General features: G+C 45.9%; 2 protein-coding genes across 2 annotated transcripts; both read right to left on the bottom strand.

The window, feature by feature from the left end:
* Positions 1–36,068: 36,068 nt before the first annotated feature.
* On the bottom strand, positions 36,069–42,711 carry TXNIP (thioredoxin interacting protein). The gene is made up of 8 exons (XM_033136418.1): positions 42,266–42,711; positions 40,765–40,837; positions 40,510–40,657; positions 39,946–40,048; positions 39,384–39,640; positions 38,668–38,827; positions 38,220–38,371; positions 36,069–37,821 (listed from the first exon to the last, which is right to left on the bottom strand). The coding sequence occupies exons 1-8, from the start codon at positions 42,513–42,515 to the stop codon at positions 37,786–37,788; spliced, it is 1,179 nt and encodes a 392-aa protein (XP_032992309.1). The 5' UTR covers positions 42,516–42,711; the 3' UTR covers positions 36,069–37,785.
* Positions 42,712–51,859: 9,148 nt separating this feature from the next.
* LOC117061884 (intelectin-like protein) lies at positions 51,860–69,723 on the bottom strand. Its single transcript, XM_033174872.1, has 8 exons — positions 69,587–69,723; positions 65,979–66,043; positions 63,694–63,858; positions 62,008–62,255; positions 55,418–55,576; positions 54,829–54,949; positions 53,664–53,767; positions 51,860–52,055 (listed from the first exon to the last, which is right to left on the bottom strand). The coding sequence occupies exons 2-8, from the start codon at positions 66,037–66,039 to the stop codon at positions 51,903–51,905; spliced, it is 1,011 nt and encodes a 336-aa protein (XP_033030763.1). The 5' UTR covers positions 66,040–66,043; positions 69,587–69,723; the 3' UTR covers positions 51,860–51,902.
* Positions 69,724–71,445: the final 1,722 nt, after the last annotated feature.

Here is a 71,445-nt window from a genome sequence, read left to right as displayed (position 1 = left end):
GGGAAGGAAGTCAAGTTTTGAAATGTAAAAATGATTGTGAAATTAGTGAAATGTATAAATCTGAAAAGCATAAATATTTACTTTTATTTTTTAAAGGAGAGGAAATAGTTCAGGCTGAAAACAGTAAAAAAAAGTCATCTGTTTACTGTTGCTCACGCGCTGCTCCATCTTTGACCTCTTGCCTGCGTTTTTTATGGGGCATGTAGGTTAATCGCTGTACTAATAATGTGTGTGTTTCAAACATTATTGACTCACTTCACAGCACACATGACAGGCTGCCAACTTTGCAATCCACCCTTTGCAGCTGGATGCTGAACAGCTCCTTGATGTGCAGACGCGTAAACAGGTGATCGTGTTTCTCTCCCCGTGCTGAGCAAAGCGCTTCAAGATGCTCATTTCTGCAATCGGTTAAGGCAGACTCTGGGTTTTTCTTTTTTGGCAGCAGCGGGTGGGCAGAGTGTCAGTTTTGTCAAACCCGCTGGTTTCCATCCGCTCAGCCTACCCAATGGAATTTGCAAGGATGTTTCATGGGAACGAGATGCATTCCATCGCTACATAACATCCCTGTGGCAATGATTTTGCTTTAACCACAGGACGCAAGTCACGGGACTTATAGGAGAACTGACAAGTTAATTTCACGGCTGAGGCAGTAGAATAAAAATAAAAATAATGAGGCAGTGAGTTCCAAGGGTGAAGGATAAGCCTGCAGCTTATGCATGCAGAAGAAGCCAGATCTATTCCTTACTTTCCTCATTTCATAAGAAGAGTCCAGCTGCTGGATCAGGCCAGTGGCCCATCTATCCTGCATCCTGTTCTCACAGTGGCCCACCTGATGCCCCAAATGAGCATCCCACAAGCAAGACCTGGGTGCAACAGCACTCTCCACAATTCCCCAGCAACTGCTGTTCAGATTTGTGCTGTTTTTTTCCTAGTCTTGAAATCAAAGCCCCCGGTGATGTCAGGTTAGTTGGGAGAGGAGAGGAGAGAACTGCTCCCTCCAAGAGAGTTTAGGCAATGATTTGCTGAGATGGGGGTTAATTGAGAGAGGGGTGGAGGGAGGGGAGGAGGGCAGGCTCCCCATAGAGAATCTAGGTTCCCAAAGTGGGCGGTTCTGCCCCCTGGGGGCAGTGGGATTACCTGGAGTGGGGGTGCTAAGAGGCAAAGGAGCAGCCGGGGTGTGTGTACTGGAGTTGTCAATGACTATCAGACCTTGGCAAGCTAGTATCAATGGATCAAGTGCATCAATTTCATTAATTAAATAGCTTTAATTGCAATTTGAATAAATATGCAATTAATTGTTACTGCTTTAAATTTTATTGTGTTGCCAATCTTCTTTAGTGGGTCATGCAAACCGCTATTCTGAATAATGCAGTTTATAGGGTAACGGGTGCTGGGGATGTTTATGGGACCAAGAGGACAATGGTCCAAAAAAGTTTGGTCCAGGCAATAATTTGTAGCCAGCACTTGCTGGGTTGAAGCTTGCAAGCCGCATGCAAAGTCTTCTTAATATTTTATTGTTATTATTAAAGACACTCTTGCCCACCTGGAGATTCCGTCATTTTGATCCCCACTCCAAGGAGCTCAAGGCCTTCTTCATCCCCATTTTTTCCCCTTCACAACAACCCTGTGCGGTGGATCAAACTGAGAAAGTGTGGTGTAAATTAGCATAATTGCTGAGTGGGGATTTGAACCCCGGTATCATTCACTCCAATCACCATACCTCTGCCACCTGAAATGACACAGGTAACTAAATACCAGGGACAGGTGGCTTCTGGGTGGGGGCACTCCTGTTCACAGAATCGCCTCCCCTGGGGAGGCATTTGCTGAGTACTAACATTACTATCTTTTTGGCACCAGTCCAAACTGTTACATATAGGGAGGGTTAGAATCTATAAGAGGGAACCAGCCAAGCCAGTTCGTTTGTTAAGGCTTTGGCCAACCTGTTAAGTACTTCCATTTACATGTCCAAACAGGTTGCCATAGAGACAAGTGAGTGGGCCTTTTCCCATCTTACCTGGCTGGATGTCATGGCAAGGAGGGCTGTGCGTGTGGGAATTGTGTGTGATAATTTGGGGGGGGGGGTATGCTGGAAGCTGGAGACACAGAGACGTGTCTGCTCTGTGCTGGATTTTGGGCTCCTCTGGAAACAGAGAAGCAAGTATCTGTTAGGGTGCTAATGCTGCGATCCCTCCCATGCTATGCTCAGGTTGCAGATATGTGTAAATAAGCAACATCCTAAAGACACCACAGACTCCATTGTCCTTCATTCCAAGGAAACAGAACCCCAGATAAGTGCAGGCATCCCTGGAGTCTCTCATTACATGGAAATTGGGGTTGAGAGTAACAATATATATCCTGTTGTTTTTAAAAATGTATTATTGTACTGTAACTGATTGCATGTAGTTGACTAAACACTTTCTAACTGATCATATTCCATTTTGATCTGGGTATCGTATAATGTTTTTCTCAAGCACTATGGCTGCCCTGCTGAATAAAACGTACCTTTTATTCACCCAAACCTGTTTGCCTTTATTGAAATTTAGTTCTCCTTTATTTGCAAACAAAATAAAACGGCCGACCTTGATGATCTCACCGGATGTTTATCTAAAGAGAGGCTGCAAGGCTAACAGGCACATTATTTTAAAATTGCAGCTTAGCTTTGGGTGGTGGTGCAAGGTGAGTCATGGCAGGATTCAGCCCAAAGAGGCATTCCAGTCGCATCTGGAAGTGACAACTCAGCTGTAGTTCAGCAGCAGGTTTTGAGCTGAAGGAGCATCCCCAACCTGGAGCCTTCCAGATGTTTTGGACTTCTACTCTCATGAGCTCCTATTAGCTAGCACAACCCTGCTGGCCCAGTCAGTAGTAGCTGGGGCTGATGGGAGTTGGAATCCAAAAAGACTGCTTTGACTAAGGCTGATGGGAGTTGTGGTCCAAAACACCTGTGCTGGCTGAGGCTGATGGGAGCTGAGGCTGATGGCCATCCAAAATGGCCGTGTTGGCCAGGGCTGATGGGAGTTGGAGTCCAAAACATCTGAAGACACCAAGTTGGAGAAAAAGCTGCAAGTTTCCCCCACCATTGCACCAAGGCTGGAGGGGCTCAGCCATACACTGTTCCCTTAAGCGCAACTCATCTTCCATCTTCTCCCTCCCTCTATCAATATTTATTTATTTATAAATATTTATATCCCACTTTTCACCATCTGGGTCTCAAATCCACTTAACAACAATAAAAATATAAAACATTCAACCGTTGAGATGTAAAACCTCAGAAACAGAGCAAATTCATGATGCAAACGCCTCGGGGAAATAAAATGGTTTTAACCAGGCAGTTTAAACTCCACAGCGATGGATGGGGCCTGTTGATTTCTAGTAGGAAGCAGTTCCTCTGAGCTGGGCCCACTGCACTGAAGACTCCTTGTTGACACAAGTCATGCATTGGTCCATGGCGAACCACTAATAGTGCTCCCATTTCAGTCCCCAGATGGCTGGATCGACTTGGGACATACAGGGTACGGGGGGTCCTGAAAGTATTATTTAGGACTTTCAACACTCACACAAGATCCATGAACCTGGCCTGGTAGCAGTTGGGAAGCCAGTGCAGGTCCTATGTTGGTGATGGTCTGTTCCCATCGCTAGTGTAGCCGCAGCATCCTGCACAGCTGAAACTTCTGAACTACCCTCAAGGGCAGCCCCACACATTGCAGTAGTCCGGCCTTGAGGTTAAGCAATGCATATGTTACAGTGGCCAGTTTTTCCCTATCCTTGGAATGTCTTCCAAGAAACCTTACTGCAGGCCCATCTTGAGAGCCTCGCCTGGAATCTGCGTGCAAACCCTGTTTAAGAAACTTGTTACACGATGAGCACTTAAGAGCAGAGAAAGTAAAGCCATGGCTCCAGTTTGAATCAGGCTATAAATCTGGACAGAGAACCATTTCAAGGCAGTAGTGCAGTGGCTAAATTCAGAACGACAGGGTCCCTTCATTTACAGGTGGGTAGCCGTGTTGGTCTGCCATAGTCAAAACAAAATAAAATAAAAAATTCCTTCCAGTAGCACCTTAGAGACCAACTAAATTTGTTCTTGGTATGAGCTTTCGTGTGCATGCACACGCCCGTCGCAGCCATGCAACCTTCAAAGATTATACAATAATAATAATAATTAAGGATGTGCTGATTATAATAATTAGACGTGCCCTGATCATTATCAATGCAAATCTCCGCGTGTTGCCTTTCAGCTAGATCTACTGTTTTCTTGCAGGCAAATGATTTGGAGTGCTCCGATTATCCTCCTTTGGAGTGACTTAAGTTGTGTTTTCCTGCAGAACTTGCACACCACCATTCTCTTGAGACTGAAGTACTTTGCATTTTCAGTATTCTCTATATGGAACCCTCTAGGGCTGAATTATGCTCCTGTTCAACTTCTGTTTCCTTATGTAGAAACTAGGAGTTGTTTCTGGCTGTGCCTCACTTCCTTTCCTTTTTTATTGGCCAGTTTGTATGGGTGGTGGGGGTTCCCAAGAAGGAAATTCTGCATTCTGGTCAACCATGGCTTCCTCTGCATGGCCATCCCATAGGTTTTTTGTTGTTGCTGTTGCCCTGGGCAACATAACATTCTGCTCCCTCCTACTTGCAGCTTTTATGAGTGCTGATTCTTTACAACCATGTCTATGCCCCGGACAGCCCTAGATCCTATCATCATCATCATCATTCCTAGCACACCACATTAACTGTGGGTGTGTACACATGGCCAGCTCAAAACACGTTAGATCTGAATTCAGATTGAAGTTGGTTTTGGAGAAACCTATCAAAATGCAGTACTGGTATATCCTAACAGGATAAATTCAGAATAGGCGTGGACTGTGACTAATGTAATGTATACACCCTGCTTCCCAAACCACTGCTGCGAGTGCGTACACAGCCTTAATTTCCACCTCCGTTAATACAAATGTGGCCCTCCAGGCATCCCTATCTGGCCCCCAAAACTCTCCCACTCCCCCCCCTTTTTCTTCACTACTCCACTTAAATTTTTGGGCACACTCAAGGGTTATTCCCCCGGCCTGGCCCACCCAAACCTGTGCTATGCTACCTGTTTAAAATGCCTGCAAGTCCAGGAGGGCTGACGGACTGAAGGACACTTGGAATTTGGCTGGCAAAGTCCCCTACTGTTGAGTAGCCTGCCATGAGGCAGTGGGAATCCTGCACCCCTTGGCCTGGATGGTGGAGAAGAGGCAGTTGCTCACAAGCTACCTTGCAGGGCTGGTGCTGGAGATATTATTATTATTATTATTATTATTATTATTATTATTATTATTATTATTATTTATTTGTACCCCGCCCATATGGCTGAGCTTTCCCAGCCACTTTGGGTGGCTCCCAAATGTATGTTAAAACAATACAGCATTAAATATTAAAAACGTCCCTAAACAGGGCTGCCTTCAGATGTCTCTTAAAAATAGGATAGCTGCTTATTTCCTTGACATCTGATGGAAGGGCGTTCCACAGGGTGGGCGCCACTACCAAGAAGGCCCTCTGTCTGGTTCCCTGTAACCTCACCTCTCGCAATGAGGGAACCGCCAGAAGGCCCTCGGCGCTGGATCTCAGTGTCCGGGCTGAACGATGGGGGTGGAGACGCTCCTTCAGGTATACAGGACCGAGGCCGTTTAGGGCTTTAAAGGTCAGCACCAACACTTTGAAAGTCACTAGGCACAGTTGTCGAACGACGTGAGTCTGGTTGGCAGCCCCTATTAGGGTCATTAACAACGAGGTGTCTCTAGGGGTTCTATTAATAATAAAGACCCAGAGACTCTGTCCATGAGGGTGGGTGAGTGGAAACCTTACAGCAGTGGGGGGTTAGATTGGATGAGCTTTGAGGGTCCCCTCCTAACACATAGAAGCTTCAGCAACTGCAACAATTTGGATTCATGATCCAGCTGTTCTGTAGTCTTTGTACTCCTCACCTTTATCAACGGGAAAGTTTATGCCACTGCACATTGCAAAGGGACACAAGAGAGAGAGAGGCAGAGGGATAGTCTCTGCTTTCCCTATGTCAGGTTCCCAAGGCAACAGCTCTGGGCTCTAAGTATAGCTGGATTTTAATTGGATTTGGTGCCCGCCCTCTTGGCTCCATGGCGCTTGCCATTGAGCCAACAACTGTTCCTGCTTGGCTGTGCCAACCAGCCGTTTGAGTAAGTAAATAATGATTATCTCTGAGCCATAGAAAAAGCTCCACCTGCATGACAAAGGCAGAGCAACAGAGGCTAAGGGGGAAAGTTGGCAGCCAGACCTGAGGATAAAATAGATCGGAATTTATCCAGCTGCTGGATTAGACCAGCGGCCCGTGTAGTCCAACATCCTGTTCTCACAGCGGCCAACCAGATGCCCCAATGGGAAACCTTCAAGTAGGCGCCTGAGCGTAACAGCAGCTCTGCCCCCTTGTGATTCCCAGCAAATGAAAGGACTTCTTTGTGCAGTGCATAGTTAACCTGTGGAACTCTCTCCCACAGGAGGCAGCAATGCCCACCACTTTGGACAGCTTTAAAGGAGGATTAGACAAGGGGTCAGCAAACCTTTTCAGCAGGGGGCCGGTCCACTGTCCCTCAGACCTTGGGGGGGCGGACTATTTTTTTTGGGGGGGGGGAATGAACGAATTCCTATGCCCCACAAATAACCCAGAGATGCATTTTAAATAAAAGGACACATTCTACTCATGTAAAAACACGCTGGTTCCCAGACTGTCCACGGGCCGGATTTAGAAGGCAATTGGGCCGCATCCGGCCCCCGGGCCTTAGTTTGGGGACCCCTGGCATAGACAAATGCATGGAGAAGTTTATCAGTGTGGCTACTAGCCACAATGGCTGTGTGAGCCATTCTTCAGAAGACCAGTTGCTGGAAACCAAAGGAGGCGAGACTTGCTCTTGGGCTCAGATCCTGATTGTGAGGTCCCCAGAGAGTCATCTGCTATACCACTGGCCTCATCCAGTATCTGGACACAATTCAGATCTATTCTATCCTCAGGTCTGGTTTGATCCAGCAGGCTCTTCATATACTGTACTAATATTGTCCCTGAGCAGAGCATTCATGGGGCAGAGACGAGTGCAAATTGCGCTTCCCAGGTGTTAGCACCCCCTCTGCTCACCTGTGAAATATTGCACAGAGTGTCACATTTTGATGAACTCGGCGGTGCTCATTTTAAGCCCCTCTCTGGGGAATGAAGACTGTCAGCGACAGCTGCTACCACCTTTGCTCTTTTCTTTTACAATTAGACAACCTCTCCGTTGCCCACCTCTTTAGACTGGATCTTTTTAGATTTGCAATCTTTCTTTCTTTTTTTAATTGCTTCTTCGTTTCCAGTTCCTGCCTTTGAGGGGGAGGGGGGGTTTCCTTTCAAAGCCTGAGAAGTCCGAGGGTGAAAAGGCGCCCATCCAGAACCCACACGCCTGTCGGCAGTCCAGAGGTATCACGCACCCTGAGAGTGGCTGATCATGTGAACTGGCCCTGCCAGCTAATCAGGGACGCCCGGGGGTGCTCTCCAGCCAATGGCAGGCCTGGGACAGAACGTGACTATTTGGGAGGCAGGTGGGTGGAAGGAAGGGAAGGAAGTCGCCGGCAGCTGGACGGGAGCCATCGGTTTCCAAGAATGAAAAAGTGTTTAGGGTTCTTGGCGCGTCTCGCAGCTGCAGACCGGAGCGAACCAAACACACACCTCTTTTGCTCTGTACGCATCGAAAAAACACCGAGCCCCACGTTAATTATCAGTATTAAAATCGATGCATGTTATTTATTGTTTGTTTCGTGAAATTTATGCATCGCTCGATTGTTTAAAAATAAAACACTTTTATGGAGAAACTGACCCCAAAATGGCACTTCGAAGACAGACGCATTTAATTCAACTTGGAGCTCTGTTATTAGTTACGCTGATAAGGAAGACAATTCACAGCATCCTCCCTCATGCTATGTAAAAAGAGCATCTCCTTTGCATGTAAGAAGGTCCCACCTCCAATCCCAAACATCTGAACCTGGGGCCGGGGTGCTCCTGGCCTGGGATGCTCCTGACGTGACACGGAATTCACGAGTGTGTGGAGCAGCTTCCTGACAACAGGCCTTAAATTGCTGCCCTCTCTCGCCTCTGAATCTTATCAAGCGCCTTATTATCTCATACCTGTAATCTTATCTCACGGCACTCCTGGACTCCTGTGACCTGGTAAACAATACTTTCTGCAGAAGGGAAGTTTCTAGAGCATGCATTGATTTAGATAAAGGGTGAGAGTGTGATGGGATTACATGGGATGCCCCTGGCTGGGGCCAGCCTGCCCATGAAGCATGGTGAGGAGGCAGACCATAGCCATTGAATTTGTCCAGACCTTTTTATATTTTATTTCAAGTCTTATTTATTGATTTTTCACAATTAAAAACTTTACAAATTTTAACATAGACCATAAGTTATTTTATCCATTGACTTCCCATCCTCCCCTTCCACGGTTTCCATATTTGCCCTTAAATGCTGCATACTTGACATATACTATTCAATACATCCATTTTAACCTATTTGTCTTAATAAATCACGCTGTTTCAAGTCCTAGTTACAGGTAGGTAGCCATGTTGGTCTGCCATAGTTGAAACAAAATAAAATAAAAAATTCCTTCCAGTAGCACCTTAGAGACCAACTGAATTTGTTCTTGGCATGAGCTTTCGTGTGCATGTACACTTCTTCATTTTGTTTTGAAAGGTATCTGAAGAAGTGTGCATGCACACAAAAGCTCATACCAAGAACAAACTTAGTTGGTCTCTAAGGTGCTACTGGAAGGATTTTTTTTTAAAAAAAAAAATTCAAGTCATGCTTCCATTTTAATTTCGCTATAGTAGTTCCTTCAATCCTCAATTTAAAAAAAGTCTCCAGCCCTCAATGGATTTTTTTATTTGTCATTTTGGTCTGTAATCTTTGCTGTTAATCTTGCCAGTTCTGCGTCCTCCATCATTTTCTAAAGCCAATGTTCCTTTGTTGCAACCTCTCCTTCTTTTGTGTCCTGTCATATATATTTTTTTTAGAGCCATCCATTTTCCGTTTGCAAAATAAGAATCTATCCGCCGAGGTGCGTGGCTCTTACGTAATAAGGCTTACTCAAAGAGGTGCCGATTCTCGCCCAGAAGAGGAAGCAAGGATGAAAGCAGCTCTTTGATCCTAGTGGGCGGATTGCTCACCCTTTGCTATCGGAAGAAGGAATGGCTTGGGAGTGACTGAGGATGAGCTGGCCCCTGGAACAAAGGTCTAGTTCTCACTTATGCAATACACCTACCGGTACCACCTGTGTAGTGTAAGCACTCCTATAGCTCACAGGATTGAATACCCCTTCACAAACAGCTCCCCTAGCTGTATTCCCTGCAGCTAGAACTCTAGCACACGAGTGAGACAAAATTGCCCCAGCCCTCTCCTTGACATGCTAGATTTCTACCTGCAGTAGCTTTCCCCCCCTTTTTTTTTGCACAGAGGCCCATTCAGCTCAATAACCTCCAGCTACAATCAGATGCCTGACAGCATGGATGCAGCTTGTTGCCTCGGTTAAAACTAGATGCCTTGCTTTTCTGCCCTGCAGAGGCACCTTAGATACCAACTAAGTTGGTCCTTGGTATGAGCTTTCGTGTGCATGCACACTTCTTCATGCAAACAAAAGCTCATACCAAGAACAAACTTAGTTGGTCTCTAAGGTGCTAATGGAAGGATTTTTAAAATTTTGTTTTGACTATGGCAGACCAACACGGCTACCTACCTTGCCCTGCAGAGGGTTGGACTAGGTTACTCTCGGGGCTACCTTCTGACTCTAGAATTCAATTATTCTATGGCCTTTATTATCACCTCAGGGAAGCCAGAGGTCCTTTGAGGTGCTTCCTTCCTGTGCTCTGTAACCTGTTGCGGCAGACTGGGGCCGATGGGAGTTGTAATCCAAAACAGCCGGAAGGCACCAGGTTGGGGAAGACTGACTTAAAAGTCTTGGTTGCCTCTACAAAATGCACAGTGGGCTGAGTCACTGGAGAATTTGAATACGGTTCCAGGTAGTGAAAGGGAATGAGATGGGCGATATTGCAGAGCCATGCCAGTTGCTCAGACATGTCAACATATCCAGGGCATTTGACGTATTCCCTAACCTATGCCACCTCTCTCTCTCTCAGTACTTCTTGAGCCTTTGGCTATTTGAGAAAGACAGATACTTTATACTATGGTTCACTGACGTCAGCAGAGCCAGCTTAAATTGAAAAGACCTGGGCAGCCTACTTTTCTGTGTCCAAGAGGGTTGGGGGCCCCTATTCCCTGTTCCGCAATATGACCTGGCAGAATACTCTTGGAACCGGGTGAATTGTAACTATATGACCATGTTTCAGGACTGGAAGTTGGGATCCTCTTCTTCTTCTTCTTCTTCTTCTTCTTCTTCTTCTTCTTCTTCTTCTTCTTCACATTTATATCCCACCTTTTCCTCCAAGAAGCCCAAGGTGGTCACATGGTTCTCTGTCTCCTCTGCTATCCTCACAACAACCCTGTGAGGTAGGTTAGGCTGAGAGTAAGTGACTGGCCCAAGGTCGCACACCCAGTGAGCTTCATGGCTGAGTGCGGATTTGAACACAGGTCCTAGTCTGACACTTTAGGCCAGGTGTCAGCATGGGCCGGATCACTCCTACGGAGATCCTCCGTGGGCTGGACTGGCACAGCGTGATGCTGGAAATTGCGTTTGTGTATGTCCACGCCACCGGAAATTGCTTCTGTGCATGCCCAGACACCAAAAATTGCACCTGCGCAGAAGCGATTTTCAGTGTCTGGGCATGTGCAGAAACGATTTCCGGAGCCCGGGCATGCGCAGATGGGATTTCTGGAGCCGGGGAAGACAGTCCCTGCGCCGCACCGGTTTAGCGCAGCAGGCGGGGACTCGCCGAGCGGGCAGCTCAGTTTGGGGTCAGCTCATAAGGTGGTTAAGCAGCCCTCATGTGCCGCTTCTGGCCCATGGGCCTTAGGTTGCTGACCTCTGCTTTAGGCACTATGCCACAGAGGCTGGCCACCACCAGTTAGGTAGCCTCATGTCTCACTTTGCAGAGGACTGTCCTCTGTTTGGAGGAGTCCTCTACCTGATGTCTGGCATAAAGAGAAAGAACCATCAGAATGGAAACTACATGTGTCAAAGTTGCCCCTCAACAGGGTCATAGTCTTCCCCTGTATGGCGAGATGTATTGTATTTCTACATAGATTGTAGTCCAAAACATATGAAGGGCACCAGTTGGGCGGCGGCTGTACTCTATTTTATTAATATTTGATATGGTTAAATAATTCTGACTTTGGACTCTCTGAGGCCCACCTGGATTCCTCGCACCCTCGTGCCTCCCCAAACTTATAAGATTTCTGCCTACGGGCCTGGCTCTAGGTTTATTTTTTATTTTTGAAGCTGAGGCACAGTGCCCAAAGGGTGGAAGATTAAAATAAAAATAAACAATAAGACTGCATACACCCTGTATACCTCTAAAGCATGTTCAAAGTGCATTTATTTCCCCCCTCAAAGAATTCTGACCACTGTCATTTGATAAGGGTTGCTGGGAATTGCTAACTCTGTGAGGGGCAAACTACAGTTCCCAGAATTTGGTGTGTGTGTGTGTGTGTGTGTGGAAATGTGCTTTAAAAGTATAGTGTGTTGTTGTTGTTCAGTCGTTCAGTCGTGTCCGACTCTTCGTGACCCCATGGACCAGAGCACGCCAGGCACGCCTATCATTCACTGCCTCCCGCAGTTTGGCCAAACTCATGTTAGTAGCTTCGAGAACACTGTCCAACCATCTCATCCTCTGTCGTCCCCTTCTCCTCGTTCCCTCCATCTTTCCCAACATCAGGGTCTTTTGTGTACACAAGTCTTAAAATCAAGTGTGTGGCTTTTGGGTGGTTAGAATTGAGGTGGGATGTTGAAGCTGCTTCCAATGAGCCGGGTTTCAATCAGATTTTGAGAACAGTTGGGAACATATCGGTTGTCCTGTTCCAAGAACCATGTCTGCGCCGCTAGGATTTGTAGGGGAAGCAACAAGCTCCGGTCTCTTTTTCAGAGCACTTTGAGGCTGGTTATCTTGAGAATGCGGCATTTCTCATGGGGAAGACAAAAGGAGCAGAGGGCGCGACTCAGCCTTTCCCACAGGCAGGCTGTATTTCCTGCCCTCAGCGTTTCGTTAACATTGAAGCCAGCTCAGCAGAGGATGCTGGGGAGAGGCAAGGGGCTGATTGGCTGGCTGCAGGGATCACGCAGCGCCTGATTGGCCAGAGGCCTTTTGCACACAGCGGCCACGCTCTCTGCGCCTGATCCCTCCTGCCTGTGCCTCCCACTTACTCAAGATGTTTCATGCGCCTCTGTGAGCGGAGCCCTGGTCCCTAGAACACACAGTGCCTTGCCTCATCTGAGTCATAACCAGATGAATTATTGCTGTCTTACTGCTAGCTCCAGAATAAAAACTTTGGGAAACTCCAGGGCAGCTAGAAGAACCAGTTTTAGACCTGATAGCAGTTTAGAAAATGCAGTGAGCAAGCTCCCCTCCACCCCAATTCATCTCACATTTAAAGTCAGCTTTTGAGTCACACAGGACTCTTCTTCAAGCCTAGATGTTTAAAGTGTATTTATATTTACTTTATCAGCAGTCAACAGAACTTTTTGAAGTTGAATTCTGCTGGCTTCTTTTCGCACTCAGCTCTCTGTTTTCGGAATATGGCACACCACAGGAGTGCAGAAGTTGCCCACTTCCTTTATCCAGGCAAGCAACTCCTTGGGAAATTGGTTTGAGGGAGGCATGACTAAATAAGGCAGTTGCAAAACTTACTTGCTTTTCATAGAAACTACACAATCCCCAACAAACAACCTTGCTGTTTTCATTCAGATAAATTAGGCAAATGATTTGCACCTGAAGGAACCTTCCTTAACATTAATTTTTCTGATGGGCAAGTGCTGGAATTTCATATTCCTGAATATTTTCTGAGTAGCTGAGGGTTGCCTGAATCTCAGTGTCTGGTCTGAAGTTCCGGGATTTTATCCTCTTTCTCAGGGTTTTTTTTTGGGGGGGGGGGGAGAAGAATAAAATCACAGTTAGCCAAAGTCAAGGGAGCAAGTTATTTTTCTACTTGGCTATGTATTCAGTTATGTCTTTATTACATTTATATTCTGCCTTTTTCTCCAAGGAGCTCAAGGTGGTGTACCTGGCTCTCCCCCCTCCTCATTTAATCTCCACAACAACCCTGTGAGGTAGGTTAGGCTGAGACCGACTGACTGACAGACCCAAGGTCACCCAGCGACCTTCATGGCTGAGTGTGGATTTGGTCTCCCATGTCTGACACTCTAACCACTACACCACACTGCAACTCAACTTTACAAATACCTTGCTTTCAACGGTCATGTAGCTTTAGGAGCAAGAAAAAGATAGGTCCTTGCCCTGAAAACCTTACAATCTAAGACTTTGCACAAGGAAGGCAATTGGTGTGTGGTGGGGGATTAGATGGACGTGAGTGTTAACTAGGGGAAGATGCACTAAAGCACGCCCAATGTACATATGAAGCACATGACTTCTCCCAAAGAATCCTGGGAGCCATAGTTTGTTAACTGGGTGCTTGGGTTGTACCTCTGTGAGTGGAAAACTACAGGTCCCAGCAATCTTTGGGAAAGTCATGTGCTTTAAACAGTGTGAAATTATAGAGGTGTACACACACACACACACACACACACACACAATTGATAGATAGATAAATAGACAGACAGACACCAGGGTGTTCCACAAGGTGCTGCCACTTGTATTCTCCGCCCCAGAAGAGTAGCAGCACCACACACCAGAACACCTCCCTTTTGTTGGTGAGAGGGGGCATTCCAGTGGCAGCGGAAGTGGTGGGGAAGGTGGGGTCCTGCCTCTCATGGGCTGGCTCTGTTTCACACATTTATGGAGGAGAATAAGTCTGCCAAGGGCTATTAGCTTTGATAGCTCAATAGAAACTTCAGGCTCAGTGGCAGTCTACCTTCAAATACCAACCCAGGACAGTTGTCACTTTCCTGCCCTGCTTGTGAGTTTCCCAGGAGTAACCGGATGAGGGTAGAAATGATGTACCAGAAGGAACTCATGGTCTGGGCAGTGCTTAACCACAGCTTCTTTCCAGCCAGCGATGTCCCTATCTTTGCCAGAGAAATGTTGGAGTGTATGCAGCAGCTCTGATGTGGAGTAACAGCTGAAGAGGGTCTCTGAGCATGCACCTAGTGCCTTTGGGGGTTTCTCCGCTGAAGACCCACAGCTCGCCTTTTCCTTGAGATCCACGATTGAGCTTCAAGTGAAGGAGCTTCTGACTCTTGGGCTGAGATTGTTAGTCACCGTCCTATTCAGAATTTTAAAAATAGAGTCTTTTCCCTGGAGGGGCAGTTCCCCGCCCCTGTAGGAAGGGTGGGGGTGGAGGTGCTGATGCTGATGAAAAAAGGGGGCAAAGGATACCCTCAAGCAATGCTGTTATTTCCTTCTCATCCTCCTTAGTCAGAGGAGCATGCTGCTGGCGCATGGATGTGCACATGAAAGCAGGCCTCCTCCAATCGCCTGCCGGCTGTTATATCTTCCAGCCAATCAGGGCGACTTCCCTTTACTGTTGAGAGCGTGTGTGAAATTGCACTTCATCATAGCCTCATGTTAGGAGCATAAGCAGGAGTGTCAGTTTTCAAGGAAAAGAAAAACGGCAGGCTGTTTTGTTACCCTGCCTTCCTCTTGCAACTGAACCCTCGCCCCCCACAATCTCTAGTTCCTTATTTGCAATCCCACCTCAGCATTTCTGCACACCTCACCCGCCAGATCTGGTGCAGGGCTCAATTTGACCTGGATCCATTTTGATCTATCTCTTCAGGCCTGCTTGAGGTACTGAAGCTGCCTTGGTCATGGATTCACAGAAGGGACCCTGGTTGGTGACATTTATCGGGGGACAGATGTGGAGAGGGTGACCATGCTCGTTCTCCAGCATCTCCTGATCTCTGGCCACTGCATTCTGTGCTCTAATAACTTCCAGACTGTATTATTGCAATGTGTTCCACGTGGGGCTGCCCTTGAAGACGACTCGGAAACTTCAGTGGGTCTTAAATGCAACAGCCGGATTACTGGCCAAGGTTCTGTTTAGATCTCATATAAACACTGTTTTGAAACAGCTGAACTGGTTGCCAGTTTGTTTCTGGGCGCAATTCAAGGTATGCACACTGGTGCTTAAAGTCCCAAACAACTCAGACCCCAAATACCAGACCCTCCAAGTGTCCCTATTTCCTAGGGACAGTCCAAGATTTACAGAAGCCGTCCCAGTTTCTGATTTGATCCTGGAATGTCCTGCTTTTCCTTAGGACATCCCTATTTCCATCGGAGAAATGTTGGAGGGTATGGAATTATCCGATTCCCAAGCCACCTGAAGGTGAAAGTTAAAAAAAAAAAAAAGTTTCATGTTTTATTATGTTTTTATACATGTTGGAAGCCACCCAGAGTGGCTGGGGCAACCCAGTCAGATGGGTGGGGTATGAATAGTGAATTTATTATTATGGAATAGGATGTCCCTATTTTCATCGTAGAAATGTTGGAGGGTATTTTATGCCTGAAAGACACCTTCCTTCCCTACAACCCCTCCTGGGTGCCCAAATCAGCAGAGGCAGCCCTCTTGGTAGTTTCCCCACCCTCCGAGGTTCAGGGGGTGGAGGGCCTTCTCTGTAAAGGCCCCTAAGATGAGGAACTCCCTCCCCAAAGGGGTGCATCTGGCTTAACCCTTTTTTCCCTTCGCCACTGTGTTCTCCACAAAAATGTCCACCTCCAAAGCTATTAGTTACCACGTACAGTATCCCCTGGAAGGGAATATGGAGTAATAGGGATGTTCCTCTCCCCAGCACTAATAGGATCTGTGTGTGTGTGTGTGTGTGATCCTTTCCATAGTTGGGGAGGAAAGAGTTAAACCTCCCCACCCCATGTGCTGTGGTCCTGACAAAAATCATGTCCCTGGTGTCAACCCCACCACCAATAACGGATCTGGTTGTGGCACCTTCCCCTTTCTTCTTCTTTAGCGATCACCCGTAGCCGAATAAATTTGTCTTCCATGAACACGGTCTTAACAGTGAGTCTGTAAGTGACTGTGGAGGCCAATTCTGGATCCACATGCCCTTCCACAGTTGGGACATAGGTTTCCGGTCGGCAGTTGATCATGGTGAGGGTTTGCCAAATATGCCTTCCTCTTAGAACATTTCTCCCTTTGCTCCTGAGTTCAAGCATCTTCAAAGTCCATGACACCTTTGGTAAAGGGCTGTTCTCCAATTGGAGCGCTCACAGGCCAGTGTTTCCCAATTGTGGGTGTTAATACTACATTTTTTATCAATTTGCCTCAATAGAGTTTTTAAACCTCTTTTGTTGACCACCAGCATTTCAGATCTGGCAAAGAGATAGAAAATGTGCCGCTAAGAAAAGAAGCTATGCCAACGCCAAGGCTGATTTTCAAAGAACCAGAGAACTAAAGAACACGTGGTGGATAAAAAAAAAAAGAAACTCAAGAGATCCGGCACGTAGTTGACACTCATGATGTGCAGAGTTTCTTTAAAGCCACAAAGACCATCTATGGGCCAATAGATCATGGAATATGGCCCCTGTGCTCAACAGATGGTGACACACTTCTAAAAGATAAATAAGCTATTGCACTGCGCTGGAAAGAGCATTACCAGCATCTTATTAACCACAACTCCCCTGTAGCTGCTGAGGTCCTCTCACAAATTCTGCAAAAACAAGTTAGAAATGAGCTTGCAGTATCTCCAAATCTGGGAGAGTTGTGTACAGCTGTTAACCAAATAGCTATTAACCAAAAAGCAGAGACATCACCTTGCCGACAAAGGTCCGTATAGTTAAAGCTATGGTTTCCCCAGTAGTGATGTGTGGAAGTGAGAGCTGGACCATAAAGAAGGCTGGACGCCGAAGAATTGATGCTTTTGAATTATGGTGCTGGAGGAGACTCTTGAGAGTCCCGTGGACTGCAAGAAGATCAAACCTCTCCATTCTGAAGGAAATCAGCCCTGAATGCTCACTGGAAGGACAGATCCTGAAGCTGAGGCTCCAATACTTTGGCCACCTCATGAGAAGAGAAGACTCCCTGGAAAAGACCCTGATGTTGGGAAAGATGGAGGGCACAAGGAGAAGGGGACAACAAAGGACGAGATGGTTGGACAGTGTTCTTGAAGCTACCAGCATGAGTCTGACCAAACTGTGGGAGGCAGTGGAAGACAGGAGTGCCTGGCGTGCTCTGGTCCATGGGGTCATGAAGAGTTGGACACAACAGAACGACTAAACAACAACAACATTAACCAAATGAAAAACAACAAAGCCAGCAGACCTGATGGCATACCTGCCAAAGTCTTCAAAGTGGACAGAATTGAACTTACACAACAACTTCACAAGCTCAGCAAAAAAAATCTGGGAGAGAGGAGATCCCAGCAGACTTTAGGGGTGCCAAAATTATCAATCTCTTTATCAATCTCTTTAAAAAAGATGATAGAACGGATTGCAAAAACTATTGAGGCATCTCTTTATTAGCAGCAGTCGGCAAAATTCTTGTAAGGAACTTAGCAAACCGTATCCTAACAATATCTGAGGCTATCCTTCCTGAATTCCAAAACGGTTTTTAACGTTCTGGGGGACAGTGGATATGATTTTCACTACTTGACAGCTTCAAGAAAAATGCAGAGAGCAAAATCAACCCTTGTATATGGCGTTTATTGACCTGACTAAGGCCTTTGACGCTGTAAATTGTAATGCCCTGTGGACTATCCTTCTGAAATTGGTTGCCCAGATAAATTTGTGAACATCCTCCATGATAATATGACAGCAACAATCACAGATAACAATGGCTCTCAAAGTGAACCATCCACAGTGGGATCAGGTGCTAAACAGGTTGTGTTATTGCCCCAACTCTATTTATTATTTTCGTTGCCATGATCCTACACTTTGTCGAAGGGAAACTCGCCACCAGAATAGAAATCATATCTCAAACAGATGGAAAGCTCTTTAATCTGAGTATGCTGAAAGCAAAGAGTAAGGTTACCATAACTTCCATCATAGAGCTTCAATATGTTGATGACAACGTAGTGTGTGCACACGCAGAGGATGACCTCCAAACCATCCCAAATATCTTTGCAGAAGCTTACGAAAAGCTTGGCCTATCGCTCAACATTCAAAAAAACCCAAAGTGCTGCACCAACAAGCACAAAACAACACCTCTGCAGCGCCACAAATGCAACTCAATTGTGTAATGTTGGAAAGCGTGGCTGGGGTGGCTGGGGAAACCGAGCCAGGTGGGTGGGGTATTAATAATAATAATAATAATAATAATAATAATAATAATAATAATACATCAAGCACTTCTCCTACCTGGGCAGTTATCTTTCCACAAGGGCAGAAACTGATGCCGAAATCCAGCATCGCCTGAGCTCTGTGAGTGCAGCTTTCTCCAGATTGAAGTGCAGAATGTCTGAGGACCGGGACATTCACAGGGAAACCAAAATGCTTGTTTACAAAGCTATTGGACTACCAACCTTACTGTATGCTTGTGAAACATGAACCACTTATAAACGCCATCTCCAACTCCTCAAAGGATTCCATCAGTGATGTCTCTGAAAGGATTTACACATCACTTGGGAAGACAGGCGAACTAGTGCCAGTGTACTGGAAGCAGCAAAGATCACCAGTGCGGAAGCAATGATTCTTCAACATCAACTTTGTTGGACTGGTCATGTTGTTCGGATGCCTGATTATCGCCTTCCAAAGCAACTACTCTATTCCGGCACCTTCCCCAACCAAGGGCCTGCCAGATATTTTGAACTACAGCTACCACTGACAGCAGAGGGAGCACTAAACAGCCATGCTAGCTGGGGCTGATGGGAGTTGTGGTCTAAAATGGTCGAGCTGCGGCTATGGAATCTGTAACCAAATATTTGGAGGGCACCGGGTTGGGGAAGGCTGGTTCTGTGCCATATCTGCCTTGGCATTCAGAACACTAGAAAACTCACACAGACAAAATTTCAAGGGCATAGACGGGGGGCTGTCACTTGGTTCCCTGGTCAGTTGGGACAGCTGGACATTACAGGGGTCTTTAAATTATGGGAATGATATAAGGTGAAAGATGGAGCAGCAACTTCCAGGAAAAAAACTTTTGCACACAAACAGTGGCGGGGGCAGAGAGCAGGCGGGGGCAGGACTGGCACTAGTCCTGGGGGCACATGGCAACCAGCATGGGCAGGGGGCAGCCGCAGTGGCACCCCACCCGGATCGCGCTGCTGGGGGCGGTACGCTCCCCCCCACACTCCTCCTCCTCCGCCAGTGCACACGAAAGCTCCCCCCCCCCGAGGGAATTTGTTATGAATTGTGCCATGAGACAGGGAAGAGGAAAGGACCTTCGCCTTTCAAGCAAGGGCTCTGGGGACTGAGGAAGGGCATGGTCACACAGTTGGAAAGTCTTCAGCGACTGAGTGCTCATGAGGAAAGACAATGTGCAACCTTTATCCTAGTTGGCCTGGCGACAGGAAAAAATAAGGCTGCAGGAAAACAACTAATATTAACTCTGACTTTGCACCACGGCTCATGTGCTCTCCACTTTTCTTTCTAGCTAACACCTGCCTAATTTATTCTGCAATTTATTTTATTGCCATCTCACTCGGGTGCAAACTGCAGCGTCTTATGATGCAAAACGGTAAAAGCAGCAGAGGCTGGTGTCACTCCCAGACAACCTTGTCCTTGTGAGCATTCATCCCAATTTATTTACATATTTATTGCATTTTATCCCACCTTTTTCTTTCTCCAGGGGGGCCATGTGGGTCTCCTCCATCTCATTTGATTCCCACAACAACCCTGTGAAGTAGGTTAGGCTGAGAGGAATAGTGACTGGCCCAAGGTCACCCAGGGAGCTTTGTGGTCGAGTGAGGATTTGAACCCTGACCTCTCCCAGGCCCTAGTCCAACATTGCACTACCACTGAATCTTGTTTGCATCCTGATTCATGAGTTTTTTTTATAAAAAAAAAAACCTATGCTGTTAAAACAATTTTTAAAAACAACAACTCTAGGAATGCGTTAGCTGTTTACAGACTATTTATTCCCCGGCTTGCTGCTTTGATGCTCTGTGAGCAGGAACAGTGACAGGGCCGTCTATAACCGGGGTGCAAGGGGCGCAGGGCACCCAGGCGCCGAATTCTGAGGGGCACCAGGTGCCCGCCGCTGAAGCTGCCTAAGCGTATTGCATTGAGCTGCTATGCGGCAGCAGGGTCAGCGGCACCTCTCTGGAAAGTCTCGCTCACCAAAGCCAGGAGGAAGGGGAGTGACAGGAAAGAGGGAGAGACAGACAGAAAGAGAATGCGCCTATCTAGCAATGGGAGCACGGCCGCACAGGCTCTGGGAGAACTCGTATATACACTCTCGCAAGGGCCCTCCCAGCTCCTCTAGAAATAAGGTTGCTTCCACAATGAAAGGCTGCCCGAGATGGCTCTCCCAAGCATGCGCACAATGCCCACCCATCTCATCTTGCAGACACCTCCCTACAATCGTAAGCGCATGCATGGAGTCTTTACACCGACTCCCAATGTGTTCTTTGTTTTCTTTAGAAAAGCTGGTTTTAAACAAACAAAACACACACACACACACACACACACACACACACACACTCCTCCTTTTGGAGCCACACAGGTGTGAGCGCTATTTATCAAATGATAATAGTGGCACAAGCATCATAAAAGTTAATTTGGGGGCTAAACTAAATTTGGGGGCGCTGGGCGGACCTTTCCACTCCGGCGGCGCATATGCTAAAGACGGCCCTGAACAGTGAGAAGACCTTTCCTTCTTCTGCCTGTGGGGTTTGGTCTGAGTGTTGCAACAAACTGTAGTGTATCCACTGCTTTTTTTGTTTTCTTTAAAAAAATGTTTAGGAGTACTCTCATTTTGACTCAAGAAAATCATCATTTTATAATTCAAATCGGGGGAAATAAATACAGTAAATGGACAAAAGTACAAAGGTTCACAAAATGTTTAGGGGCATGCGTACCCCTGCATCCCCCAACAAAAAAGCACTGAATGCATCAAAAAAGAGACCAAAGGCTAGGTTCTCTTAACAGGAAAAGGCAACTTTCAGGATTTTGTCTACTTCATTGATACAACCTTTGCCCTTGACAGTCCTGAACATGCAAAAGATGTACAGTTTGGTAAGCAGAAAGAGTTTGTTGATGCCTTAAGGTTTTCCTCATGAAGTTCACCAGAGTCCGCAGGTGCTGGAAATCATGCAGTTCCGCAATTTAGTCAAAATGGACCATCCTACTGAATGGGGAAACTTGCAGAACAAAAAGTCGCTGGAATCTACCATATATTTGAGAAAGTGGTTTGTTTGTCTGTCTGTCTGTCTGTCTGTATGTCTGTTTGTTCTCCATGGGTTTGGATGCCTCTCAAGATATCACTGCCAAATTCAGCACAAGGCTACCTGAGATGGAGGCAGCAACAATTTTCATCGACATCTGCACTCCAAGCACCATCTCGAATCAAGATGGTGGACTGAAACATGACTTTGGTGTGACTTCACATGATTTTTGGCATAAGGGGTCAAAACGGCACAGATTTCAAACTTGGCCAGAGGGTTCCTGAGGTGGGGTGGGATGTTTTTTTTATGTCAAAGTTGAACCATCAACTGCCATTTTGAATCAAGATGATGGACCAAATTAGCCTAATTAAACATTAGCTCCTCCCAGAAAACATGATTCAAGGCCAAGTGAGGTACTCCTTAGGTTAGGTCAGAGCCCTGGGTTGGTGTTGCTGTGTGTGCACATCTGTGTGCATAACTTATTTAAGTTATGTACACTATGTTGTCATGTTATTCCACCGCATTCATTTAAGTGCAAAGGAAACACAATGCAAATGGAGGCAGGGGGTGGGTATATAAACATGTTTTGTTTTCAGTCAGAAAGCAGCAACAGCAGATAACAGTCAATATTCGCTCGACTGATTTCTGTTCTGGACATTTGGACAAATAAGCAAACACTAGCTATTTTTTCCATGCCCATTTCCGTCAGAATTCTCTGAGTCGAGTAAGTCTGAAGGATTTGCTTACAAGAAATAAAAGTGGGATTTATGTATGGACCTTTAACAGGGGTTCCTCTTTCAAATTGCAATCAGCTACTTTGGGGGTGGGGATGCTGGTGGCGCTGTGGTGTAAACCACTGAGCCTAGGGCTTGCCGATTGGAAGGTTGCGGTTCGAATCCCCGCAGTGGAGTGAGCTCAGCTCCTGCCAACCTAGCAGTTCGAAAGCACGCCAAAAAGTGCAAATCGATAAATAGGTACCACTCTGGAGGGGAAGGTAAATGGCGTTTCCATGTGCTGTTCTGGTTTCGCCAGAAGCGGCTTAGTCATGCTGGCCACATGACCCGGAAAAACTGTCTGCGGACAAGCGTCGGCACCCTTGGCCAGTAAAGCGAGATGAGCGCCACAATTCCAGAGTCGTCTGTGACTGGACTTAACTGTCAGGGGTCCTTTACCTTTACCTTTTACTTTGGGGGCAGAGGGAACTTGCAAGGTAGGTTAGGTTGAAAAACATCACCTAATGAGCCAAATGTGGAGAGCCATTTACGCCCACCTTGAGCTCCTTGGAAGAAAATGTGGCATATGAATGAAATAAATTAATAAATCCCAGCTAGCAAGGCAGATAGATAGATAGATAGATAGATAGATAGATAGATAGATAGACAGACAGACAGACAGACAGACAGACAGACAGACAGACAGACATATGATAGCACTGGGAGCAGAGCAAAAAGTAAAAGCTGATCAATAGCTTCCTACTAATTTTTTACTCTTCACCAGTAGTAATGTATGGAAGTGAGAGCTGGACCATCAAGAAGGCTGATCGCCGAAGAATTGATGCTTTTGAATTATGGTGCTGGAGGAGACTCTTGAGAGTCCCATGGACTGCAAGAAGATCAAACCTATCCATTCTCAAAGAAATCAGCCCTGAATGCTCACTAGAAGGACAGATCCTGAAGTTGAGGCTCCAGTACTTTGGCCACCTCATGAGAAGAGAAGACTCCCAAGAAAAGACCCTGATGTTGGGAAAGATGGAGGGCACAAGGAGAAGGGGACGACAGAGGATGAGATGGTTGGACAGTGTTCTCGAAGCTACTAACATGAGTTTGGCCAAACTGCGAGAGGTAGTGAAGGAGAGGCGTGCCTGGCATGCTCTGGTCCATGGGGTCACGAAGAGTCGGACACGACTGAACAACAACAACAACAAAGTGCAGAATTACCAAATAGGCAGAGTAGGCACTAGACTATGGGCCCCACACTTCCTGCCCAAAAACCTGTGTCCCCACTGCTGAAGGATGTGTGGGTCCAGAATTGGCCTCCACAGTCACTTACGGACACGCCATTAAGACCATATTCACGGAAGACAATCTTACTTGGCTACGAGTGATCGTCAAAGAAGAAGAAGAAGGAGCTCCACAACAAGGGATCAAAATAATACTGATTTGATCTTGGAAGAATATTGCAAAAACGTATTAGGTGTTAATTTGTGAGGGCCCCACCCCCTGCTTTTGACTGCCTAGGGGCTTCCACAGGGTTTAATCCGGCACTGCCCTGAGATTTTAGCCCTTTCCTGGAGACAACCCTGCGCATGTTTACTCAAAAGTAAATCCCGCTCTGTCCAATGAGGCTTCCTTCCATCCTGGGCTGGCATTGTTGCTGACTCTTCTGGGGTTAAGTTGGGCACTGTTTAATGTCAATAACCAAGGGCGTCATTTGCCCTACATTTCCTGAAAAACAAAACAGGCAGGAAAGTTATATGCCTTTTGAGTCATTTGTTTTTAAAGAAAAGTCCAAAATAAAACAAGTGGGAATTTCTGGGCTGGTAAGTTTAGTATACAGTGGCCAGTGTTTTGGTTTCCAGAAGAGATAAAGATGGCAACATCTCTTTTTAAGGTTGGACCAGCTGTTAAGATATAGCAATGGGAAAGCTTTCAAGTGCCCTTGCTCTGTCTTGATGAAGAGCTCTGTGATAGCCCCAAAGCTTGCATACATGGTACTGCCAGGATTTCTTTCTAGTGTCCAATTTTTTTACTGATGGGTGGAGAATTAAGCATTGCCTTGATCCACGAGCTAATTACTAGGTGATCTTTCATAAGCTCCCAGAGTGGTAGCCAATAACCCTATTAGCCTGTCTCCACACCCAGCCAGTGACCTTGTGGGTGGGCAAATACCAAGATCACAATCACCACGTCCTTCTTCATACACCTGGGGCATGTCCAGGGAGGGAAAGACGTGGGCGAACTAATAAAGGGGAGTGTTATCAACTGCCTATCAAGTAACCACACCCGCTGCAGGCTCTCGACTCGATCTAGGGCAAATGCAGCTGGTTGAATCATAGAACTGTCGAGTTGGCAGGACCCCAAGGGGTCATCTAGTCCAACCCCCTGCAATGCAGGAATCACAGCTAAAGAATCCCTGACAGGCGGCCATCCAACATTCGTTTTAAAACCACCAATGAAGGAGGATGGTTGAGGACAGGCATAAACTGTTCTAGATTGAGGAAATTTGCATTTTTTGTGTGCTACAAACAGGTTAGTAATAAATAATAATTTTTTAATTATACCCAGCCCTTCCCGATTTAAAAACCGGGCTCAGGGCAGCTAACAACAAATATAAAACATTGAATTAAAAACGACTTTAAAAACAGCTTAAAAACAGCATGAAGTACAACATAAATGTAGCATCGCCAGGGCTAACTGGCCAAGTTAGTCCTGCTAGGGCCAGCAATGAGACCAGGGAAGAGTTTAAATGTGGGGTCTCAGAAGGGTTTCTTCATAGAAAAAGGGAAGGGAAAAAGGAATGAAGGATCAGACTAAATTGAAGGCCAGGCAGAATAGCTCTGTCTTACAGGCCCTGCGGAAAGAGATCAAGTCCTGCAGGGCCCTGGTCTCGTGTGACAGAACCAGGACCGGTGCTAGGGCTTCTTGTGCCCTAGGTGAACCACCTTCTGCCCCCCCCCGCCCAAGCCTGCTTTAGCGGGAGGTGGGGGGTGGAGAGGCAAGCAGCAGTTTCTCCGCTGTAGTGCAGAAGCTGCTGCTCGCTCGTCCCGCCCAAGCCTGGCCAGCGCCCCCTCCATTTTGGCGCCCTAGGCAATTGCCTAGTTCGCCTAAATGGACGCGCCGGCCCTGGACAGAACATTCCAGCAGGTCAGAGCCATCACTGAAAAGACCCTGGCCCTGGTGGAGGATAATCTGGCTTCTATGGAGCCCGGGACCCTTAAGCTATTATTATTCATGGACCTTAGGGTCCTCTGCGGGGCGTACCAGGAGAGGTGGTCCCATAAGTACGAGGGTCCTAGGTTAGTGTTTTTAGGCAGCTAAGGACAAAAAATATGTAGTAGATCCACGCGTGCAGACTCTATAGAAGAAAACAAGTGCTCAGTCTCCATTTACAGTATTCTAAAATAAAATGTCTGTGTGTGTACACAACACAAGTGTCCTGTGGCGTTTTGAAGACAATCAGATTTGTTATAGCATAAACCTTTTGGACTAAAGTTCACCTGATGAGGTAAGGTTCTACCCTGAGCAAACTTTCATTGCAGTAATTCTGTCTATCTTCAACATGCTGCAGAACTGTTGGTTGTTTTTCATAAGCTTATATAAGAAAATGTTGGGTCGGGGTGGGGGTGGGGGGTGGGGACTTCAGGTCCTCAACTGAGCAAAACCTTGATTAGGACCAATCTGGCGAGCTCCTGAGTTCTCCAAAACTTCATCTGGAGAGTCAGTGTGGTGTCGTGGTTGGAGTGTCAGGCCAAGACCTCAGAGACCAGGGTTCAAATCCCCACTCAGCCATAAAGTTCACTGGGTGGCCTCGGAGACCAGTCACTGTCCTCTCAGGCTAACCTACCGCACAGGGGCGTTGTGAGGATTAAATGAGGGTGAGGGAAGCATTGTGCCACCTTGAGCTCCCTGGAGAAAAGGGTGGGATATAAATGCAACCAATCAATAAAAAGATGGTAAACAAAATAGGGGTGTGTTGTTGAATAATAATAATAATAATAATAAACAAAGGTAGGGGAAAAAATAAGATGGCATTATAGCCACCTGGGGCTGCTCATTTTTTTAAAGAGGGTGTTTCATGAGATTGTTTTTCAAAAAGATAGAGAAAAGGCTTATTCAGTATCAAGGTACAAGCTTTTATTGGGGCAATAAAAAATAAATTAAAAGCATGATAAGCATTTAGATTGGCATTTTGAAGGCATGAAGTTGCTCTGATCAAATCATTGATGAGGAATCCTCCAAGCCTCTCCTTGGCCCTTGATCATTAAACCAACTGCCAGGAAGTAAAACCATCTGGTGTAGTGATTAGAGCAGTGGTTCCCAACCTTTTTTTTGGCCATGCCCTACTTAAGCATCTCTAAAAGCCTGATGCCCTCCCCCCCACCATGACATATAATTCTTATTATTGAAAAAGTGAACTCCTATTCACATGGAGGAAGCCTAAAAGGCCATTCACTGTTAATAACTCATTCTCACCCCCCCTTAAAAATCAAATTGCCCCCCCTGTGGGGCGTGTGCCCCATGTTGGGAACCACGGGGTTAGAGGGTTCAAAGTAGGACCTGGGAGAAACAAGGGTTCAAATCCCCACTGAGCCTGGAAAATCTAGAATTATACTTGGTGATTAGATAAGGCTAATATTCTTTATTTGGTTATTCTAACAAATATGCAACTGCATTTATTCTATGTGCCTATTCTCTAGTTTGGTTTTCATTTTTCATTTTCATCAATTTTTATAACTGTCCTCTCTGTTTTATATACATTATAAAATAGAATAAGAAATATTTACCAAACAACAACAAAACCAAAACAAAGCCCTACTTGGCCATGTAGCTCACTGGGAGGCCTTGGGCCAATGACTGACTCTCACAGCCTAGCCTACCTCACAGGGTCGTTGCGGGGAGTCATTGAGAAAGAGGGGATATGCACAAAATGGCGGGATATAAATGCAAAAAGCAAATAATAAACAAATAATTTTATATAAAAATTAAAATTTCCATAATAAATAATAATTTTACACTCTCCACTCTTAGTTTTGCCTCCTTCGGGCTTGGATACATACTCTTTGCAATGATTGCTGAGGTGGGATCTGCCTTGACATGCCCCAAAATCAAGCCAAGCCCTTCACTGCCCTTCCATTGCTACAGCAACAGGCCAGGATCTTGCCAAGCCCCTTCGCCACCGCGGCTATTTCTTCCTTGCTTTCGGTCCCCAGTTAGGCAGGGAGCACTCAACTCCATCTCCTTGTAGGGTGGTGGGTTCGTGTCCTCCCCAGATCTCCCTGATGCCTCCAGGGTGGTAAACAACTTCCAGGAAAGATATCTGGATACATATCCGTGCCTGTGTATAAATTAAAATCCCCCTTCCCAGACAGCTGGTATGTGTAAACAGCCGCCACTGGATTGTGAGAGGCTTCTGTGTGCTGAGTGATCAAGCTTCAAAAATATCCACTCTAAGTCTGGCTGGGGAGGGGAGAACCAACATACTCCCCCTGGCTTGCCCCGTGAACCATTTTTTTTTGGGGGGGGGTGAAATCGTTTTTTGGGGGGTAGTTTTGGGGACGCAGGTGGCGCTGTGGGTTAAGCCACAGAGCCTAGGGCTTGCCGATCAGAAGGTCGGCGGTTCAAATCCTCGCGACGGGGTGAGCTCCCATTGCTTGGTCCCAGCTCCTGCCAACCTAGCAATTCGAAAGCACGTCAAAAGTGCAAGTAGATAAATAGGTACCACTCAGGCGGGAAGTGTGCTGGCCACATGACCCGGAAGCTGTACGCCGGCTCCCTCGGCCAGTAACATGAGATGAGCGCTTCAACCCCAGAGTCGGACACCTAATGGTCAGGGGTCCCTTTACCTTTTATGAAATCACCAGGTAAGCTCTTAAAAGAAGAGGGGTCCCCGCTGAGTTCACCTGGAAGCTAGACCCATGGCATATTCTCAGCTGAGTTATAAGGCGGTTGGCTTTTCCTGAAACTATATAGATGATGTGATTCTGCAAGAGAGCAAGAATATTATGGTGTTGGGCTTCCTGATAATCTAGTACACACAGAGAGCCACACATGCCCTCTCCACTCTACTTGCCAGCCCCTGCATTAACCCCCACCCCATACAACTCCTAAGCTGGCTTTTTTCCGTCCCAACCCCATTGCTGATGCCACTTCTCTGTTCTCGTCTGCAGCACTCCTGCTTTCACCTTCTATGTCGATGCTTCCTCCCCACTTCTGTGTCTTTCTTTCCCAGCTTTACTCATAGATCCGCTGTTGTTTAACCTTTTCCTCTGGGTCCCTCTATCTTCTGCCTTCTTCTCCCTCGTTCCCTGCAAATCCAGGATTATGATGAGGCAGTGTAAGGCCTCCAAGTTTCTAGTCCTCATGCCTTGTGGCTATGAAAATAGGTTTGGAAGTATATGGGCTTCTAAGCCAGAGCAGCAGTTGATTTACATTCCCAGTATCCCAGAGCAGGACTGTTTTGCTCTATTCAGCTCCTTTTTAGGAAAGACACTCTGCACATGCGCAAAGGAGCCCTCGCTTGCCATAATGCTTTTGCCTTGGTGTGAGAAGCAAACTGGAGAGGGCAGGAAGGAGGAGGTTACCATTAATAAATGCATTTTGAGAACGATCTTTTACTAGGAAATTCTGTTAATTTCTCAACCATCCTTTGTTTGCAATACTGTACTTTTATTTCGGTCATCAAGGGTAAGAGAGAGTCACATGAAAGTGGTAACTGTTCTCCTGAACCATAAATGCCTTAGGGTGTCTGACCTTGAGATTTCCTGAACTTGAGATTTTTACAGGTGCTGAACACTGGCTGCAGGAAAGGGAGGCCAGCTGTTAAACTTTGCTCTCTGGCATATAAATGCAAAGAAAAATAAGGATTTGCAGAGGCTGTGATTTGCAGATAGCTCCAGTGCGAGACGGTGAACAGCCAATTCAATGCCAAACTATTATGAGCATTCCCTCTCTGCAAGCATTTCAGAGAAAACAGTGAGATATAAACAGTGATATTTTTCTAGAAAAAGAGGTGCCAGAACTCACAATGAACACCTCCCTTGTTCTCTTATAATGGTGCTCACCTGAGGGGTGCCATAACTGAGTTCCGGAGAGTTCCAGCTGAACAAAAGCCCTGGATATAAATGTAAGAAATGATAACAACAACAACAACAACAACAACAACAACAACAACAACAACAACAACAACACTGTGCTGGCTGAGGCTGCTTTTAAGCCTACTATCAGAGTACAGAGTTTTGTAAATGAAAAGTGTGTGGGGGGGGAGAGAACAGGTCCCAATGTGAGAAACTTAACAAAATATACTGTATTTCCAAAGAAAGTATGTGCTGTTCATCTTTAACTAACTTTCAACTGCCCAAAACGAAATTAAGATTCGGGGTTCTTAAAAAAAAATACATTCTGAGATCCTCAGCAAAGCGAATTCTGTGCAGTCACCACGTGTGCAAAGACACTACTTACCATAATGTCTGCAGCTAGTACTTTAGAGCAGCCCTACTCCCCAATCTGGTTCCCTCCAGATGTTTCAGACTACGACTCCCATCGTCCTCAGCGAGTGCTGGCTGGAGCTGATGGGAGTTGTAGTCCAAAACATCTGGAGGGGGCACATGTTGGGGCACACTGCTCTAGAGATACTGGCCACGGACATGGATCTTATGTAATTTTATCAGGGCTGCTTATTTAAGACTTACTTGGTGTTGGCAGAGAACCCTGCTATTTAGACTGATACACAATATGGCTAGCTCTGGTTGCCGGGCATGGAGTTCAGAGGAATCGCCTTGCATGGTCTGGTGGGCAAAGCAATCTGGGAGTTTTGACAGAGGTTGTATCACTTCTAACAGATGCCAGTAACTGTAGGCTCCTTTACATAACACATCCCATGCTCTTCTGTTGTCTCCATGTGATAGGGATGGGGAACCTGTGGCCTGCAAAATGGACTCCATCAGACTTCGCCAGCAAGGTCAGGCAGGAATCCTTGATTTTAGCTTTCCTCCTAGGAAAGGTGCTCTCCCCACACCCGACCATTCTGATCCTCTTTTCCACACGTTTTCCAGCTCTCCAATTACTGATTATTCTCAGTGGTTCCCAATTTTTCTGGCCACCATCCCCTTGGTTCCATGAGCTCATCCTCAGTGCCCCTTGCCCTATGAAAAGCATTATTCAGAACAGCAGTTTGCACAACCCACTAAGGAACACGATAGCACAATGAAATTCAAGACAGTAACAATTAGTTGCATGTTTATTCAATGAGAACGATGTAGTTTAATTCACCAGAGCTGAGGAACTTCACTGACACTTGCTTTTCAAAGCCTGAGAGTCATTGACGTCTCCAGTGCCCCTCTGCTGCCCCCTTGCCTCTTAGCGCCCCCCCCCGTAATGCCCCCCCAGGAGGGCAATACCACCCACTTTGGGAACAACTGGATTATATCCTTCTGATCTCTTAACAATTACCATCATTTGTCTGCAGACTCTTCACCCATGAACACAAAAATCTGGAATCGGGGTGCTCCCAAGAATGGCTGCTAAGCAGACTTGAGCCTTGAGCCCCCAAGCCTATTTCGTTTTTTTAAAAAAAACCACTTCTGAGGAGCGAATCAGGATTTGCTGCTCGGTCTGTAACTTCATCCAGTCCTGCTGGACTCAGATTGCTCTGCCCAAGCAATCTTTGCAGAGGCAACCACTGACTGCCAGCTGTCTGCATGGCAAGTTGAGGGTGACCCTTAGAATTAGACCAACCTTACCTTCTCCCTCCCTCCCCAGCCTACCCCCCCACCTCCTCACTCCCTCTCAACTTTACCCTGGTTGGCCTGTGGGCCCTTTCCCACCTGTCCCCCTAGGATGAAGGGGGGTCAACAGGGTTGGCTTATTTCAGCAGTGGTGTCGGATAACGCGTTGGCAGAGTCCTCTCTCCAAAGCATGTTGTACAAAGGTTACCATCTTCTCTTGGCCCAAAGTGTCTTCTCCTCTTCTTTGAGATGCTGGCAAGAGCACCCACCAGCTGCGCTTTTGAGAGCTGGTTGCAATTTTGGTTTGTTTGCTTTTCATATAATTTTTACTGGAGTTTTAAAATTATAAAGACCAGGACAAAATTACAGGAGGGAAATAAGAAGAAAAGAGAGAGAAGGCATTGAAAGGAAAGCATTGCACAGCATCCTCAGAGCAGACATGGAACATGAGCACAGCAGGATATTGTTGAGGTTTAACAAATATTTCTACATATTTGAAAAAGGAAACATAACAGAAATATGTTGAAAGCAAGATGGAGCAGGCAAGGTGCATCAGGCTCCCTCTCCACAGTGCAATGTGAAACTGTGCTTTCCTTAAAAAATCATTTAAGTCTCTTCCGTATGTACTTTCCTGTTTTTGTTGTTGTTTCTGTTCTTTTTGCTTTGTCTATTTCTTTGATTTACTTCAATAAAGTTTTTTCCCCCTAAAAAGAAGATTCTTGCACACCTAAATCTCAATTCTTTTTATGAAGCATCAAGATGGGGTGGAAGGAGGTTAGATCAATGAGTTCTCTGGGTGGTCCTTTCGGATACCTGGCCAGGACCTTTCATGTCAGGGGCAGAGGAGTGGGGACAGGCAGAAGTGAAGCCCGCGATTCCCAGAGCAGCTCTGTAACTGAACAGCAAGTATCTGAAGAAGTGTGCATGCACACGAAAGCTCATACCAAGAGCAAACTTAGTTGGTCTCTATGGTGCTACTGGAAGGAATTTATTTTTTATTTTGTTTTGACTATGTGCAGACCAACACGGCTACCTACCTGTAACTGAACAGCAATTGTTACCCCATCCTGCTGGGGTTTGGGGTCTCGGTAGAAGCAGGAGCAATAGCTGGTGCCTCTTCCACTCAGATTAGCAATACAGGTGAGGTCAGGACCCTGGGCAGCTCTCAGCAGATCCTGCGGCCTGAGCTATGAAAGATGTCTCAAGCAGTGAAGGAAAGGAGCCTTTGCACAAACTCAGAGGCACTTCCACCCCCCACCCCCACCCCCAGCAACATGAGATGGGTTTTGCTTGGGATCATTTTTTTTTGCAAGTGGGCTGGGATTCCTCACTCTGTCTCTGCTTGCCTACTGACCAGTGTTTGTGTTTTTTGATTGTCTAACTCAGAGCTTTCCAAACTGTGTGCCGTGGCACATTAGTGTGTCGGCTGCAGTGTCTGCAAAGGAGCACTGCTGTCTTGCTGTAATGTGCTGAGCGGCAAAGGAGCCCGTTTCGTGGAATTTTCAGAGTCTGGACTGTTTGGAAGCAGAAGGCTTTATGAAACCTCAGCTGCTCCGCTGCTCCGTGCACAGACGGGGCAATGAGAGACAGATAAGACTCTACATGACATGCAGCCATCTTTATCTCACATATGCATGCTGCAGCCTCCTCCTTTCCAGCCCCATCTCTCCCGAGCCATTAGGACAAACACTGCCAGACCTCTCTTAGGGCAATTTAATTGCAGGCCACTGCCCTCTGTTCTGATTGCAAGATTTCATCTACCTTATCTGGGGCACCTTTGCGATTATGCTTGTTTGTGTTTCCCTTACCACCATGGTTGGCAGCTTGCCCATTTAACACGGTTGCCAGGCTGAGGCAAGCAGAGATAAGTTTCCCCCCTCCATTTTTATGTACCCTTTTAATTTTATTGACTCCTCTGGGTGAAGCTGTTAATGGCAGTTGCTGACATTGCTTCCAAAGGAGAAGAGATAAAATATATTAACTGAAGAAACAGCATCTTTCGCTGGGCTGGTTCAGGTTCTCATTGAAGGATGTGAGCTTTCAGCTTTCACAGAACTCTTCAAAAACTCCTTGCATGAAGAAGAGTTCTGTTGAACTTGAAAACGTCCTTGCTAGGTTCCAAAATGGCTAAATCTGTGTGATTGTCTGCTGTTCATGAAAATAGTGTATGTCTGCCAGTGCATATATTACACATTCAAACCAAACCACTTTTTAATGGATGGGGAGGGGGGGGGATATGGTCAATTATGATAAAGATCAAATTAACATATCATAAGAAATTACAAGTAAATATTTGTGTATAAATTGGCTTTTTTCAATTTTGAAATGGTAAGTAGAATGATGGTGTACAGGAATATGCTGATTTTTAATAAAGTTTTTTTTATTAAAGAAAAAAATACAAAATCCATACAGATTATCAGCAGTACAGTAAATTACATTTCCCCCCACCTCCCTCTCCCACCTTACCCCCTTCCTGGACTTCCCCCAGCTCCCTTAACTGTTTTATTAATTCATATTGTTTCTGCATGTTGTACAGTTGCAAATATTACTTTCCTATTGTTCCAATTCATTTTTTGCTAATAAAATTGTGTATGTTTATTCAAATCCTGCCAATGATTCCAAGTCTATTTGTTGTTTTTTTCAAATAGTTTGTAAAAAGTCCCCATTCTTCCTTAAAGTCCCGATTGTCCTTCTCACACATTTTATTTGTTAATTAATACCAACGAAGGAACAATGGCAAGAAAAACTGATAAACTATGCGGAACTAACAGGGATATGTTGATTTTAATTTATTGTAAAAAAAGGTAAAGGGACTCCTGACCATTAGGTCCAGTTGCGGACGACTCTGGGGGTTACTGTGCTCATCTCGCTTTATTGGCCGAGGGAGCTGGCGTGCAGCTTCCAGGTCATGTGGCCAGCATGACTAAGCCGCGTCTGGCGAACCAGAGCAGTGCACAGAAATGCCATTTACCTTCCCGCCAGAGCGGTACCTATTTAACTACTTGCACTTTGATGTGCTTTCGAACTGCTAGGTTGGCAGGAGCTGGGACCGAACAACGGGAGCTCACCCCGTCGTGCAGATTTATTGTAGTTCTCATCTATTTGATCTTTATGCATTCCTGAATTCCTGTGTAAACATGCTAACGTTATAAATAAATGTGTATAAATGGGGGCATAGGTGAAAGTATAAAAATGGAATGAACACAGAGACATTATTAGACAAAAACGAGCATGTCTGCCAACATTGGTGGGTTTCCAGGGGGAAAGGGCTGTAGCTCAGTGGCAAAACAGTTGCTAAGCTCACAAACGGTCCCAGGTTCCTTTCTTAGCATTCCTGGTATCTTCAAGCAAAGTCTAGCAAAGTCTCCTGCCTGAGATCTTGGGGAAAACCACTGTCATACAGTGTGCTGACCAGCCTTACGAACATAAGCAGAGCCTGCTGATTCAGGCCAATGGCCCATCAAATTCAACATGCTGTTCCCATTGTGGAAATAAAAATAAATTTAAAAAGGTTGTTGTTGTTACTTACTGCCAAAAAAAAAAATCATCTCTTTGAGCAACTCACAAAAAAATTAGGAGCCAAATGATCCAGAAAAAGACCCAGAAAAAAACATTAGCAGTAGGAAACATTTTCTTTGGTAAATAGCAGAACATTCATGAGAACTAGTCACATGCTGCCCTGGGAGAAGATAAAAGGGTTTTACCTGGAGTCACGAGGATGTTCAGTGCTGGCGCCAGGCAGCCTTGCCGGGATGTTCATTATAATGTCTCTAGGCAACACATGTAATTAAAACAAACCCGCTACCAAGTTTAACGATTCCAACAATACCCTGTCCCTAAAATGCACAATATAGAAACAGCAATAAGAAAGATTGTCACAGTCATTCAAAAGCCTGGGAGAAGAGATACATCTAAACCTGGCACCAAAAGAGTATTAATGCTGGCACCCGGCAGGCCTTGCTTGGGAGAGAATTCTATGGAGAGGCCGCCACTGAAAAGGCCCTGTCCCTCATTGCAACCCCCTGCAACTCTCTCAGAAAGGGCACCCAAGATCTGAGTATGTATGGGGGGGGGAGCTGAATGTGCAGAAGGTTGTGAGTTTTGAAAAAGGTACCCAGGCAGAAAGCTCACCGATGCAAAGCCAGAAGAGGCAGAGCTGGGTTAAATGGATCAGTGGTCTTGACAGCTTCCATCCAGCAGGTCTTATGAAAGTTGTGGTGATTTCTGTTCTGCTTCCTAAAGGACCCCCCACAAAGCAAGAGTGCATTGGCCATTGTCTTTCACATCTCTGCCAGTGTCCTAACCACATCTCTGCCAATCACCTCCTTTAGGGTATTGACAGGACCTCAGGTGCTCCCAGCAGTGGTTACGTTAGCAGCGTTAGGGTTCAAGTTCTCTCAGAGCTCCTCTCATGCCCATTACTTGCTGCTATAATGATTGGCCAAAGGAAAACAAGAGTGCCGATTTGCAACCTACACACCCAAGAAGCAAGAGGCACAAATGGAACAGGCTACATTTTTGCAAGTTTTTGAGATTTAATGCAGCTAATAGGTAGGTAGGCATTGCTCCAACAAGTCTCCAAATTAGTTGCACGATTTTTTTTTTTAAAACCTTCCCATTAAGTAAGTTCAGTGGGTCTCACACAAAAACGTCCAGCAGGAAGACGAGAATTACAAGCTCCCGTGAGTGAAGTGCCTTTCCCGTGGTTTGGATTTAACAGGGCCCCCGAGTCCATTTGAAATAGTCTTTTATGTTGTTGTTTGGTACTTTTGTTACATTAGTCTACCACCACAGTCCAAGCAGCTGAGGGCAGAACATATGGATACCTTTTATTACCACAAGCACCTTGAGGTAAGTTAAACCAAGTATCCCAAAATCACCACCCCTTGAGCATCATGGCAAGGTCAGAATTTGAATCCATACAACGCTGGCTCCCATTAGAAAACCCATTTCTTTATATGCCATCAGCTGTGATTCCTGCTGATGAGGTTGGACTAGATGACACTTTCGTGTCCCTTCCAGTTCTTTGAAGATGGGTTTTTGGTAGTTTTCATTCACATGAATTTAGAGATTTCCCTTCTACGATCCTGTTATATTCCATTCCCCATATGTATTGTGCAAATTAAGTGAATGCAAACCCACTTACAATTGCATGGTCACGTGCAGAATTTGAGGGTGTGGTGAGAAACTGACCACTACCAACCCCGCCACCTCCCTTCCCCTCCAGGAACGCCTAACCAGATAAAGCAAAGACACTGGCATTTCAGTTTTTGAACATTTATTAGAAATATGACCCCAAAAGGGGGATTCTGCAGAACTGCAGTAGTACAAAATATAATTAAATTTTCAAACCAGTACAAAATAAAGCAAAACAGAGCAACAAAATACACAATAGGAAAAAAAACATCAGTACACCCAAATTTATGTCCAACTGTCACTTATATAGTATCTTGTGACAAGATATCTGGGGTGACAAAATCTGGGATCAATTAACACTTTAGATATGCAGTGCTGTTTTTCAAAATCTGTTTAAAGAAAGTGCATTTTTCCATCAGTGGGGAATAAACCAAGTTATTTGCTGAAAAATATGGGGGTGGGGTGGGTGAAGAGCAGCCCAGAAATAGATATGCTTCCTTATTTTAGTTCACACAAGCCTAAAGCCATGCCCGATTTTATTCTGCTTGTGTCAGCTTTGTGGGGAAGTACAAAGCTGTTTGGCACCATTCAACGAAATGTATATAGAGACTGGTCTTTAGATATTGCTGGGCTTTTGATAACAAAGGAAGCAAGGGAATGCATGAGAAACCTCTCAAGAAGATGGTGGGGGGAAAGTGCTGCCCCCCCCCCGAGCCTCAGATTCTGCCCTTGCATCATTCAAGGCTGCCAACAACTTACCCCATACCCCAAATTATCAACATTGGTTTATAGTCACACAACACTAAAGATTCAAGGTAAGAAAAAATAGGCATATAGTGATTTTTCTCCCTTATACAATGTTTGCTTGTTTACATACTAAGGAGAACATAGACAAAAACAGTACAAAAACCACAGAAATTAAGTGCCACAAAAGTCCATTACAACAACACTTTTTTTTTAAATACAGAGGCTGTTTTAGAAAGCTAGACTTCAAAACAGTGTCTGAGTTGCTCGATAGGCAAACACAAAAGAACACAAAATTATTGCTTCATAAGAAGTTGGAGTTATTCTCCTTGGGGCTTTTTTTGCCCCTTTGGATGGAGTGTTTATTACAACCTAACACTTAACACCACCTGCTATACTTTTCTATTCTCACCTCATTCCTTCACTTAATGCTATTGAGAGAAAACCCCAATCCCATCCAGCATCTGCAGCAACACCTACCAACCTACCACTGTCCATCTAGCAACTCTCCCCACACATTTTCCCAAGTGTCCCAAAAATCAGGGTGTTAGGTTTTAAAACCTGAGAAAAGCACTTTTACTCAAAAAACCGTAAGAAACAAACTACCAAAAGCTTGCTTGTCCTATTGAAAAATCTTCAGACATACAACCTCATGTATCTAAATCACCACATTCAAAACAATTTTTGATCACAGATACAAATGGTCGTTGGTTGTCATTCAGTAGTATTTCTTCCAAACTGTTGATCTGTTGTCGGCCTTTCACCTCCCCTCATTCAGAAATGCCTGCCCTACCCTACAGTCCCATCTTGAAAGTTTCACTTCAGCATCTGGCTATAGGGGAGAGCTGAGGCCTGGGTCCACCACTAACCCACATAGCTTCTCTTGGCCTGTGGCAAGTACACAAAGGCATAAAGATGGCCATTCAATTCAGCTCCTTGCCGACAGTCTTCCACGAGACGTGCTGACACCATGAGGTCTTCCTTCCCTTTTCATCAGGGAATTTCTGCCTGGTGCATAATCTCTGTGAGTGCAATTGTTAAAAGTCCAGAAAAAGCTGGATAAAAGACAACTGCATAAATACGTCCTCTGATTGGTGCTCACTGGACATTGTTGTTGATAGTGCAAGGATCCACCTGGAAAAGAGGGAAGAACACAGGGTGTGTGTAAGATGAAGGTCTATCAGCTCCAGAAGTCAGCTTGAGAATATTCTGTACTATTTATTTGCATTACTATTTTTAATTGCAAGACCACCTTGGGGGACTTGGCAGAATGATCCCATATAAATGAAATTAATTTTAAGGGTTTGCAACTGGATCCATTCCCCTTCATGTAGACTGCAAAAGCTGAAGTTTGGAATAGAACCTACTTAAGCCACAGTGATATTCACAAAGCTTGCTTTGCATGGCTCTTCTTCAATGAACCCCACACCCCCATCTCTTCACCCTGGTTTTATTCCTACCACTTGCAAGCAGTGTTTATTGGTCTGTGCTGCAGTCACATTTTAATGTGTGACAAGTGTGGGATGTCTCACCTCTGTGTAGGTAGGCGGTGGCATGAACTTGAACTCTGGAGCATACATGAAGATGGGGCTGTCAAAGGAGTTGTCAAGCTCATCTAAAAGAGGGGTGGTGGGACTCTCCAGGCGGTGGTCTTCAGGGACAATGTCCAGGTAGCATGGAGGTGCTATATTGGAAAACAAACAGATACATGTCAGTCCACTCTTTTCTAAATCTATCAAATACTTCTGGTGCAATGTGTTTGGAGCAACAAGTATCTAAGTTGCTTATAGATACTTGATGGCATTTAGAAATCCTTGCTCTTCCCAGGTTCAAACTGAGTGGCAAGGCTGCTTCTTACCACCCACTTTCTAAAGCTCTCCAACCCCTGCAATTGTGTCCTTGCAGAGGCCCACCTTAACTCTTAACTAGAAGGCTACATTTTCAATAACAACAAAAAGGCAGCAGGGAAGCTCTGCTCACCTTCTGGGGCATCCGGGATGTTGAGGTCCACCCAGCTCATCTCGGAACTGGTCTGGCTGGCCATGCTAGAGCTTCGGCTGCCAATGCCGGAAGACTTGCTGCCAATGACGAGCGGCAACTCCAGGATGATCTTCTTGGAGCCTGGGACACTGACATAGATCTGAAAAAACCCAAGAAAATATGTGGTGAGATGTAATGTGGTACCTTCTTGAGAGAGATAATGGTCTGTTGGGGATGTGGGAAAAGGAGGGCTACTCCATGCCTACAGGGATGCGTTTCAGGACTTGAAAGCAGCTGTCATTAAATGCAAGATCTCTCAGACAGAAAATTTCAGAAGTATGGTCTTTTCTGTCTTGGCTTGCTGGGAATTAAGAGGTCAGCCACCTTGCAGTGAAGCTCTTTAATCCAGATCAAATGTCCTGTCCTTAAAGTTGTCAGGGGTTAAGTCTACTGGGATGTATCTCCCTTGGAAGTCTTAAGCCCAGGGGTAACTTAGCCAGTTTTGATAATGACGTAGGAAATGCCTTTTTAAAACATTTCAGGTGACAGCCTAGAATTCAAAATAGATTCTGAGGCTATGCAGTTCCCAGAATTCACCCCTGAATATGACCTCAGTGCTTGAATTCAGTAGGGATTCTGTAAGCCCTCAACAGAAGCCAAGAACAAGGAAGATTTGGCGTGGGGGGAGGGTAGGGTTGCCTTTCTAAGCCCCTCACCTGCAAGAAGTACTCCACACGCAGGATGTTGCAGCCTAGAATGGAAGGCTTGATCTTCTTGACCCGGAGGGTCTTGCCACGCCATGATTCAGACATGCCAGAGACAATGTGGTTGCCTCGGACGCATGAGAGCTTCTGAGAGAAGACCTTGGTCTGCCCATTGGCCAGGTAGGTGTGTTTGGCAACAATGGCTGCCTTGGGCATCACAATCCGAGAACAGGTGTTCTCAAAGTCGGCATTGATACATATGTCATCACCTGGTAAGAACAACAAGGAGAAGAAGTTTAGTTGTGGAAGACCTACAGAATTTGCCCATTGGAGCAGATCTTCATTGAGATCATTTAGGTGCCACATTTTTCAATGATGACTTTCCCTGCTTGCATCCAAGCTCCTCATTAAATCCCCAAACCACACATATATCTCTAGCCCTTGAACTATGCTTGGCTTGCCAGGAACAGCTAGCAGTTACAGGTCTGACTACTAACCATTTACATCATTTATTCTAATTTTCCACCCTTCCTCATCAACTCGTTTCCTGAAGAGGAAAGGAGCCAGGCCTCACCTTCGCAGAATCCTTTGCGGTCAATCCTGGCACTAACAGACACATGCCCATCAGGGATAAACATACAGGACACTTTCTTTTCCTTCTTGGCAGCTACAGGTGACTGAAAAGAAATGCACAAGAAGATATTGTTACATACATACATACATACATACATACAACATTGACTATTCCCAAAGTGTTGCTCCTGTCCATATGTACTATCTGTAGTCTCAGGAGTTCAGCCTTTGATACCTTGTCAGACCTTCAATCACCCCTTGAGTTATAATTAACGATTCACAAGTATCTTGCTTCAACAGATACTAAATGAGACAATTGGAATGATTTTATTGGAATGAGACTATTAATTTCAAGCTAAAGATGAACAGAGATGCATGTCTCTGTGAAGACTTTGAACCAACTGAACAGCAATTGGGAGAGGAGAATTCCAAATTCTGAAGCAAAGTTCACTAAGAAAATGCTGAAAGATGGCCAGTTTCAGATTAGCTGTGGCGCTAAATCTACCTAAGCTGATGACTGACAACTGACCAAAGCTATCAAAGGACAACCTCAAGTGGTAATTACCATCAGGTCTGGAGTGTTGACGTCAATTTGATCCATGACCTCAAAGCGCTTTTTTATAACTTGAGTCGGGAAGGATGGACGATCCAAGAAAGCCTTCACCCAATAGTCAACGCAGCCATATTTGCCCTTGAAAGTAGTACCAAGCGGCCTGAAAGAATACAAATGTCTCATTAGACAGAGAAAAGGCAGGCAGGCGGTGATAAATCCTGTATTTTAATACTAACATATCAGTAGCCATGTCTGGCCAATACCTACCCCTGAGGTAGCTCAAATCCAAACTTGTATTCGTAGGTGTTTCCGGGTCTCAGAATCACAGAACCATCCGCATCTAGGAAGACACCACAGAAAAAGAAAAAGGTGTTAGGCTTATAGGGAAAACATTTTATGTATTTTAAGATGACTAACAATGCAAGGCATTTTTTTATCAATGTCTGTGCACTTTCAAAAAATTAAGCAGGTAAGAGATTTAAGCTTGAGAGGTGCCTAAGGAATCCCCATGTTCTGTTTTACCAACATGCCAGCATTTCAAGAACTGCTGCTTTTGTCATCCTTAATACTAGATGCTCACACATGCAATTAAGGTCTCAACCATTAAAAAAAATTCAGGCTCCTTTCCTATCTGTGCGTCTGTCCAATTACAAATTACAAACCAAAACGTCCAAGTTACAGAAGCAAACAGTCTAAAGAATTTCACATCTTCCTGGCTCTCCTCACTTGCTCTGATCTTCAGCCAAGGTGACGACTATATCCCTCTCCCAGGGTGAGGGACTCCCCATACTGCTAGGCAATCACTACCTATTAATACATCCACTTCCAGAAGTCCCAGCTGGCTAGTTCCTTGCTGCACCAACTGTTGCTGGGACATACCGTACTCTTGCCTTTCCTCGGAAGTTTGCTTAGCAAGGGAACTACAATGATTTGAAGTTGCCGCTGGCCCTTTATTCAGAGGTGACCCATCACCCTGGACCCTTTGTTCAACACCCTACTAGTTCTCTGCTTTAGGTTATTCCCAAACCTGAAAATTATCTCTCTCTTCTCTGCTGGCGCCTATTTGATGCTAATCTTTTGCTTGCATCCCAGACCTGCAAGGCTGCAATCTTAGAAGGGCTTACTTGGTAATCAAGCCCCATCAAGCTTATGGGGACTTAGTTCCAAGTAAACACACACAGGACTGGGATGCAAGTTTTCCATTCCCATCCCATTCTGAGCCTGTGCTAGGTTTCAAACCTAGACAGAGCACCCAGAAAACACAGGAAGATGCTGTACCTAGTACAAAAAAGACTGCACCCAAAAGCCAGTTGAAACAAGAAAAAGCAGAACTAGACCAAGTATTTAGAGCCAAGTATATATACGCCACTGAAGAGGACACAACCAACCAACTCATTAACTTTGCACACAGAAGTGTCCCAAGTTCAAGCCCCATCAGCATCTCCAAGCAAGGCTGGAAGAGACCCCAGCCCGAGACCTTGGAGAGCCACTGCTGCCCATCCATGTAGACAAACTGAGCTAGAGGAATCATTGGTTGACTCTGTATAAGGCAGCCTTTATTTATGTTCCTAAATAAAGCCAAAGGTGCCAGCCTAAGTCTCCTTACCCCACAGTCAAGTCCCCATGCATAGGACCAGGCTGCAAAAGCTACCCACTAGTTGGGACTCCTCAAAATTCCAGGAAGGGCTTTCAATTCTTTTGCAAAAGCGGAGACGCAAAACACACAGAGACGCCCCCCCACCCCACCCCCCAAGACCATGATGCTCACCAGCTGGATGGTCGTCCAGGGTGAGGACATCTTCATAGCGAAGGTATTCCATCTCCTGCTTGCACTGCTGGGGCCCTTTGATCCACAGGACCTTGGCCACCCCGCAAGCCAGAACTTTGACCCGGGTGACCCGGGTGACTTCGGCCACCTCCACCACGACACGGCCAGCCACCTTGTCCCCGCTGCTGTAGACTTTGTCAGGCTCGCTGAAGGCCACCTCGAAGGTCTTGATCTTCTTGAACATCACCATGGTGACCCAACTGTTATTAGTATTCGCAGGCAAAGCAAATAGGGTCAAAGTGGGCTGAGTTCCGAAAAGCTTAGCTTTTGTGCCCAGAAATATTTTAAGGGGACAAAATTGAAAAGACAATTTTTTTTTTTACACAAGTTTGCCCCCTTTGTCTTCTCGAAATAAAAGGAATAATAGTCAAATGGAGTGCTAAGAATCTCCTGCCTCCTCTCTGTCCCAAGCCTGCCTCGGCTATTGGCACCGTCATCCGGATGCGGCCGTTTTATATGCAGCCCACACCCACCTTCCCCCTCCTTTACGCTGTTGATCTCAGGCAGCTCCATGCGGCCGGCTCGTGTACCCTCGTGCTGCCCTCGTGCACAGCGCTCCGATTGGTCGGTTCGCCGTGTTTACAGTCCCGGCGACCAATCGGAGGCCGGCCTGCGGCGCGTGGACAGTGTGTGTAGAAGAGATGCCGACTGTAAGAAAAAAAATGAGAAACAGGCGGTTGGGAGGAGAGGGGTGGGGGGAAGTAGGAGAGCGGAGTGGCAAGCGAGTAGCCAATCGAGAGGCAAGAATGGGGGAGAAAAAAGCGCCGCTAGCCAACGAGGCGCGGAGGGCGGGATTTAGCGCAGTTGTAGTAGCTGTGAGGAGTTTCGCTTAAGCGGGGTGTGTGAGGGAAATTTTGCTTAGGTTATTCAGGGATGTATTGCACATCTCTCTCTCTATGTATTGATTACCTTCTCTGCCAAGTTATGCAAGGGGAACTCCAAGCCTGCACCCATCAGACCTCAATATGCCCCATTACTTTGGATAAAGGGAGGAAGGAACTAATCGCTTCATAAACTTTTTAATTAGCTGTGAGGAGAAAATATTTATGTTTCCTTTCAATATTTACATGTTTCGTTTTTTCTTTTACAAAGCACAACCAGTGCTAAAAGATATTAAAAGGGGCTTGTGAGCAAATATTTTAAAATTCTTGAAAGAGCATGGGGGTGACAGTTGAACATTCTCCCAAAAAGTGTTTCCTTAGAGTTTTAGTTTACAAAGCTTGTGGCTCAAGCAGCATGTCACTAATCCAGCCCCCCCAAATAATAATAATAATAATAGGAGATTAAATTGGCAAAGGAAAATTGAAGGGACAGTTTTAAAAAGGAGAAGCCCAAATTGGATCTGACCGTCATCTCAAGATGGTCTTGGAAATCCAAAAACATTTCTCAGAATGTGAAAGAGAAATTGAAAGAATATAAGCAAATGCTAACCAAGGTTAAAAGGAACATGAACAGTTAAAATTAGATTTAAATGGCAGATCCAGTGCCCCAAGCATAAAAAACTGAAGTTCTTAAAAAAGTTACAGGCTAGTAAAATTGGTGTTTATTACACAAAAGTGTGGCAGATCCAACTAATCTTTAATTCCTAAAATGTAGCATTTAGTCATGCTTAGAAGTTCTGATTTCCTTTGAAGCATACATTTATGTAAAAACTCAAGTGTTTGCAAATAAACAGAAATACCAATTTGTGTGGCACACACGTACTTTAATTCACTACACTCACACTCCATTACAACTACTTTACTTTGGGAATGGCCCTTTTCCTAAGAGAAATGCTGCTCGATCACATCCTTTACATTGAAAAAACTTCCAACCTTGTCCACAAATATGATGCTTTGTCTTATTTTTCCAGCTGCGTGCACACCACACATTTAAAGCGTGCACACACACACACACACACACACACACACACACACATCATGGGAACTGTTGTTTGTTAAGATTGCTGGGAATTGCAGCTCTGAGGTATAAACTACAGTTCCTAGGATTCGGGGGTGGAGGGGAAAGTGTGCTTAAAACTTTTGGTGCATACGCAGAAGAGTCAACCTTAGCTGGTCTCAGCTGGGTCAGTCTGCATCTCAGTTGCTGCTTTGTTAGTTTTCTCTCGGGCGTCAAATGCATTCTGCAAATGTCAAAGAAGTTTTTGCCCTGTTACAGGCTTACGGCCAGCGGTGCTTGCAATCCAAGGCACGTTCCAGAAATAGTATCCTTCTCAAGTACTCTCTTCTCTGCCAGACTGCTTTTAACCTTTGGCTCCCTGACCTCAATTCGGCCATAAGCATAGCACAGTGTTCCTGAAGGCACGCTGAAGGAAATAACAATAGGGTTTGCGTGTTTCGAGCCACACACACCCAAGATCACATCTTCGAATTCTGTGTTAATTAATCTAGATCTCCCATCACCCAACTGGGGCCCTCTGGATGTTTTGGACTATAACTTCCATCAGCCTCAGCCAGCATGTAATCCAAAATGTCAGGATGGCATCTAGAACACTGTTTTCTTTAAAATATATTGTGGGAAGTCCTAGGGTTCCTTAGAAACATATATGGGGCTACTGAATGTGAAGACTTATCATGGCTGACAAGCTTCCCTGAAATATGCTGCTTGGTCATCCCACTACTGCACCATACTTCTGTTGGAAGGCATCATCATCATCACACAGGGCTGTTGAGCATGTGCTAAATTCAGCTGCACTCTCAGTTCACAATAGTGAGGCCCCCAGGCTTGTGCAGGATGGGGGCAGCTGGGTACATTTGCCCCAGGCCTCGGAGGGCTCAGCTAGCTGTGGGCTGGGGGCCTGCCAGAGACCGGCTGCTTTTTTGTTTGCGTTTATAACTTAATTCTAACAAGACTCCTGCCCCAGGCCCTAGAAGCCCTCAGTTCCATGTGAATTGACTGATATGCTTCCATCTTCTGCAGAGCAAAGCTGTCCCACGACAGCTAGCAGGCAAGTCACTGTGGTAAGAGTTCCCTTGAGATATAATATAAAAGCAAACATCCAAGTGGTTAGGAATTGTTGGATTTATAGGGAGTTGGACTGGATGATCTCTTGGGGACTCTCCAACTCTGCGGTTATGTGCTTCTGTTGCATTGCCAGCTCCGCAGTTCTCACTTTTGTGTTTCCATTGTCTTGCTTAGAAACAAACTCAGTGCCTCCTTATGCAGCAGAATCATTGACTGAAATGTAAGCAACCATACTGTTAAGTACTCAGCTAGGATAAGAGGCAGAGTCAGCGTTAGTTCCAAATGTCCTTTATTATTAACAACGGAACTAGAACTCAAGAACAACCCATGCTGCGTGAGAGCCTGCCCGAGCCAGACTGACCCACTGTCGCCTAAAAACTGTGTTCAGAGAAAAGAGTCCTTAGTTAGCTTGTTTCTGATAGGAGTGTTCGCCCTCCTAGCTCTTCTGTAATTGGCTAGGTCGCGCCAGGAGGTGGACGCTGTAAGGTGGTTGAACAGCTCCTATTGGTTCCCATACATAACACATACCCAAAACAGGATTTCAGGTCAGATTGGAAAAGGAACTTCATTTTTATTCCATAACAAATAGGAAGAAATTGATAATACAGGCTTGGACTTCAACTGACTAGTCTTTTATTTGTTTGTTTGTTTGTTTGTTTTTATTGATTACTTGGATTTGTAGCCTACTGTTCCTGCCAAATGAGCCCAAGGCAGCAAACAACAAGTGAGAAAACAATAAGAGCAATTCCAATACAGTCACAGACGGGGACATTTCTCAACTTACTTGTTGAAAGTGAAAAGTTTTCAGCAGGTACCAAAAAGACAACAGAAGACAGCACCTGTCTAATATCCAGGGAGAGGAAATTCCCCAGGGTGGGTGCCACAACACTAAAGCCCCACTTTCTACATTGTATGGAATCCAGACCTCCTGATAAGACAGCATTTGCAGAGGAGTGCAGTGATCAACTGGGTATTTAAGGGATGAGATGATCTCTAAAGTATCCTGGTACCAAGCTGCATAGGGCTTTATTCGCCAAAACTAGCACCTTGAACTTAGCCTTCAACTGCAGGGTAACATGTTGGCGATATTCTGCCCCAATGAATCATCGAGCTGCCACATTTTGCACCAGCTGCAGGTTCCACACCAACCTCAAGGGCAACCCCACAGAGTACATTGCAGTAATCCAGTTATTATTAAATGCAGTTATGAAAAAAATTACATGTGGCTGTGGGAAGACAGCTGTTATTTGCCGTTCGTACTTGACAGATGTACGGGGCTGGAAAGGCAAATTTTATACTTGTCACAATGCAGAAGGTGAATATTCACTCCTTTCTAGAGCTTCTGGTACTTTCTGTTATTTCCCCCCTTCCATCCAATCTGGAATGCCAGAGAGAGAGATCCCAGCTGCTGAAGTGCATTCTTTTGGCAACTGTTTTTCCTTGTGTTTTTCCTGTTAACAAATACCCTTCTGGTCTGTTTACACAAAATATAAATATATAGCCATATAAGGTTTCCTTGACACAATAAACGGCTCCTACTAAAGCCTGCTAAAGGGATCTGCTCTGCTTGGAAGTCAAATTGTTCTCCAAAAATCTCCTACTCATTGTGGATAGGAGGGGGTAAGCAATTCAAAGGACTGAGAATATGATTTTTCTATTTCAGGACTGGGTGCAATGAGGGAAAGGTCATCTTTAACGGATTTGCAAACAATAAGGTCAAACTGGACATAATATTATATACATCTTTCCATTTACTCTGCATGCTTTTTCAGAATCCAAATAGTTGCAGGGGACAAGGTTGATAATTATTGAGATTGCAGCAGGCAGAGAAATGTAGCTTTCACCCCCTTGCAATGGTTTGGATGAAAATACTGGAATGTGCCAAACTGACCTGAATAAAGAACTGAAAGCAGGGGTTTCTCCTTGTTAGATTGTGGACACTCATAATATGCAATGCCTATTCAACATCTTCCTTAAAGTTGTCTACACAAGTAATTAGATTTATATGCAAGATGGAACGTTTTGGTCCGGTTCCTATTAGAAAAGATGTTCAGAGACTTATTTTCCACTCCACCCTTCCTTCTTACTATCTAACTCTTCTTCAAACACTCTCACCTATCTGAAGACAACAGGATCTTTGCCTATGGCACTGGCTGGATAACTGTGGAATTTATTACAGAATGCCAGGGAACTTAGATGGTAAGATATGTTAGGAAAACTTGCAACATTTTTTTTTTAAAAAAAAACTGAGATAGGCTGGAGGAAGTTAGGAGCCTATATTTTCAGTTAGGGTAGGAAATCTAATATTCTTTTTATCAATGCAATTAAACTGCTGTTTGCACAAATTATTTTGTTGATGGAATTTGCCCCTTAGCGGTTATTTATAACTAGCCAGCATGACCAAATGGTTTGAGTAAGGGTGAAAGCTGTATTATAAATTGTGCATTGCCTCTACCATCTCCAAGTCTGTTCCAAACTGATGCTTGTGGACATTTACTGATATTGCTAGCTTAATGTTTTGGAAAAGGCAAGATTGCTTACTCAGATATTGTCAAGCCAAAAGGATAAAAAAAATCACAAGACAATTAAGGCTGTCGTGGTGCACCACGTGAGAGGGAGAAAGGCAGATCATCCCCTTCATGTGAACCAGATCCCTTCTGGGTTCAAAGAAGAAAAACTTTCACAGAGTGGAGGAGCAGGGGACATTCTCTAGTGCTAGTCCTTATTTGATGCCTGCAGGAGGAGCGGTACTAACAGTGCTTGCTTCAGCGGTTTGGGGGTGCTTTGGGCATGACCGCCATAGTTGGCCTCTCTAGCCTGGAAGAGGTGGGGACATGTAAACTGAGAATTCATAAGGCCACATCACATCTTGGATATTCTGTTAGGTAGCACTGTTGTCATAGCACTGTTAGAGTGGAGAGCCCTCTGCTGGTCTCATCCAGCATTGCCATCCCTCTGGAGCCAGTTTTGAGTTCATGATATGTATTTGTATCCCTCTTTTCCAGTAGCATGCTGGAGGAAGCTAACAAAATACCATTGCTCAAAATCTTTGAAACAATTCAGTACAAATTAATAGCAAACATAAGGAACACCATGATGACTTCAGGATTAGATTACTGCAACACACTCTATGTGAAGCTTCCCTTGCACCTGCGGTTAGTCCAAAATGCTGCAGCATGATTGCTAACAGGAGTAAGACTCTGTCAACATAAACACCTCTGCTCAGAGATCTGCACTGGTTGTTCATTTGCTTCTCAGGCCAAAGTCAAGGTGTTACTATCAGTATATGAAGACCTGAACAATTTGGGACCAGTTTACTTCTAGGATCGCCTTACACTTCTTGTTGTTCAGTCGTTCAGTCGTGTCCGACTCTTCGTGACCCCATGGACCAGAGCATGCCAGGCACGCCTATCTTTCACTGCCTTCCGCAGTTTGGCCAAACTCATGCCAGTCGCTTCGAGAACACTGTCCAACCATCTCGTCCTCTGTTGTCACCTTCTCCTTGTGCCCTCCATCTTTCCCAACATCAGGGTCTTTTCCAGAGAGTCTTCTCATGAGGTGGCCAAAGTACTGGAGCCTCAACTTCAGGATCTGCCCTTCCAGTGAGCACTCAGGGCTGATTTCTTTAAGGATGGATAAATTTGATCTTTTTGCAGTCCATAGGACTCTCAAGAGTCTCCTCCAGCACCATAATTCAAAAGCATCAATTCTTCGGCGATCAGCCTTCTTTATGGTTCAGCTCTCACTTCCGTACATTACTACTAGGAAAACCATAGCTTTAACTATACGGACCTTTGTCGGCAAGGTGATGTCTCTGCTTTTTAAGATGCTGTCTAGGTTTGTCATTGCTTTCCTCCCAAGAAGCAGGCGTCTTTTAATTTCGGGACTGTACATGCCCAAATGATTGCTTCAGCCTGCAGAGCTAGCACTGGTACAGTGCCACATAATACTTGTGCTGCGCTTGTAAGAAATTTTTTAGTATGGCAGCACCTACACGTTATAGCTTCCTGCCCATTAACATCAGGCTTTCATTGTACTCTTTTCAATGCTTGCTAAAGATATTTTTGTTCAGGCAAACCTATCCAGATACACAAAATCTGAGATTAAACACATGACTTTTTAGCCCATTCTTGATTTTAATTACCGTATTTTCTGGCATATAAGACTGGGCGTATAAGACGACCTCCAACTTTTCCAGTTAAAATATAGAGTTTGAGATATACTCGACTGCAGATTCTCCACCCGGCGTATAAGACGATCCCCAACTTTTGAGAAGATTTTCCTGGATTAAATAGTAGTCTTATACGCCAGAATATACAGTATATTTTGAATGTTTTAAAGTACCTGCGTTTTACTGTTTTTATCAGTAATTCTACTGTTATATTTATATTTTTTGTGATCAAGCAGCATATAAATTTTGTTAAATAAATAAATGCAGCATCGCATCCAGAACTATCATAGGCATTGGAGAGGCAGGAAGGTAATTCTATCAAGCTCCTTTCTATCAGAATCAAACCAGCTATCTTTCAGAAGAACCATGTGTCATTTCTGACCCCTCTAGCCCAATGTTATGTTCTCTCCTGCAGTGGTGCAGCATGGTTTGCCGGTGCCCAGGGCAGGGCAAGTGTTGCGCCCCCCCCCAAGTGAACTGGGCAGCTGGAGTGGAGGCATGCTTGCACTCTTGCACTCTGCTGAAATAGCAGGACTCCACCAAATCCTACGGCCTCTCTTCTGGTAGGTCTCAAATACAGGATTACACCTTCAGTGATGCAGCATAATTATGTTTAGCATTATATGCAGTGTTCAGAGTATGAGTGCTTCACAGGCTGGGCACATGAAAAATACATTCAAAATGCAGCTAAATGTTTCTTTTTCTCAATTCGGATCAAATATGGCTTGAGGAAACTGCCTCAAAATGCAGTCTTTCATAAGGGCATGATAGATACAGATATATATGGATTGTGGCTGGTGTGTACACTACTTCCCAGACCTGTGGTGGGAGTGTACTGCATGCAGAGTCAACGGGAACATGTACACAGGCACGTAATTATCTTGAAATCTTTACAACCACCCTTTAAGTTAGGTCACTCTTATTATCTCCATGTTGCAGAAGGGAGGAAGGGCTGTAGTGGAGATTGCAGTTTGCCTAGGGCTACGTAATGAGTTCATGACAGAAGTACCGGTAAACGTTGAAACCCAGGGTCTTCTTTAGCTCCAGCAGCTAAATTCCATAAATTTGACATTAATTTGTTTTGCTTCATCCATTTCTGCCTGCATGTCAAGACTTTCTTTGCTACTACAAACAATAGAAACTTATGCTTTTAAAATTTCAGACTTGAGATTCACAGAAAAATGCAAATAACCTCATGGGTAGCCTACCAGTTTCTATTCAATCAACAAGCAAACCCCCAGAGATCCATTTGGTTGATTTATCTGGTGATTTTTCTTTCTTTTATCCCAGATCTTAGGAGTGCAGAATGTACTTGATGTGCATCTTCTTTCCCCCCTGGAAATAATTGTACGATTTAAACTTTCAACTCTGTATCCCAAACAAAAGGTGGTAAATTTATCATGTGCAGCCTAATGTGTTTTTATGTCCCAAAATTACAATATCCCAGATACACCTCTGTGAGACAGAGGTCTCAGATGACCTGTTCTTTTGAGCATTCATTCTCATTTGTTTGAGAGGTTAGACAATGTTGCTTAAAGCAGATGTTATCCCACAATTCCCAGTGCATTTTTCCACCACTTATTGCAAAATAATAACAAATTTCTTCACGACGATGTTTGTTGTGTGTTAGTATTTTGCTTGTATTTTGGTTAAAAGGAAGATGGCTCCTTAACTGGTAGGGTTCACATAGTGGAAGTGTGAGAAAACAAAGAGTTTGGTAAGCCTCCCTCCCTCAGTGAGGTGCACTGAGCTAGCTAAGCCTGGCAGGACATCATATTCTATGGTCTTAACCGCTTCATGCTTTAAAGCACGTTGGTTATGTGAGGCTGGATATCCCACAAAAATTTGGCAAAAGCACAAGAAATACTGTATTGCTTTTATTGATGAAGCCTGCCCTCTAGAGGTCATTGGTTTGTTTGCAGGGGGTTTACACACCTTCCCATTAATCATTTGTTCACCCCACACTTTCCCATGCATATTGCCATCATGTCCAAACAGCAAAAAGTCCCTTTTCTATTTTTTAAGGATTTGTTGTGCTGGGGCGCCAGAGTGCATTCATCTACATTACATGCACAAATATAAAGTTTTGGTATGCACTTTAATTCCTCCCACAGAATATTGAATGACTGGAAGTCCCCTTTAAGGGCTTTTCTCTTTATCCAGGCATTTCCTGTTGATATGAAAGGGGTGGGTGTTGTTCTGCCTGCTGTAAACATTGAAATTCTTGTCATATCAAAAAATATAATTCCATTCTTTTTTATTTATTACAGGGTTCGGATAGTGCAATTGCGCATCAAAAAATAAAGGGTTGTGAAAGCCAAACTATGTGAACCAGGGGGTAGTGAGACCTCTCAATTACATGCCTTGTTATTTGAAAAAATAAATAAAACTATGCCAAATTGCATACAGGTCGTCATGTTTACTTTGACCTTCTTCCTTGCCTTAGTGATAGAAGAGGAGCATGGCAGATTCCAGTAACTCTTTTGAGACACTATAGCCACTGTGTGTGCCATAGCCATTCCAATCAAAGGCAGTATAGTCGCCACACTGCCTCGGATTTCCTTCAGGAAAATACCCTCCGCCACCAACGCAGGACTGGAAAAAAAGAAAGAAGCATAAGCCAGAATTTTGATTCCACAATCTAAAAAAAATTAGGGGCAGGGCCGGCCCAATACATTTTGCTGCCTGAGGCAAACCAGAAAATACCGTATTTTTCGCTCCATAGGGCGCACCGGACCATAGGGTGCATCTCATTTTTAGAGGAGGAAACAAGGGGGGAAATATTTTTCTTGTTTTCCTCCTCTAAAAGCCCTGTTTTTTTGAGGATCAGCTAAAAGTTTTGCAACTTTATTTGCAAAGGGGGGGGGAAGCAAAGCTCCTTTTGCAAAGGGGGAAGAGCAAAGAGGAAAAGCCCCGTTTTTATGGGGTTCAACTCACATTTCTGCAGCTTCTAAAGGAAAGGGAGCCTTTTCTACAGTTTCCAAACAGATAATCTAATCAGCCAGTCACATGTCGCTGGGGAAACAAACAACCTTCCTCTGCAGCACATTCAACAATGGAGGCCTGGGCAAGGGGGCGGGGCTGAAAGGGAGCTGGGGACTCTTATCTCTCCCGATCTCTTGCTGATCAGCTGCTGAGCGGGTCCTTTCAACACCCCCTTTTCTCTTTGTAAAATAAAAAGCATGATCCTCTTCTGGCCCCTGGGCAATTCAGCTCCAGGGACCACCATTCGCTCCATAAGATGCACAGGTATTTCCCCTTACTTTTTAGGAGGAAAAAAGTGTGTCTTATGGAGTGAAAAATACGGCAGTACTTCCTGGAAATTGTAGTTTGTTAAGGGTGATATACAAATGCATGCCGGTCCCTTTTACAGAACACATTACGGTCCTTAGAAATCATATGTTAGGTGATTGTTCACATAACAAGTTAATGATTTCCTTTGATTCCTATGGGAAATTTTCTAATACGTTCCCGACCACAAAAATTTTACACGCCCCCCCCCAGTGGAAAAAAACCCAGGAAACCCCAGGAAAAATGCTCTCTGATTTGTCCAATCTCCCCACATCACTCCTTTCCCCAGCCAACCAGCAAAAAGCAACGAAGAAGTAAAAAATGCTCTCTGTTTGGATATCTGAATCTGTGGTGTGTCTAGCAAGGTTTCAGTAATAATTTCTCGTGTTTGGATAGCTGAATTTTTGCATAGTGAACATTTGTAAAGCGGGACTGCATGTGTGCATGTGTGTGTAAAACACAGAGAAAAATAACTCCCCTCCTTTGTCTTCTCTGCAGCCCCACCAGCAATGAGCAGCGGCAGGAGCAGCACTGGGGGCAGGCAAGCCTCTTGCCTGACTATAGGCGAGGACAATGTCAGGGGCCAGCCAAGCTGGTGGCCAAATCTGGCAGGAGGAAGGGGGTGGCTGAGGGCCCCCCTCCTCATGGCGGCCTCTGTGGGAAGCCACAGCCTGAAGAGACCGGAGGTGGCCCAGGTCGCCGCCAGGCCTAGAGCCCTGCCCAGGCAAGTAGTGCTGAGATCCACAAAGGCATGCAAGGGCACCCTTAACTTTCCTTATTGGATCTGCTGCCCTCCACTCAGCCATCCCCAGCCTGCTGCTTGAGATGGCTGCCTCAGCAAGGCTAATGGTTGGGCCGGCCTGGGCGTTGGGACCAGGATATGCAACACTAGCAATTGAAGAAGCCACTCACGTATTCTGTATCACATCCTGTGACTTTAACCCCAGCACACAGAGCCATGGCAGCTTTCTCGTTATTAAACACCCGGAACTGAATGAAGCCAGGTTCAGTCTTTGCTGGAAAAACAAATTCAGGGCAGGGGGAGAGGGATATTATGGAAGTTTGCAGCATATAGACTGTCCTCTGTATCCCAAGAGCTTGGCAGCTGCTAACTGTTAATTTGAACACAGAACTCACGGCTCAGCTGAGGCAGCATACCAAGGCCCCAGGTTCAGTGCTTGGCATCTCCAGTTTTTACAAAAGAAAGAGTATCAACCCATACAGATACCTTCTGGACTGGTAGCTGTGTCTTACTTTAGCACTCGCAACAGTGGACCTGAGGGCAGCTAACTCTCAGGCAGCTGTGGGGGGTGAAGAAGACAGAATGGTCTGCCCCCAACATAGGGAAAGCAACAGGGCGCTCAGGAGGGAAGCTCAGGGGGATACCACCGCACTTGCCACTGAGGCAGTTGCCTTATTCTGGCTAATGAATCTAGAAACATCTCCCAAAAGTGGTGAAAATAATTAGGAGAGTCCTATCATTTTATATGCTGAACAGCTAAAAATCAAGTTCAATATGAGGGTGGGTGGGTTCACTCATTCTTTCTTTTATTCAGAATAGGGTTGCCAGACCTCCAGGGCTGGCCTGAAGTCTCCAGGTTTGTCTGGCTGCCTCCAGGTGGGGCAGGGGGTATTGAAGCTCCAGGTGGGCATGAATGATGATGATGATGATAATAATAATAAAGAATGCAGCTTGCAAGCTTCAGTCTAGCAGGAGCCAGATGCAAATTATTGTATAGACTTTCAGTGGAGTGGGAATCTGCCCTCCTCTGCTCCCTCTTTCTCTCCCAATAAACTTCAATCTCCAGAACTCAGTGTTGGGAGGGAGCACAGAGAAAGAATCTGTAAAGTCCACCCCATGACATCACCAGAGCCCATTCCTAATTCTCGGGACTGGGCCCTGAAATCTCAGGGTCTGGGGTGCTTCTGACCTTGCAACCCTACTTCAGAATAAAGTTTAGGTCTTGGGCTGGATACTTTGGTAGGCTTTAGCTTCCCCACCAAAGCCACCCAAGCAAACTCCATGAGAGTTTTTTGCAGTGACACTGAGCACTAGCTTCACAGATCCAAAACTTACATTGAGCATTTGGAGAGTAGAAGAAAGACGTCTGCTGCACATTGCCAGTATCATAGATGACAGGAACTGCTGGGCCGTTGTTATCTGGGCAGCTGCCAATCCCAAATGTCACTGGGTATTTCTGGAAGGAGAAGAAATGTCAAAAGAGCCAAGAAAGGCCTGTCTGAGAACAAATATGCTGGCCTCTAAAAAGGTGACGCTGGACCAGTCGCTGCCTCTCAGCCTTACCTACCTCACAGGGTTGTTTGGGGGATTAAATTAGATGGGAAAGAACCATGAACACCTTGGGGGAAAAGGTGGGATATAATGCAATAAATTAATGATAACAAATGTGGAAAGATAAAAACAAAAGGATCACACTTGTCTTATGCTGGCCTTTAACTTGGTCCAAAACAGATATACAGTAACACGTGATTAGATATCCCAATTAAAAACAAAATGTCAATGCAATTGCAGGGGGTCGTCCAAAATGGCCATGCTGCCTGGGGCTAAGGCGTTGGAGTCCAAAACATGGAGCGGGCACCAGGTACTCCAAACTAGTCACAGCTATCAATGCCCAAATATTGAGTCACTAGGCAGCCATGCTTACCTGGTAGAGCCTGAGAAGGTTGCCTCCTTCTTCAGCCAAGAATCCAGTTTCAGTGTGGTACCTCAAGATGGCGGCATCCATCCATTCCTTCATGGGGGTGTTGTTTGGGACATGCCAGATTGCCAAATCCCGAGCTTCAAGATCGTAGTAGCCAGGGTTCTGAAAAACAAAAAAGTCTGAGTGGAAAATCTTGTATGCTGGGGGTAAGAACCTTTGGGCCCAGGAGCCAAATGTGGCCCTCCATGTATCTCTATCTGGCCCTCAGGCTTTCACCAAGCCACGCTCTTCATGGGGCTTGCTTTGCAGCATCCTTGACAACTTTTGCTTTCATTTTTGTATTAATTTCCCCATAAGGACAGCTCCCCACCTCAAATGAGGGAGGGCGCTTTTTGCGGGGTCACATGCAGGCACCTGATCCTACACGATCCCCAGCAGTTCAGCCTGGCTTCGCTTCGCTTCCCCAAGCTGGATACCTGGAGGTTCCCGCTTAACCTCGGACAGTTAGCCAATCCCAGGTGGGGAGGTGTTGCCAGGGGAGTTGACCAGGTAGGGATAGGACCACCCTGCACACACAATAGAGGGTGGAACTTAACTGGGAGTCCTCACCTCAGTCGGCTCCAGAGCTTCTGGATAGTGGACATCGCTGGACTGCATCCTTGCCGGAGGTAAGACCAGGGGCCCTATGCCTTCCGACCACCCCATCCATATTCTCCACTCATGGCCTCACTTCTCCAGCAGCGTTTTGGAGCCTCGGCTTCTTTGCTAAAGTTACAGTGGGCGCTATTTTCCCGCAGGGAGGCTGCATGATCCCGGGCCCCCCCTCCTTTTCCTGTGCCCGTTTTTTCGGCATGGGGGGGATAGCGGCTGTGGTGAGAGACTCTTCTGGTCTCCCCCTTTCTAACAGGGCAGTTTTGCGGCCCAGGGAGGGGGGGCTGCCTGCTCCCCTGGAGGCATGGCGGGCTCAGGCCATTCCCGCTTTCACTGGCGCTCCGCCGTGGGGGACAGTGATGGCAGGAGGCACATCGGCCGTTTCCCGCTCTCCCGGCGGCCCGTGGAAATTGGCGCCGCCTAGCGCGGGCCCCTTGAAGCTGCATCGTTCGGCTCTTTTACCCCCGTGCCCGCCTTTACACCACCTTTGAGGCGCCACTTCTTGCGGCCTTCTCCTTTCTCCTGCCGGCCGTCGCGGGGGGTGCTCCTTTTTGCCTATTCTCGCATTAGCGCGGACCTGTCCGTTCCCCGCGCTTACTTGGCGGTCCCCAAGGCAGATTTCCGCGGGACAAATGGCAGCGGGACAAATGGCAGCGGCCATGGTTGGGGTGGTCATATGGGGGCGGCCATGTTTGGGGTGGTCACATGGCGGCGGCCATGTTGGGGGTGGTCACATGGGGGTCGCCATGTTGGGGGTGGCCGCATGGCGGCGGCCATTTTTAGACCATTAAAAATAAAAAATAAAATTAAGTTAAATAGTAATTAATTAAATGAATGAATAATGCATGCCTATTATTATTATTATTATTGCTGCTGCTGCTACTATTACTATTGTTATCGCTGCCGCGATTTTCAGCCAGTGTTGGGCCTGGGGCCTGGTTATGCACCAACTAGAGCAGGGGTCTGCAACCTTTAAGACAAAAAGAGCCACTTGGACCCATTTCCAAAGGGAAAAAAAAAACCTGGGAGCCGCAAAACCATTGCGACATTTAAAACAAATATAACACTGCATATATTGTTTCTTATCTTAATGCTATATATACAGGATCGTGCAGTCAGCTGCTATAGCTGCTATATCAATGAAAAATATGAGCATGTCTGATCTGTGACTTTTGATGGCTAGTCCCAGTTATTATTCTCTAATGAGGGGAGAGAGATGCACCCCATATGGTCCCAAATGCATGTATGCTTTGCTGCTTTTGATGCCCCAAATACAAAACCCTCTCGTATTCTGAGCAAGCTTGGGCTTGCTCTCCTGGGTGTTGAATGAAGTCAAGGTGTGCATGTAGGGGTGTGTGTGTTTGTTTTGAATCAAATAAAGGGGGTGTTGAATAAACTCAGGGGGTGTGTATGTGTGTTGAATCAAGTCAAGGTGTGTGCGTGTGTGTACGGGGGTGTATGGGTGTTCTCCCAGGCTCCCTTTAAAAAAACGGGGATAAGCTGCTCTGAAGGGGCACCATGCACCCCTTCACAACGGCTCATCCCCGCTTGCTTTGAATGGAGCTGGGGAGGAGGGGTGAGCTTTCACCCCTGTCCCCAGCTCCCTTCAAAGCAAGCGGGATGAGCACAGGGCGTGGGGTGGTGGAGAAAGCAGCATCCCGGCTGCTTTCTCCACCACCCCGTGCCCAGCCGCCGATCCCAAAAGCCTGCTTTTGAGATCGGCGGGAGGGCGCAGGGTGGAGAAAGCAGTGGGGATGCACCTTTCTCCACCCCTCGCCCTGTGTGCCGATCCCAAAATGGGATCCGCGGCTGGGCGCAGGGTGGAGAGAGCTGCATCCCCGCTGCTTTCTCCACCCCGCGCCCTGCTGCCGATCCCAAAAGCCTGCTTTTGAGATCGGCGGGAGGGCGCGGGGTGGAGAAAGCAGCCGGGATGCAACTCTCTCCACCCTGCGCCCAGCCGCCGATCCCATTTTGGGATCGGCACACAGGGCGAGGGGTGGAGAAAGGTGCATCCCCACTGCTTTCTCCACCCCGCGCCCTGCTGCCGATCCCAAAAGCCTGCTTTTGAGATCGGCGGGAGGGCGCGGGGTGGAGAAAGCAGCCGGGATGCAACTCTCTCCACCCTGCGCCCAGCCGCCGATCCCATTTTGGGATCGGCACACAGGGCGAGGGGTGGAGAGAGCTGCATCCCGGCTGCTTTCTCCACCCCGCGCCCTGCTGCCGATCCCAAAAGCCTGCTTTTGAGATCGGCGGGAGGGCGCAGAGTGGAGAAAGCAGCCGGGATGCAGCTCTCTCCACCCTGCGCCCAGCCGCGGATCCCATTTTGGGATCGGCACACAGGGCGAGGGGTGGAGAGAGCTGCATCCCGGCTGCTTTCTCCACCCCGCGCCCTGCTGCCGATCCCAAAAGCCTGCTTTTGAGATCGGCGGGAGGGCGCAGAGTGGAGAAAGCAGCCGGGATGCTGCTTTCTCCACCACTCCGCGCCCTGCTGCCGATCCCAAAAGCCAGGCAGGGGGGCGCAGGCGGGCCACAGGCGCAGCGCCCCCCACCATTTCCCCGCCCCGGAGCCGCGGCAAAGCTCTAAAAGAGCCACATGCGGCTCCGGAGCCGCGCCTTCCCGACCCCCGAACTAGAGGATATAACCCGCTGACTTCCGGCAATATTATACAGCGAACCTTAACTGTTTTTGTTGGGTTTATCTTACAGCTTACTCTAGCGATACCTGCTGTGGCTCAGCTCTTGTCTCACTCTTTCACCCTTAGCTTTCCCACAATAACAAGTGTCAGCATTTCAGTATATTAGTTCTGAATCACTAACACCTTCATTCCTCATTCAGTCTATAGATTTCTACCATTAGATACTACCCTGTTAGCTTTCCGCCATGCCAGCTAAGCGTCAAGTAGTTTCGCCTCCCCGCACAAGAAGTGGCACTGTAAGGTGTGCACCCAGTAAGTCAGCACAGGTACAGGTAGTGGGCCGGAGGAGGGCGCACCCATCTGGGAACAAGCACCCCACACCTGGGCGAGCAGCGCCCAGGAAGAGGGCAACTGCAATGAGAGGGTCATCAAGGTCCGAAAGCCCGCCAGCCTCCACAAGCTGTGCGGACAGGAGGTTGGCTGCAAAATCCAAACGTCAGGTGAGCTCTTCCCCGACCTGCTCATCCAATAGTGATAGTTCTTCATGCTCAGAGCACGGGGACAGCAGGGTCAGGACCATTGCTCGGCTAAAGCAACGCCTGGAGAGGCTGGAATCGCGTGGAAGGAGCCCTGGGTCACTTCACCGCCACAATAGAGGGCGCAGTGACAGTTCTCCAGCCCACCGCACCCGAGCACACAGGTCCTGCTCATCAACCACATCCTCGGGGCGCAGGAGTAGGTTCCCACACTCCAACTCCTCAGATAGGTACAAGAGCCCTGAGCCTCGCAGCTCGTGTCATCGTGGAAGGAAGCATTGCAGATGCAGGAAAAGGGGGCACAAGTACAGAAGGGAGTCTTCCGGATCTTCAAGCTCAAGAGGTAGGTGCAGTTCCTCTGACAGTGAGCGGGAAGGAAGCATCAAAGGGTATTGGGTCACGGGCCCACATGCCCCAGGGCTGCCACATTGGGTATGGCGTCGCCGCAACAGGAAGCACAGGCGTGACAATGGCGCTACTGCGCCATGTGGCGAGGAGGGCATTGACTCCAGAGGCCGCATAAGGAAGTCAAACTTTAAGTGGGGTGACCAGCCCCCAGGCATTTGCCTGTGTAAAAAGATAAGGGAACGCATCCTTAATGGTAAGTTCGTGGACCTATTCTCCTTGTTATCCCCTGCCTCATTAACTATCCTAAAGGCCAAATCTGCTGAGCAGCAGAAAAAAGACAAGAAAGTGTTGGTTGAGCGCAACTTCCACAACTGGCTTACTGCATTTTCCACCTACATGGGGGTAGTAATTGCCACCTACCCAGACAGAGGTTGGCACCTCGCCAACTACCAGCTTATTATACTAAAAGCCAAGGCTCTGGCTGGGGAGGCTGCGGCGCTCAACTATGATGAGGCCTTTAGATTGAGGGCAGCCAATGACCCCACAGCCAGGTGGGATGTAATAGATGATAGTGCGTGGTTAAACTTTGTCACCCCATATATTAAGAAAAGGCCCGACAACACAAAGCAGTCGGAACCGCAACCCAAGGCCCCCAGAATAGCGTGCTGGGAGTATAACAACGGTGCCTGTTATAGAGAGAGATGCCGATTTGCTCATGAGTGTGAACACTGTAGCGGATCGCACCCCACCACAAAATGCTTTCGAGGGAAGAAGCCTTTTCGAGGCTCTCGCGGCTTGGGTGCAGGTACACCCCAGGAAAAAAGAGAGGCCGGAGCACCCTCAGGCAATTCTGGATTACAGCCAAATTGAAGAAATACCTGCAGGTGGCCCTCTTCTTTCCCTAGCCCCCTCACCCATCTCTCTTTCAGCCTTGCTGCTATTTCTTCACGAGTACTCCAACAGAGAGGCAGCAAAATACATTGAGGAGGGCTTCAGGGAAGGCTTCCCTATCCTACCCACCATGCACTAACACCCCCCCCCCCAGCCAAAAGTTTGTATGGGAGATGCCACACATTGCTGAGAAGAAAATTGCCAAAGAGCTCCTGCAGGTGGCGAGTTCATTCCCAGAGCCTCCTTTTCCTAACCTCATAGTATCGCCCCTAGGTATCGTCCCGAAAAAGGTGCCGGGTGAGTTCCGTATGATCAGCCACCTGAACCTACACAATCCTCAGCAGTTCATCCTGGCTTCGCCTCCCCAAGCTGGATACCTGGAGGTTCCCGCCTAACCTTGGACAGTTAGCCAATCCCAGGTGGGGAGGTGTTGCCAGGGGAGTTGACCAGGTAGGGATAGGACCGCCCTGCACACACAACAGAGGGTGGAACTTACCTAGGGGTCCTCAGTCAGCTCCAGAGCTTCTCCCACCCTGCCTTCCCTCAGTTTATGCCTTCCATTTGCAAGTTAACCTCTTCTTTACAGGTATGCGGGCGCTGCTGCGGTCATTGATGGTTGCTGTTGAAGGACCGGGAAGGAATTTCCCTGCATTGGCAGGTTTCGCCTTCCCCGTAGCAAAAACGTCACAACTTTGGCCGTTTCAGGCCTTGGGCGGAATCCTTTAAGTCTATCTTCCCTAAATGGGGGGGGGGGGCGTGAAGCAGTGGAACGCCCCCCCCCAACGTGGCAGCAATCCCAGGGTTCCCCGTTAAATGGGTTGTGTGGAAGAGAGTCACTGGCCATACGCCATTTGGTTGTCAGTGCTCTCTCCTGCATTGCAGTGAATGGGGGGCAGGCGCTCTCTGCTTTAACAGACGTTCTCCAGAGCCAGTCCAGTCCCCACAGAGTTTGGATAACCCTGATGTTCCCAAGATCCCCGGACGGGGACTGTGAGGGATAAACGCCCAATGCCTAAGCCAAGGTCTCCCTACATCTGAAAGTTTAATAAAGTGGCTAATTTTAATCCCATAACGTGTTGTCATGAGCCATTATTCCTCCTGGGGGTCGGGGTGGGGTCTTTGCCTGGCCACACAAAATACATATTGTGTCTGCATTTTTGTTTGGATAAAAACCAACAAACTGATTGATGTCTGCCTTCTAATCCACATGTAAGCCCATGCCCAGCTGATTAGGTCAGTTCACTTAAAAATGCAGACCGGAACATATTTCTACTCAGTTCCCAGTTTAAACTAGAAGCAGTTTGTCCCACCCTGGGGGACGAAACGACAAACTGGTTAGTTGAAAAACGGAAGCAAATGGTTCCAAGCACATCGTGGGAAAGGTGAGATCAAGGAAGAGTGCAAAAGCCCAAGACTTACACTCGTTTGGTAGTAAACTCTGGTTTAGGGTTTATATTCAAACACAACCTATGTTGCCAACACTTCCTAATCAAGAAAACCCACCATGAGCAATATGGAAAGCAAAGCTGACCTTATAGTCATCGCTTGTGCAGCCCTTGGCTGACCCGAAGGTGGCGTTGTTGGACCAGTTGCCTTCTCCATTAGGGTAGTTGCTGTTGCTGCCCTGCTGACTAGACCAGCGGTCTCCCTGGGTGCATTTCCCATGAATGTTGTTCTCGTGGATACTGGCCACCAGTGTCCAACCGCCTCCATTTGTGGTCATGTCACAGAAGGTTTGGTAAACCTCTCCATCTTCTGTGGCCAAGTCATATAACCCATCTGCAAGAGGAAACCAGGATATCGGGAGAGCCCTGACTTATCAGGCCCATAGCAGCCCATACAGTCCAGCATCCTGTTCTCACAGAGGCCAAACAGATGCCTGTGGGAAGCCAGCAAGCAGGATCCGAGCACAAGAACCCTCTCCTTTACTGCAGACTCGAACAACTGGTATTCTGCTGCCTCCAACTGTTTAGACAGAGCACAGCCATCATGGCTGGTAGCCATTAATAGCCGTCATTCACGGATAAGATATACAATATTATCATAGGAGGCGGTGGCAGCAGTGGTTAGAGATGGATATTTCCTACACAATAATCCCCCATTTTGTGCACATTTGACTTGCGCAGTTTTAGCCGCTAAAGATGAGGGGTGCCTGTATTTGTTGGTCTCAGTTTTGCCGTATTTGGGACATGAACCTGTTAGTTTGCATTTCTTAGTGCAGAAAGTTGATCTGATGTGTAGAGATCTTTCCCATTCTAATTAATTCAAGAGGGTTCTGGAAGCTCCTCTGTGTGACAAGAAACAAGCAGAAGTTTCATGTTGTTTGGGGTTATTCCTACAGAGAAGCTAAGTACAGCTGGTTTAAACTGTTTCTCTTATTATCTCTATCTGTCAAGGTCATGCTGACTAATAGTAAGGCCAGAAGGAGCCTGAGTTTTTCTTTCTCTCTCTTCCAGTGTGGTATTCTGCACATAGTATGCTTAGTGTTAACGTTTAGACTTATAAGTTACTGTAAGTTTAAGTTAATCTGCAACCAAGGCCGTTTTAAGCATATGTGGCGCCGGGGTGCAAAGATCCACCCAGCGCCCATCCCACCCCAGGTTACCCAGAGTTGTCGACCAAGGTGTTTTGAGCAGCGTGCGCTGGGCGGGCCTCGCCACGGCCCTACACCAATCCCAGGCGAGCAGGAGGGTGGAGCCAGCCAGCCAGCCACCTCAGCACCTTACTGGCTCGCTTGCCCCCAAACCCGCGGCACAGAGCCGCTCACAGAGCCAGTGTGGTGTAGTGGTTAAGAGCGGTAGACTCGTAATCTGGGGAACCGGGTTCGTGTCTCCACTCCTCCACATGCAGCTGCTGGGTGACCTTGGGCTAGTCACACTTCTTTGAAGTCTCTCAGCCCCACTCACCTCACAGAGTGTTTGTTGTGGGGGAGGAAGGGAAAGGAGAATGTAAGTCGCTTTGAGACTCCTTCGGGTAGTGAAAAAGCGGGATATCAAATCCAAACTCTTCTTCTTCACAGCAGAAGAGCCTTTTGAGACGCTCGTAACTATGCATTGGAATCTACTCTGGATCAATCTTGAGTAGAATTTCAATAAGGACCATCCCCACATAGTTTGGAATCACTTTGATTCCTGTTCAAAACAGCCAGCTCAAGGTCCCGCCATAATGGTCACATGCGCAGACATGCCGAACATGCCCCTTTCCCTGACTCACCCACCTGTGGCTCCTTCCAGTGCTGTTTTGATTTCCATGCAGCTTCGGGGCAGAGACTGAAGGAGGTTCGGAGGCAGACCTTGATGGTTCTGGAGACAGGTCGCATCTTCCCACTTGACCATCAGCTTGAGGATGTCTCGCTTCAAGGAAGTGACGCAGCCATTGTTCTCTGCACAGAATAGATTCGTCAGGGCCTTGGTTTTCAACTAGTGGGTCGGAAACTCGCAAGCTAGGGAGGTCTGGTGGTGGAGCGGTTAGAGCTTTGGACTGCTAGGACCTGGGAGAGACCAGGGTTCACATCCCTATTCGGCCATCATAATGCTTGCTGGGCGTGTCTGCCCCGCGGGGTTGTGGGGATTAAATGAGGAAGGGAGAACCATGCTTGCCTCCTTAAAACTCATTGGAGAAGAAGGTGGGGTGCAGGAGCAATTAAATAAATAAAATAATAAGGGTCACACGAAGTGGAACACTTGCTTTTTAAACAAAGCGGAAAGGGTGGGGGGGAGTATGGTTACATCTATTTTTATGCAGATTCTACACAGTTCTGGAGAAGGATTTTGACACAGTTCTCCATGCACTGCTAGGATATTCCAGGCTAGACTGCTGTAATGTACTTAGCATGGGGCTGCCTTTGAAGATGGTTCAGAAACTTAAACTGGGGCAAAAATGTGATTTCCCAGCTGCTGGTTGGAGCCAGGTGATCAAAATACATGATTTTATTTAATTACTAAATGCCTATCCTGCTTTTGCTCCCAAAGGGTGGCAAACACCAAAGTGGTGTTTTTTTTTTAAACAACACAAACTCAGAAATTAAATGAAAAGAAAAACATTTTGAAACTATTTAAAAGAACACACTGTAGGGTAATGCCAAATCAATATGCAACAAGCTTTCCGTTTTCAGAACGAAACCGTTTTCTCAATTAGTGCATTTCGGCAGCAAAAAAATAAGCAACAGATCTAGATGCTGTGTGGATTATGTTGAAAAAGCAAGTACTAAGGTCTCCGCTGAGCATAAAATGAAAGGTCTTGTATACACAACCAGAACCTGTGAATTTTGTTTCTTTCCAAAGGTCCCATTCAACTGCCACACAAGGCGCCTGGTTAAAGCAGCCATATTTATTTTAAGACCATTATATATTATAATCTACCCAAAGGTCCTTTGTTTTGTCAGGATTCGATTTCCATTTATTTTATTGTATTTTAATTATTAATTTCATCAAATGTATACATTATTTATACATTTGTACAGTGCTGTTTTCTGGGGGTACGCATACCCCTAAACATTTTGTAAATCTTTGTACTTTTGCCCATTCACTGTATTTATTTCCCCCGATTTGAACTATAAAATGGTGATTTTTCTGGAGTCAAAATGAGAGTACTCTTAAACATTTTAATTTTTTTTTTAGGGAAAAAAGCACTGCATTTATACAAATTTATACATTGCTTGATTGTAAAAAACAACAACAACAACAAACCCTGGGTGGTTTACAAAACAAAAAACCCAATAAAATTATCAGTAAGGAAAATTAACAATTCAAAAGTTAAAATAACAATAGGCCAAAAACAGATTAAAACTCCCATCAACTTTCTAAACATCTGGGTAGCCTTCTCTAAACAAAAATGTTTTTAGCAGGTACATAGTTAAAGCTATGGTTTTCCCAGTAGTAATGTACGGAAGTGAGAGCTGGACCATAAAGAAGGCTGATCGCCAAAGAATTGATGCTTTTGAATTATGGTGCTGGAGGAGACTCTTGAGAGTCCCATGGACTGCAAGAAGATCAAACCTATCCATTCTCAAAGAAATCAGCCCTGAGTGCTCACTAGAAGGACAGATCCTGAAGTTGAGGCTCCAGTACTTTGGCCACCTCATGAGAAGAGAAGACTCCCTGGAAAAGACCCTGATGTTGGGAAAGATGGAGGGCACAAGGAGAAGGGGACGACAGAGGATGAGATGGTTGGACAGTGTTCTCGAAGCGACTGGCATGAGTTTGGCCAAACTGCTAGAGGCAGTGAAGGATAGGCGTGCCTGGCGTGCTCTGGTCCATGGGGTCACGAAGAGTCGGACACGACTGAACAACAACAACAAAAAGGAATATAGTGAAGGCACTTGCCTGATGTCAATAGGCAGGGAGTTCTGAAGTGTAGGGGCTGCCACACTAAAACTAATAGTAACAATTTGAACTTGGCCTGATTTTTTGAAGCTCGTTTGCCTATTACTGGATAGAAAGGAGAACAGGATTTCTGTTCTTTTAAATGGCTATTATTTCACTAAGGGACCCACACGCTTACCGCACCGTTGGCCGTCTGGAAGCACAAATGCACACAGCAGAATAATCACAAGTTGCTTCATCTTCCTAAAGTGAAAGACCAAAGGTTCATTAATTGCAGAATCACTCGGCTCCAGAATTCATCATGCACTCAAGGCAGACATTTGGAAGGAAGCAGAACTAAATTGCAATTTGAGTGATGGCTGGATCTTTGGCAAATGGAGGGAAACCAATATGACACTTCGGCTGCAATCCTGCCTGCCCTTTTTAGCCCAAGGAGGGCCACATTCCGCCATGGGAAAACTTTGGGAGGCCACATGCCAGTGGAGTGCACGGCCAGAGGCAAAAGTAGGTATATAAATGGATGTGACCCTTGCCTTTCTACAGGAGATCTGCAGTCATGCAGAAAGACAGACATTGACATGCACACTTTCCCAATTTTTTTTTTTTTTGCCAAATCATTTTTATTAGAGTTTCCAATACAACAAAATCACATTGAAACATACCAAATTACATTCCAAATTATTTATCCAATTATTAATAAAATTTATTTGGAGGTTTCCCATGCTTCAAACTCTGGAGGTATCTAATCAACTATTGCCCATTGTTTTCCACCCTTCCAATATTTTCACAGCCTCTGATGTATTCCACCAAGCAAACAATATGTCTGTGTGGATTGAAGTCCATATTTCATCACCATACAATCGCCTTGCCCCTTGACTCTGACTCCAAAAGCCTAATCACGGACAGTCGCCATCTTCGTTCTAACCCGATAACATCCAAACATCTTTTTCCACAGCTATTATTCACCCGTCTGCTTTCCACTTGTACCTTTTCAGGAGAGTTTGCCAATTATATTGGAGGTTCGTATATTGTAGGGTTTTTTTTTTTGGCTTTCCTCTCCTTCTGGTTTCGTGTTGTGCAGCCCGGGTTTGTCCAGGTGGCATGGCTTATTTCAACTGCGTCATTTCTAGGAAACCGTCCAAATTCCTCCAATTAACATCAGTCAGTGTCCAAGGGGTTCTCTCTTTGCCAATATCAGCATGTAAAAACGCTTTTTATCCTCTTCAAAATATTAACAATGTAGCTCATCACATAGGGACAGTGTTGTTAAATATTATTTTAGTTCCACACAGTTTATAGTATCAAATCTTCTCAACCGAAATCAAATTATCAGTCTTTCAAATCTTACTTGTTATGCATAATGAAGTTGGGTCTTCTGGGGGGGAGTGTTTGCCCGTTATATAAAATAGTAAAGCAAAATACAATCACAAGAGTCCGAGCCCCCCCCCCTTTCCATCCAGTTTCCACATACCGATACGATGATAAAGTCTTCTTCATTTTTCTTCTTCTTAGCTTTTCAGTGGCTGAGTTTTTTAACAGAATACTTTTTCCTCCTTTCTTTGAAGCATGCCCAAAACTTCTCACTAATTTATATTTTAAAGCATTGGGACTCGTGCACGGTCGGGGTGGCATCGAGGAGTTCCTCCCCCCACGGGTGCTATCCGCCCTGACCCCCCCTGCTCCTTCCCCCAGGGTTGGAGCAAGTTTAAGGGGCATCTGTGGGCAAGGCAGTCCTTGCCACACTCCTGGGAAGGTTGGGAGGCTGCTTACTCCCATCACAGCCTCGAAAATTCCCCGTGGGGGTCGGGAGAGATGTTATTAGTCAGCCATTTCCCGTCGTGCACGAGCGGAAACCCACACACTTTCCCAATTTCACCCAGGTGGAATCTAGACACATATAAAAAACCACTGTAAAAACGCTTTAAAAAAAAAGTTTTGAAAAATATGTTGAGTTTGCCATAGCTCAGCATCAGTATCTAGTGTCACATTTGTATACAGTGGTACCTTGGTTCTCAGACGCCTTGGTACTCAAAAAACTTGGAACCCAAAAACTGCAAACCCAGAAGTAAGTGTTCCGGTTTGCAAACTTTTTTTGGAAGCTGAACGTGCTCCGTTTTGAGTGTTGTGCTTCCGATCTGAGTGCCACACTTCCGTTTTGAGTGTTATGCTGAGATCTGTCTGTTTTTGCTATTTATTTTTCGTTCTTGTAGCTCTTTTTTGTTCTTGTTTTGTGACTATGTGGAATCCAGTTCAACTACTGATTGATTGTGTGTCTGCAGTACATTGTTTATTGCTTTCGTTTTATGGATCAGTGGTCTCGTTAGATAGTAAAATTCATGTTAATTGCTGTTTCAGGGGTTGTTTTTTAAAAGTCTGGAACGAATTAATCCATTTTGCATTACTTTTTATGGGAAAGCGCGCTTTGGTTTTGGAACCGGAATGGATTAAGTTTGAGAACCAATTTACCACTATAATGCACTTTACAACACAAAACGCTTTATTTGCAGCTGTATAGCTGAGTCCCCAGGCAAACGAGGCATTATCACCATGCAAGGAAACCCTCAAGCCAGGGTTTGAGGAGTGCACAGAGCAGGACTGGGGATGGGGGTATACTAAGGGAGGAGGGGTGTGGCCTTGTGGGAGCTCCAAGGGCCAGAGAGCATGGCCTAGAGGGCCACATTCCATCCTCAGCCGTGAAGTTTCTCCTGCAATATGTGGACAGTAAAGCAACAACGCTTGCAGTAAGTCACCTAAAGGAGGGGATGGCAGGGTGATAGACAAAAAGGCAGCCTCTTTTTCCTCCACCAATTTCTCTTTTCTTTCTTTTAGTAAGTACAGTACTTGCTGGTAATCTAGATCACTTCCAATCAAGCTTTACTTCCTTCCTACTTCTTCAAGTTTACTCAGCAGCTGAATGGGCAAGTACTGTATGGGCTACAGTTAACTTCTCAGCTCCATCTTGGCCACAGGCAAAGCCCATACTTAAAACAGTTTGCTTTCTTGTTTCACACGCGTAAGTTTTCTTTAGGACTCAGCTACATTCGTAAAGATAAAGCACTTTATATGCGTTATAACACCGTGACATCAGATGGCGCTGTGGAGTCTTAATTTTTCACCAATGAGATTCTAGTTTGCAACGCGTTAAACTGAATCGCTTCTTTGATGTGTCTAGAAGATCCACCTGAGAGGGGTCAGAACTGAGTTCTGGCGAATTGCAGTTCAAAAAAATAAGAAGCCCTGACTAAATGAAAACCAGCAAGGAATTTTCGCAGCTTAGAGAGGCTGCCTCCCTCCGCCATTCCCTTTGGCCTCATTGGGCTGCACACACCTCTCGCTTCCTTCCCGTGAGTAATCCAGGATTCCTGGCTCTTCCCAAGGGTGGAAATGCAGACCATTGAGGAGAGTCAAGAGAAGCCACCTTCAGGCTTTTTGCACTGAACCAGACCCACAATTACCGTACCTGGAGTTGCCCCACATGGATTGGCAGGGGGCTGCAAGACTAAAGATGCTCTCTCTCTCTCGCTCTCTCTCACTCACTCACTCACTCACACATACACACACACACACACACACACACACACACACACAGTGTGGCTAGTAGGCTGTGGTTGTTTCGTCTGGCCCTCCATGAAGAATTGACCGACCCCTCACACTCCAGGCTCCTCTTTCTCTGCTTGAAAGGTGGGCATCCATTTTGGGCCGTGAAGCAAAAAAAAAAAAACTAAAAAAAACTTCTGCCTTATTTTACGTGGCATAAATGGTTAGGAAGGGAGACTTTCAGCTCACCTGACTTCAAGATCACAGCTTCCTCCAGGTGTTTTTTTGCAGGACACTGCAGAGGCAGCAGTTCAGACAGGAATAAAGGCCCTGCCCTCTGACCAGACGGGTTCAGTCCTCTTCTCGTCTTCATTAACAGGGAAATGGACCTTGGTGAGCAAACCAGGGCAGACAGCTCACAGTGGTCAGTGGCCAGAGCTTTGTTGACATAAGGACACACAGTGAGCAGGAGGGCACTGAAAAGATTGCAGAGAGATTAATTCACTTACAGGTCAAGGCTATGCATGTCCACTGAGCTCAATGGAATTTAATCCCAGGCAAGGAAGTATAGGATTGCACCTTTATTCTTCAAGGGACACACACACACTTCCAATCTAGATAAAAAGTCTCAATTCACACAATAGTGTGTACTGGGAGGGAGGGCTACATGCGTTCAGTTCACAAGTACCGGCTAAGCACAGAGTTCACTTTGGCCATCACACCAAGCCACCACTGCCCTAACCATCATTTAAAATCACAAACCATCGGGTGAGTTGCTGAATGCTCAACAGGCAAATCAGGGTTTAGAATGGCATATCTTTGTTTTCTGTCCTCGTAAGTTTGTTATGCCCACACGTCCACTTGTCTCCATGGTAGCCATAATACCATGGGAATTGTTTTGTGGTTTAAACCAAAGAAAAACGTACATGATTCCACCTTGCATCAACAAAGGCTGCACCTAAAGTTTGGAGTAATTGCTCCCTTAAACTGGCTCCAGGGTTATCCCTTCTAACTTCAGTTATAACTAATGGATTTATGGGAAATTTAAAAAATAATGGGAGGCTTGACAGCCTCTCAAGATGGACACAGAGAACTTTAGCTCTCTGACCTGTAGGCCTTTGACAGCTGTGGAATTGGTATCTAAAGAAATAGAAACATGAAACTACCGTATTTTTCTGTGTATGTTTTTTTTTTTTTTTTACTGTTAAATAATGTTCAAAATATGAGTTCGTCTTATACACGGATAGTGCAGAGTGGGGAGTCCCCAAAAATTGGGGGCATCCTACACATGGGGGCGTCTTTTAGATGGAAAAATACGGTAAGTAGAGCATCTCACGGAATGAAGCAAGGAGCTGTTCTCTCTCCTCACTGGGACAGGAGATGGCAATGGCACCAACCCCAATATGTAAATATTCTGAGACTTCAAACTGAGGCTGGGCTGACGTCTGGCCTCATCGGCGCACTCTAATACAGGATTTCTCTATTTCCTCTAGTTGAGTCAAATCCTATTTCTATGTCTACTTTGTTCTCATGATCAAAGACCAGTGATTCTGCTATGGGTCTCTTACTAGGCTACTGCTAGAACCATGGTGAGAGCCTTGGTTTAATCCTTCTAGGATGCGGCAACTTAATCCACACCTCCTACTTTGCCCTGATATCGAACAGTGGTTAGCTAAACATCCATTAAATTATTTTCAGCTCAACAACACCCCCGAGGCTTGAGCTGCCAGAGCTACTCAACATTGGGTTCAGTAATTAAATGAAGGATTTGAGGGGTGTGATTTAATTTCAGCTGAATTTCCCCTCTATTAATTTAATGGAGATTAGTTCAAAATGGCTCCCAAACCATTTTTGGACCACCGCCCTCCTGGTTCCACAGACTCAATCCTGGCACCCCTAAGCCACCCTACAGTATAAAAAACTCATTATTCAAAATAGTGGTTTGCGGTACCGACTAAACAAGACCATAACACAATAGAGTTAAAAACAGTAACAATTTATTGCACATTTATTCAAAAAGCTATTTCAACAAAATGGATGAAGCAGTGATGCCAACTTTTCAAAGTCTTGAGAGTCAATTACGCCTCCAGCATCCCCTTGCCTCTTAG

Source organism: Lacerta agilis, chromosome 17 (genome assembly GCF_009819535.1).
Source record: "Lacerta agilis isolate rLacAgi1 chromosome 17, rLacAgi1.pri, whole genome shotgun sequence".
NCBI classification, from domain to species: domain Eukaryota; kingdom Metazoa; phylum Chordata; class Lepidosauria; order Squamata; family Lacertidae; genus Lacerta; species Lacerta agilis.
The sequence above is the reverse complement of the archived record's forward strand: the minus strand, read 5'-3'. Positions and strand labels throughout refer to the sequence as shown.

Bases quoted from the DNA above. Each gene is read 5' to 3' on its own strand.
- LOC117061884 (XM_033174872.1), bottom strand. From the start codon at position 66,039: ATGAAGCAACTTGTGATTATTCTGCTGTGTGCATTTGTGCTTCCAGAC. The intron at 62,256-63,693 runs GTGGGTGAGTCA...TTCCTCTTGCAG, and splicing joins AGCACTGGAAGGAGCCACAG to ATGGGTTATATGACTTGGCC. The intron at 52,056-53,663 runs GTGAGTGGCTTC...CTTTTTTTCCAG, and splicing joins CAGGATGTGATACAGAATAC to TCCTGCGTTGGTGGCGGAGG.
- TXNIP (XM_033136418.1), bottom strand. From the start codon at position 42,515: ATGGTGATGTTCAAGAAGATCAAGACCTTCGAGGTGGCCTTCAGCGAG. The intron at 40,049-40,509 runs GTAATTACCACT...ATTTCTTTTCAG, and splicing joins TCAACACTCCAGACCTGATG to TCACCTGTAGCTGCCAAGAA. The intron at 39,641-39,945 runs GTGAGGCCTGGC...TGTTCTTACCAG, and splicing joins CCGCAAAGGATTCTGCGAAG to GTGATGACATATGTATCAAT.